This window comes from Macaca nemestrina, chromosome 4 (assembly GCF_043159975.1).
Source record: "Macaca nemestrina isolate mMacNem1 chromosome 4, mMacNem.hap1, whole genome shotgun sequence".
NCBI lineage: Eukaryota > Metazoa > Chordata > Mammalia > Primates > Cercopithecidae > Macaca > Macaca nemestrina.
This window is the reverse complement of record NC_092128.1, coordinates 52,981,128-53,053,216: the sequence shown is the minus strand read 5'-3', so window position 1 is coordinate 53,053,216 and position 72,089 is coordinate 52,981,128. Positions and strand designations below refer to the sequence as shown.

Below are 72,089 nucleotides of genomic sequence, written 5' to 3'. Positions count from 1 at the left end.
TCCTAATGAGCTCACTTCAACTTTATTACCTCTGTAAATACCCTATTTCTGGATAATGTTACATTCTGAGGTATTAGCAGTTAGGACCTCAACATATCTTTTCTGGAGGAAACAGTTCAACCCATAATACCAGTTGTAAGGCTTGACTGAACATCTCTGCATGGAAGAAGTGGAAAAAGTGAACTAAAAATAAGTTTCGATTTTTTAAAATCAGGTGATATTTTTATGCAACACTCAAAGCTGAGTTTACCAGCTGTTACCAGGTTTGAGACGTAGTGTCTCGACAAATGATTCTCTCAAAGGAAACATAACGTGTTTTCTTTCTTCTCCTTCTTACTTGCTTGTTCCCTCCATTCTTTTAGTTTCTGACTTCAGTTGTATTAATTATTACTTCATTCCCCTCCACTCTCCCTACCTGGGTCTTGCAAAATAAAGAAAAATCTGTTCTTTATTCTCTGGTTCACCTTCCAGAGGAAAAATGCAGCCAACATCCTTGCTGAATCATTACTTCTGCTTTCAAAGCCCCCTTTCTTCCTCTCCACTTTTCCAGGAACTCATAGAAATCTTGGGGCTGGATGAGACCTGGGATGTTTTCTAAGCACCTGACTTGGGTCTCTTGTACAATAGCCAACAGCCTGCCCCCCCCCCCTTTTTTTTTTTTTTTAGATACGGTCTTGGTCAGGTGCAGTGGCTCACGCCTACAATCCAAGCACTTTGGGAGGCTGAGGCGAGTGGATCACGAGGTCAGGAGTTCGAGACCAGCCTGACCAACATGATAAAACCCCATCTCCACTAAAAATACAAAAATTAGCCGGGTGTGGTGGCATGCGCCCATAATCCCAGCTACTCCGGAGCCTGAGGCATGAGAATCGCTTGAAGCTGGGAGGCAGAGGTTATAGTGAGTGGAGATCACACCACTGCACTGCAGCCTGGGTGACAGAGGGAGAATCCGTCTCAAAAAAAAAAAGAAAAAAAAGAAGATATGGTCTTGCTCTGTCACCCAGGCTGCAGTACAGTGGCATGATCATAGCTCACTGCAGCCTTAACCTCCTAGGCTCAAGCAATCCTCTTACCTCAGCCTCACAAGTAGCTAGGACTATAGGCATGCACTACCACATCGAGCCAATTTTTAAATTTTTTGTAGAGATGGAGGTCCCCCTATGTTGACTAGGCTGGTCTCAAACTCCTGGACTCAAGCGATCCTCTTGCCTCAGTCTCCCAAAGTGCTGAGAATTACAGGTGTGAGCCACCACGTCTGGCTGTCTGCTGCATTTTTAAGCCATCTCTGCATGATTATCTCACCAATTCTGAGGTAAACGATTGATGACTATAAGCATCAGGTAGATCTATGTTAGGTTGAAATCCAGGTCCCCATTCTGTCACTTCTGAGCTCCCTGGAGCATGACAGAGCAAAGCCATTGCATCTTCCAGGAGGCAGCCCCAGGAAGCAACACCAGCTACTCAGCTCTAGGTTCCTATTAACATTTGAGAGACAGACTTCTCTGGTCCTACTAGTTATTTAGCCAGTCAACTTCAGGATCTGTAACTAACTAGTAGAGTGATATAGCCTCTTTGACTTGAGTTATAGGTAAAAGACTTGAATTTCAAGTACCTGCTCTCTCAATTACTACCTTAACTTTTCAGAATCTCGGTCTGTCGGTCCACAGAGTGAAGACCACAGTACTTGTGCTCATTCTTCATACGATTGCTGTGACAGCAAATAGGACAATGCTTGTGAAAGTGGTTCGTCACTACTACTGTTACTACTATTGCTGCTGCTACTGCTCTTAGCTCCTGGCTGGCAGTTCTCTTTCTAGACTGGGTTAAGATAGGAAGTGTATAAGAAAACTTTGCTGTAAGTCGCCCTGAGCTTCTAGGAAGTGGCTGGGGAGAGGGTGTCTGGGAAAGCCAAGAGGGATTATTCAAATAATTACTTTCCTAATCTGTGATCCAAGTTCTGATTTTTTGCTGGATTATAGAGCTGCCTGGGAAATGGCCAAGTTCAGTTCTTAGAAGAAAAAATCTTCTAAGTGCATGTACTGTTTTGGAATGAGTTAAGCAAGACACCGAATGGCAGCCATCATTTGGATCCTGTCATCTAAAGCAATAACTAGCTCCCCTTCAATATCAGAGACTTTAAGAAAAAATGGACAGAAAAGAGTTATTATGTAATGCACGGCAAGAAAAGAAAGTGCTAGGGGTTTGTTCCCTCCTAGCCTACTCTTTGTCATGTACATCCCTTCCAGCATTAAGCAGAACAAAAGAACTGTGTGTGTACAAATTACAGGTGAAATTGTTGGTAGACCGGGGATGGGCTCTCCCTCTCAGATGTGGACCTGAGGCCTGGAGGCTCCTACTTGTCAGCACTGATGGACCCACAGCCTCCATTCCACCCCTGTGGTTTGCAAAGCGAGGTTCTCACCTTGCAGGGCCTCTTGTTGCCCAGCTCTAGTCTGAGTGTTTGGCAGTCCTTTCGGTCATTCTAATGAAGAGAGAAAGGAGGTTGCTTTCAGGTGCCTGAGGGCCTGGCATCTGCGGTACTTACACATGAGTGATTTCAGTATCCAGAGAATCACATCAGGAGCTAATTAAAGCCAAGCCTAAGTTATTTATCTGGGACAGATTTCTACTCACTCTCTTGTTCAAGATAAAGAAATTGTTGTTTCGGTATTTTGATAAAACATCTTAATAAATCTCAAATATTTGCTTCTGTGCCTTTCTGATATCCTAGCCATTATTCATTTGTGGTTTGGGTCTGACCTTGGTCTAATAGAGCTACAAGATTTCCCCAGGTCCTTGCTACCACTGGGTGTAGTCAACTGAAAAGTAGTTTTGTAGCGTTGGTGAAACCATCTGGTGGTGGTATGAATATGAATATATATTTTGAGATAACAGAAATAAGGACTTTGAACCTTTACCTAAGAATATCCCAAATTAAGCAAAATATAAAATACACATTTTTTAAAGGTGAAGGAACCATTTTGGAGTAGTAATTCCCAAGCTTTTCTATTTATCACAGTTATCCCAGTAGGTCCTCAGTGTGGCCTTTTCAATTCTGGTTTTTGAAAAAGCTCCACTGATGTTTCTGATAGGCTCCACTCCAATATAATAGTAATTTATGTTTTCTAATTCAACCTCTGCCAGCCCTGGCTTATCAAAATGTGATGTTATTTGTTCTCATTAAATCAAATTATTTTCAATATTATTTATAAACTACAAGCTGAACTTATTTCATTCATGCTTTTTTTTTTTTTTTTTTTTTTTTTGAGACAGTCTCACTCTGTTGCCCAGGCTGGAGTGCAGTGGAGTACAGCTCCCTGCAGCATTGGACTCCCAGGCTCTCAAGGGATCCTCCTGCCTCAGCCTCATGAGTAGCTAGGACTACAGGGGTACACCACCACACTCAGCTAATTTATTTTATTTTTTGCAGAAACAGGGTCTCGCTATATTGCCCAAGCTGGTCTTGAACTCCTGACCTCAAACGATACTCCTGTCTCAGCCTCCTAGAGCACTGAGGTTGCAGGTGTGAACTACCATGCCCAGCCTATTCAGTGCATGCTTTTTAAAAATTTAGACTAATTTACCAAATCTTAGCTAAGGTATTGTCTTGCTCACGGGCAAAGTAATTTCTTCTACCTCCCTTGTTTTTGTTTAACTCTTTAATTCTCTTATAGTTAAAAAAATAGCCTTTAGCAGGGAATAATTTGAGAAAAATCATTTCAATGGCCATGCACGTGTGATTTTATATATGCAGCTATGTAAGTCTGGGTTTTTTTGGGTTGTGGCATCAGAATCCACCTCACATAAGCTCAAGCAGAAGATGAATGTATTGGCTTCTGTAGCTACAAAGTCCAAGGATGCAGCTGCTTTAGCTAGAGTCAGAGATTTCATTAATCACCCCACTGCCTTCATAACCTAAGCTCCCTTTTCTCCCATTGCAAATAGGTTTCCTCCATATGGCTAAGAGAAGTGGCCACCAGCAGCCTGAGATTTACAACCCACAGCTAAGCAACCCCAATAGAAAAATCTCCCTCTGAATATCTGTATATCAGCTATAGGAAAGGCTCCATTTCACATCCTAGAAAGATGTGATCCTTCTAGGGTCACATCTCACTGGTGGTGATGGTGCACAGAGATTGATGGCACCACCTAGACCACACAGAGCGGGGAGGTGCTCTTCAGAGAAAAGATAGAGTCATCTGTGGAACAGGGTTTGGCACTTTTCTGCAAGGAGCCAGGCAGCAAATATTTTAGGCTTTATGAGCTACATACCATCTCTGCTGCAAATTATTCTTCTCTTACTAAGCTTGCTTAGTACTACACCGAGGAACAAGTACTGGGAGCAGAATCAAAATTGTGCAGAAAAGGACAATAGGGACAAAGGAAAGAAGGAGAGAAGAAGAGCGAGGGGTGGGAGGTGCAGAAGCGCGTATTTTAGAAAGTCTTAAGGCCACCTTTCTCATCACAAACAACAAAACAAGAAGTTGTAGAGATAAGAAGCTGGAAAATCTATCCTTGGCCATCCATCCTTTGCCAGAAAAAAAAAATTATTTCACTTAAACATAGCCACAGGAAAAAGAAAAAAGGACATGATCAATGTCCATACGAAGTTCTTATTTTTTAAAAAATGTGATAATAAGGAGCAGAAATAACATTCCTTTAGACAATGAAAGCACATAAGATGCTCACAAAAGACATGAAAACCATAACCTAATATTCTAAAACAAGCTAAAATAAAGCAAAGTGATTAAAGCTATGGAAAAACAACATAAATCAAAGGTAGAAGAACTCAGAAATGATGTGTTTGGATAGTAGGAATATTCAAAAATAGAGGTAACAGAACTATCTTTAGAAAAAGAAATTTAAAAAATCATTTCAGGAATTAAGATTAAACTACATGAAATACTAGAGTAAATAAACATTCATTTTTTAAAAAGGAGATTAAAAGAAGGAAAATTGTAAAAATCCAAAAGAAACGAAGAGAGAATTTGAGAGAAAATAACAGCTCAGAAAGATATCCAAAGATGTTCAAACATATGTAAAACAGGAGGTCCTGAAAAAGAAAACCAATCAATGGAAAAGAGCAAATGCTAAAAAATTTTAATAAAAAAACCCCTTATCTTAAAATATGAACCTCAAAGTGACATCTTGAAAGGACACATTGTGTTTCTGGGGGAAAATGACTCAGAACAGAATTCAATGAGACATATTCTTGTAAAATTATTGGAATTTAAAGGAAAAAAATTCTTTGGATATTCAGACAAAAGAACCAGACATTTAGAGAAAGAAAACTCAATCACCATCACACTTTTTTTTTTTGACTGCAACGGTTTATGCCAGGAGAGAAAAAATGTGAATCAATAACTTTAATCAAACTGACATTAAATTATAAATGCTTCAGACAAATTATTCTGAAGATGTGAAAATTCAGGAAATAATATTTCAAAAATCTTTCCTTGGGAATCTGTTAAAGAGGAATTTTCAGACAAAATGACTGGAGAGACATTGACATAAAGACTATTGGTAAGCATTAAATGTCTATTAGTCTATAGAATAAAATCTAAGTGAAGATTGTAAAGTTCAATGTGTAAGTACGGTGCATGATGGCTGTGTGTTCTGGTAGTATAATGCAACTATCAAAACCTGAGGGAAGAATAGATTGAGTATATGAAAAACAAATTAAGTTCATAATAGATATTAACTGGGAATAAAACATTACTTCAAATTGGATGCTGGGGAATGCTCATGGTAGAAACAAATAGACAACAGTAAAAAATCAGAGCTCTAAACGTATTAAGTAAAGGTATTAGTATAAAGGTAATGGCTAGAACACAAATAGAAACCTTTCTAAATACCAAAAGATATACCCATAAACATATTTGCTTATATTAATGATATAGCAATGCAGGACTAAACAATTACACTTAAAAAATGTTTATGCTTGGAAGAGGAGGAAATGGGTAAAGGGAATAGGGATAGTAGTTAAAATTATTTGAGTATACCTTGTTTTATAGATTTGACTTTGGAACTATGTATATATTTTATCTATTTATAAAACAAAAGTAGGGTTGGGCACAGTGGCTCATGCCTAGAATCCCAGCACTTTGGGAGTCTGAGGTGGGTTGATTACTTGAGACCAGGGGTTTGAGATGAGCCTAGCCAGCATGGTGAAACCCCATCTCTACTTAAAAATACAAAAATTAGCCAGGTGTGGTGGCAGGTGCCTGTAGTCTTAGCTACTTGGGAGGCTGAGGTAGGAGAATCACTTGAACCCAGGAGGCGGAGGCTACAGTGAGCCGAGATCTCGCCACTGCACTTCAGCCTGGGCTGCAGAGCAAGACTCTGTCTTGAAAACAAACAAACAAACAAAAAACAAAACACCAAAATAAAATTTAAAAAATCAACTCCTAAAAAACAAAAATGAAATTAAACCTCACTGCCTATCAACATAGAGGCAAACCCACATAGAGAAAGATTTTTTTTTCCTTTTTCTTTTTTTTTAGTTTTAATTTTTATTAACTTTTAGGTTTGGGGGTACGTATGAAGGTTTGTTACAGTGGTAAACATATGTCATGGGAGTTTGTTATACATATTACTGCATCATCCAGATATTAAGCCCAGTGTCCAAGTTATCTTTTCTGCTCCTCTCCCTCCCCCACCTCCCCCATCAAGTAGACCCCAGTGTCTGTTGTTTCCTTCTTTGTGTTCATAAGTTCTTATGTAGCTCCCACTTATAAGTGAGAACATGTGGTATTTGGTTTTCTGTTCCTGCATTAGTTTGCTAAGAGTAATAGCCTCCAGACTCATCCACGTTCCTGCAAAAGACATAATCTTGTTCTTTTTTATGGCTGCATAGTATTCCATGGTGTATGTGTACCACATTTTCTTCATCCAATCTGTCATTGATGGGCATTTAGGTTGATTCCATGCCTTTGCTATTGTGAATAGTGCTGTAATGGACATTCACGTACATGATTTCTATTCCTCTGGGTATATACCCAGTAATGGGATTGCTGTGTTGAATGGTAGTTTTCCTTTTAGCTCTTTGAGGAATTACCGTACTGCTTCCCACAATGGTTGAATTAATTTACATTCCCATCAACAGTGTGTAAGTGTTCCCTTTTCTCCACAACCTCACCAGCATCTGTTGTTTTTTTGACTTTTTAAACAATAGCCATTTTGACTGGTGTGAGATGGTATCTAATTGTGGTTTTAATTTGCACTTCTCTAATGATCAGTGATGTTAAGCTTTATTTCATATGCCTGTTGGCCACATGTATGCCTTCTTTTGAGAAGTGTCTGTTCATGTCCTTTGCCCACTTTTTAATGGGGCTGTTTTTCTCTTGTAAATTTAAGTTCCTTATGGATGAGGGATATTAGACCTTTGTCAGATGCATAGTTTGCAAATATTTTCTCCCATTCTGTAGGTTGTCTGTTCACTCTTGATAATTTATTTTGCTGTACAGAAACTTGTAAGTTTAATTAGATCTCACTTGTCAATGTTTGCTTTTGTTGTGATTGCTTTTGGTGTCTTTATCATGAAATCTTTGCCCATTTCAATGTCCAGGATGTTATTGCCTAGGTTGTCTTCCAGGGTTTTTATAGTTTCGGGTTTTACATTTAAGTCTTTAATCTATCTTAGTTGATTTTTGTGTGTGGTATAAGGAAGGAGTCCAGCTTCAATCTTCTGTATATGGTTAGCCAGTTATCCCAGCACCATTTATTGAATAGGGAGTCTATTCCCCGTTGCTTGTTTTTGTCAGCTTTGTCAAAGATCAGATGGTTGTAGATGTGTGGCCTTATTTCTGGGCTCTCTGTTCTGTTTCATTGGTGTATGTGCCTGTTTTTATATCAGTATCATGCTGTTTTGGTTACTGTAGTCTTCTAGTATAGTTTGAAGTCAGGTAATGTGATGTCTCTAACTTTGTTCTTATTGCTTAGGATTGCCTTGGCTATTTGGGCTCTTTTTTGATTGCATATGAATTTTAGTTTTAGAAATAGAAATAGTTTTTTCTATTAATACTTCTGTAAAGAACGTTGGTGGTGGTTTGACAGGAACAGCATTGAATCTATACATTGCTTTGGACAGTGTAGTCATTTTAATGATTTTGAGTCTTCCTACCTGTGAGCCTGGGATGTTTTTCCATTTGTTTGTATCTTCTCTGATTTCTTGGAGCAGTCTTTTGTAATTCTCATTGTAGAAATCTTTCATTTCCCTGGTTAGCTGTATTCCTAGGTATTTTACACTTTTTGTGGCAGTTATGAATGGGATTGCCTTTCTGATTTGGCTCTCGGTTTGGCTGTTGATGGTGTATAGAAATGCTAGCGATTTTTGTACATTAATTTTGTATCCTGTAACTTTGCTGAAGTTGTTTATCAGCTAGAGGACCTTTTGGGCCGAGACTATGTGGTTTTCTTTTTTCTTTTTTGAGACAGAGCCTCGCCCTGTTCCCCAGGCTGCAGTGCAATGGTGCGATCTCAGCTCACTGCAACCCCCGCCTCTTAGGTTCAAGCGATTCTCCTGCCTCAGCATCCCAAGTAGCTGAGATTACAGGTGCCCACTACCACGCCAGGCTAATTTTTTTGGTATTTTTTGTAGAGATGGGGTTTCACCATGTTGGCCAGGCTGGTCTCAAACTTCTGACCTCAGGTGATCCACCTGCCTCAGCCTCCCAAAGTGCTGGGATTACAGGCGTGAGCCACCACGCCCGGCCCGGAGTTTTCTGATACAGCATCTTGTCATCTGCAAACAGAGATAGTTTGATTTCCTGTCTTCCTATTTGGATGCCCTTTCTTTCTTTCTTTTGCCTGTTTGCTCTGGCTGGGACTTCCAATACTACGTTGAATAAAAGTGATGAGAGAGGGCATCCTTATCTTGTGCAGGTTTTCAAGGGGAATGCTTCCAGCTTTTGCCCATTCAGTATAATATTGGCTGTGGGTTTGTCATAGATGGCTCTTATTATTTTGAGGTATGTTCCTTCGATACCTAGTTTATAATATAAAGGGGTGTTGAATTTTATCGAAAGTTTTTCTGTGTCTATTGAGATAATTATTTGGTTTTTGCCTTTAGTTCTGTTTATCTCATGACTCACATTTATTGATTTGTGTATGTTGAACCAATCTTACATCCTGGGGCCTACTTGATCATGGTGCATTAGCTTTTAGATGTGCTGCTGGATTCAGTTTGCAAATATTTTGTTGAGAATTTTTAAATTGAAATTCAAGGATACTGGCCTGAAGTTTTATTTTTTTTGTAGTGTCTCTGCCAGGTTTTGGTATAAAGATGACACTGGCTTCATAGAATGAGTTGGGGAGGAGTCCCACTCCTAAATTTTTGGGGATAGTTTCTGTAGGAAAGGTACCAGCTCTTCTTTGTACATCCGATATAATTCAGCTGTGAATCCGTCAGGTCCTGGGCTTTTTTTTTTTGGTAGTAGGCTATTACTGATTCAATTTCAGAGCTTGTTGTTGGTCTGTTTAGGGCATCAATTTCTTCCTGGCTCGGTGTTTGGAGGGTGTATGTGTTTAGGAATTTATCCATCTCTTCTGCATAGAGTTGTTCATAATAGTTTCTGATGGTTGTTTTATTTCTGTGGGGTCAGTAGTAACATTCCCGTCATCATTTCTAATTGTGTTTATTTGGATTTTCTCTCTTTTCTTCTGTCCAGCTAGTGGCCTATCTTATTAATTAAACAAACAAAGAAACAAACAAACAACTCCTGGATTTGTTGACCTTTTGAATGGTTTTTCATACCACAGTACTTTGACTGTATATTTCCAGTGAGATAAACTCTAAGGATAAAAGGAAGTGTAAAATATTGTATTTTCAATGATTATATCATTGGCAGCAATATTGGTATTGTTATTCTAAGTCTGTTTTTTATGTTTGGAAGAATAAAACAAAATTTATGTGTATATATATACTTTTTCTTTTGTTTTTTTTGAGACAGGGTCTCGCTCTGTTGCCCAGATTGGAGTACAGTGGCATCATCTTTGCTCACTACAGCCTCTGCCTCCCAGGCTCAAGCGATCCTCCCACCTGAGCCTCCCAAGTACCTGGGACTACAGGCACACACTACCACACTGGGCTAATTTTTGTACTTTTTTGTAGAGAGAGGATCTCACCATGTTGCCCAGGCTGGTCTCAAACTCATGAGCTCAAGCATCATCCTGCCTCGGCCTCCCAAATTGCTGGGATTACAGGCATGAGCCACTGTGCCTGGTTGCTAAATAACAATTTTGATGGTATTACTGAGAACAGGATTTTTGACAAGGGAGAAAGGAAATTAAGTGAAATCAATGAGGTAGCTATCAATGAGCTTAAGTAAAAATCCAGCATTTTGGGTATTAATATTAATTTGATATATTTTTTCATTTAAAAAATGTTCAGAATCCCAATTTCTGGAATGGTGAAGTAGAGCCCTTCAAGATTCTTCACTTCCATAAAAGGAGTGAGAACAATGGCAAAAATCGCCAAAAATAAATGTTTTCAGAATTCTGGAAATTGAAAGCATGCAACAATTTGAGGGGTTTCATTCAATAAATATGTCTGAACAGCAAGCTTTGTTTTATTTTATTTTTTTTGAGAGAGGGTCTCACTCTGTCCCCCAGGCTGGACAGAGTTGTGTTCACAGCATACTACAGCCTCAATCTCCCAGGCTCAAGTGCTCCTCCCACCTCAGCCTCCAGAGTAGCTGGGACTTACAGGCAAGTGCCACTATGCCTAGTTAAATTATTTTTAATTTTAATTTTATTTTTAGTAGAGATGAGGTCTTGCTCTGTTGCCCAGGCTAGTCTTGAACTCCTGAGCTCAAGTGATTTTCCCACCTTAGCCTCCCAAAGTGTTAGGATTACAGGCACGAACCACCATGCCTGGCCCTAAGCTTTATGTTTTGATTTGCCATAATCTCATTCGTCTAACACCTACCCCAGGGTTACCATGTAACAGCCTCACAACTATAATAGCTATGAAAACTAGCAGCTTGGTAGGCACTGGAGGAGGCAGAACATGTTTGGGGCTCCCAAAAAGCTCATTCCTGGAGAGTTGCCACTATTTGGCCCATCTGAAAACTCTCTGGACAGATTCACTCTCAGAGCATTCCTTCTGTGACCTGACACAGAGCTCACGCTGTGTGAACAACCTTGCCCTCAGGAAATTTGTTAAAAAACGATCAACAACAATTGTTGAACAATGCAGCTGCCCGGGGCAGCAGTACCAGTTGGAACTAAGAACAGGCTGACTAAAAAAAGGAAAAACTAGGGAATGTGGCTTTCAAAACAGAATAGAGCTTTGAAAAACTTCAACATATTCCATGGAATCTAGAAGGCCACATGCTTGTGCAGGGCTGTGCATAAATCCAGGAAAGAAAGAGAAGGCTCTGTGGACCCCAAGGCTTTGCATGGGCAGGAATGAAGGCAAAGGCAATGTTGCAAAATGTCCTCTGGAGCACTGAAGCTGTGCTCAGACACACAGAGTTCTCAGCAGAGGTTAAGGGGTCGATTGGCTCAGGCATGAATAAATCTCTGTCCAGTCATTAGTTGACCACTAAGTGAAACAAGCAGAGACTTCGGGGTCCACACATGACAAAGAATACAGATTTTACAGAATTAGTCCAGAAAAGTCACTAAATAAGCACACAGCAGCAGCAATAACAATAAACAGCAATAAAAGAAAAATGCATGGACTGGGCTTGGTGGCTCATGCCTGTAATTCCAGCACTTTGGGAGGCCGAGGCAGGCAGATCATGAGGTTGGGAGATAGGGACCATCTTGGCCAACATAGTGAAACCCCATCTCTACTAAAAATACAAAAAAAAAAAAAATTAGCTGGACGTGGTGGCATACACCTGTGGTCCCAGCTACTAGGGAGGCTGAGGCAGGAGAATCACTTGAACCCCGGAGGTGGAGGTTGCAGTGATCCCAGATCGCACCACTGTACTCCAGTCTAGCGACAGAGTGAGACTCCGTCTCAAGAAGGAGAAATGGTTGATGTGGGGAATCTGCTTTTCATATTTGCCACATTATATTTTTTACAATGCCTATTTTTTCAACAAAAAGTTGTAAGACATGCAAAGAAACAGGAAAGTTTTCTTAATTTGTCTACTGAAAAGACATAGAAACATTGGTCAATCCAGTAGCAATAAGCATCCCTACTGCCAAGATTGTGGTCTCTAAATAGTATTTCCTACATCAAGAAATAAAAACAGGCTGGGTGCCGTGGCTCACACTTGTAATCCCAGCACTTTGGGAGGCCGAGGCGGGGCGGATCATGAGGTCAGGAGTTGGAGACCAGCCTGGCCAATATGGTGAAACCCCATCTCTACTAAAAATACAAAAATTAGCCAGGCAAGGTGGTGCGCAACTGTAGTCCTAGCTACTCGAAAGGCTGAGGCAGGAGAATCGTTTGAACCCGGGAGGCGGAGATTGCAGTGAGCCGAGATTGTGTCACTGCACTCCAGTCTTGGCTACAGAGCGAGACTCTGCCTCAAAACAGAAACAAAAACAAAGGGTTTTTTGGAGAAATGGTTGATTGCAGGTTTGAGAAATATACAAAATGAGAGTGAAAATTCTTGTAATACCAGAAAAAAGAAAAGTATCAAAACCAAGCACTGTCATGTTAAAAGGACTCAGAAGCCAGTTGAATACACTCCAACTGACCAAAGGTGGGATGATTTGAGTTGATAAGGGTAATAATTGCAGTAGATCAAAAGTCATCAAACATAGTTAAATTTATCTGAATTCAGGTGCATCCCAAAAGAAGACCATGAGACAGTGAACTGAATGCCAGTGGTTTACTTGAAAGGCGATCCCAAGAAACAACACAAGTTAGACAGCGAGGAAAGTGAGACAGGGAAGGAGGAACGGCACAATGTGCATGTGACTTGAGAGCCCTCTCCTAGATGATGTAGCGTGTCTCTAAAAATTGTCCTGCCGAGGGAAGGTGAAGCCACCCCTCATGGTTAAAGTTGTCTTTTGAGGCATTGAATCTCTGTCATTTCTGGGCTGCCCACAGGTGGGCTCAGCAAGTTCCTGTAGCTTTGGAGAAAGCTCTCAAAGAAGCAAAAGGAGGGTGATATGAGAAGCTGTCAGTATGCATTGTTACTGTCCAGCACAAATGCAGGTGAAATCTGAGGTGAGCCCAGGGGATATGGGGTTGGACATCAACAGCATCTGCTAAATATCTTTGAGTTCATTATGATGATACTAAAACAAAGAAAGAAGAAGAAACACACCAGCTCATTGTTCTGAAAACCAGTAAATGCAAAGAGTCAGATATTTACTGTGCTTTTCCTATATGATATATACCTAGAGGAAATCATATCATTGATGAAAGAATGTTTCTTTTATGGATGTATCCCTGATAATATAGAGGAATAATGGAATTCAAATATCACCATTTTAAAACCCCAGCACTATTAATGATCTAGGCAAAGATCATAAATGTCTGCTACCATTACAAAAATAGCCAGACATCATGCACCTCTTTGTGGAAGTACACAAATGCTCCAATAAAAAGGCATCACCAAAAATTTAATATTTTTGGTGAATTTGACCAAGCTCCTAAATTTAACTATCATTTACAGAAAATATAAGAGGTCCAAGGAACATATTAAAAAACAGGGAGACAATTGACACACTCTAGATTGCAGGAAGGTCTCCAAGACAAAAGAAACAGTTTACTTAGCAAAATAGCTGCGATGAAAGGGGAAAAAATTTTCTCTCATCTTGTTAGGGTGGCAAATATCTGAGTCTCACAGCACCAAATATGTTACCAGCGGAAGATACCTGAGTTACTGGCAGCGAATCCGTATGGGCCTGCAGCAACCCCAATCCTTGCCTCCTCAGAAGAAAGAATTAAACTGAGGGGTATAAGGCAGAAAAAGAGACCAAGGCAAGTTTCAGAGCAGGAGTGGAAGTTTATTTAAACAGCCTTTAGAACAGGAAAGAGAGGAAGAAATGCAAATGGGCACATGAAGGTCAAGTGCAGTGTTTAACCTTGATCCTAGGACTTTATAGGCTGGCCCCTTTCCCGTAATTCTTCCCTTAGGGTGGGCTTCCCGCATGTGCAGTGCCCTCCTTACCCTTGGGAGGTGAGCATGCGCAGTGTGTTTAGGAAGTTGTAGTCACGCCCATCTGAGACTTTCTTCCCTTTTCAGATGGAGTGTACCCAGAAGGTCATACTCTGCCATTTTGTCTCTTAAGGCACATGCCCGGGAAGTTGTGCCTCCCTGGCATCTGCATTCAATTAACATTTTAGTGCAACAGGTGTGGACCATCAGGAAATGGCCTCTCCTTGGTCTGGCTACCAATTTATTACTTTTAGAGAGGCAATGTGATAACTTCCGAACCATCACCCATCATTCCTAGTGGGTGGGGAAGAGCCCTTTTCTGCCCCACTCATGACCGACTAACTACCTGCCACAACATTACCCTGAAAAACAGAGAAAGCCAGATAAACTAGTTCCTTTTAGTCTTCTTAAATTAAAACAAAATATTGTTTGAAAACTCATGATTTGTTCTTTTTGGCTAGAGTTGCTTTAAGCAAAGGTGTGAATTCCTACAAACAGAGGAACTGAAAGATAGTTTTTTCTGCTGTGAGTCTCAGAGGGAAACTGTTAGGTAATCTCTTCATACATCTCTCTAGATATTCCACATGTCCAAATATATTCCATTTATCTCTACATAACTACAATTTTTCTATATATATTTAAGTCAATCAATACAAGAAAATCTGTAAAAGTTAGATTGGGTCAGGATAAATGCTGAATTGGCACCTGGGCAGTTATGACTTCGAGTCTTCCAACACTTTCCAGCTAAAGGAATTTGTCTTATGTCTATTAGGCTGCCTCCTTTCCCAGGCTGTGAGTATTGGATACTTCTAGCGCATGGCCTAAGTAAGTTCCTCCCAGTTTCCCGTGGTACTATGTACGTACACCAGAAAACTTTTGAGCAAAGTTCAAATAGGAAGGTCAAGGAGGGGAGGCAGTCTCTGGTTCTTTTTGTGCCTTATAAGTGGTTTTGCTCTTAAGAGTTGGCTGTAGACTTGTCCAGGTGTCCCCTACCTCCTTCTTTATGTTCTCTGCTCTCTTCTCTCCCACAGCCTTTGATGACCAAGGTGGCAAGCTCCATTGCTGGTCGGGGTAGCCGTTTGCTCTTTATTTCCCCATCTGGAAAGCTCTGCCTACGTGATTTCTAATTTTCAGCCCTTGCCCCAAAGCTCCTGGCAGTCAGCTGCCTGAGAAGCGGTTTGGATGAGGCTGATACCTATCTTCCTTCCCAGTTCCTTCTGCCTCCTCAGCCAACAGTCTAGGTCAGTGACTGAGGGAACTAAAAATAGCTGAACATGCTCTAGCTAGTCATTCTTTAGTGGCTGGGTCAGATGAGGCACCGGAAAAGGGAATCGTGGAACCTGATGTACAACCCCAAACTGCAGGTGCCTATTTACTGAAAGCCAGCGTGTGATTTTGGCAGCAGAAGAGCAATAGAATATACATTCACACACATACTCATGTGTACTTGATACTGTGCACAAGCTGCACACACAATGACCAAGCACTGCAAAACCTCATGGAGAAAATACAGTGCTACCTGCAAGTCTAGAGGCTGACAAGCATGGCTTGGAGGGACCTTCCTGGAGGAAGTGACTAGAAAACCAGATCTGGAGTGAAATGCTGAATGTGGACAGACACAGGAGAGTAAAGAGGAAAGCACTGTTTCCTACATAGTTGGTACAACAGTCAGGAAGATGAGAGTGGTGGGCTCTATGGAGTTGGACAGCCGTGCTGGAAATCTACTTTGTTCCTTACTAGCTGTGTGGCTTTGGGCATGCTCCTTTACATCTGTACTCATCCATTTTTTCATCTGTGGAGTGGGGATGATGCTTACCATAGGTGGTTGTTGAGGGGATAAAGGGAGGCCATTCATATAAAGACCTCGCATGCCCACCTGGCACAGGGTTGGCACATATAAATTCTTTCCCTTCTAATCTAACTTTCTTTATATAGGAAATGGCACAGAGAGCAAGTCAGTTTATTCACTGCATTCTGAAGCTCATCTGGTTGTAGCTGGAGCCCCTAGGTTTGGCTTAGGCACCAGCTTGACTTGGGGCTTCCTGAAGAACTATGATCTTGTAAATATGAGATCAAGGTGGGTGATGCTATACTACGTCAGTTTAGGTCAGGGTTTTTGGACTGCAGGTCATAACCATTAGTGGTTCAAGAAATCAATTTTATGATCTGAAACCAGCATTAAGAAAAAAATAGAATAGGTAGAACAGAACTGCACAGAGGAGATCCAGCAATATCAGACTGCATGGCACAAAGAGCTTCGCTAATACATGTGTGTGTATGTATGTGTGTGTCCTGGGTTGCAACGTGAACCATGTTTCTTACTGAGGCTTGTGGTCAAAAAAGTAAAAACAAAATTGTGGTCTAGAGGATGAAAGCTTTTGTTGAGGGAGTTCTAAATACTTGAAATCCAGGCCCTCTAAATGGTAAATTCCTGAAGAGTTTCATGCTGCTTGTAGCAGTTTTGAAGGCCTGTCAGGGAATTATCTACTTGGACCTTTTCTGGGTAAAGCAGATGGAAATGTTGGTCCAGAATTCCTCACAAGGTGCAGATGACTGAGAGCTGCTTGATTTGTTAAGGAGTTCCCACTGATCACTTTTGACTGTAAAAAGCACCAGCATTTGGCTCGATGTAGTAAGGAGGTGGAGGTATGGAGTGGAAGCGGGTAGAGAATGACATGTAGCTTGACAGTGGGTGTGGTGAGAGGTAGAAGTGAGACTTCTTTTATGAAACTTCCTTTGCTCAACACATAACTCCTGAGTGTCTACCGTAGGCCAGGCCTGTGCTCAGGCCCTGGGAATACACAATAGGTGTCAGGCATTCTTCCTGCCCTCCTAGTATTTAGTGGTAGAAACCAGTAAGGGCCTGCCAAAGAAATAGTTTTATTCAGTGAGTTAAAATTTTTGCTTATCAAGATTTTTGGCCAGGCGCGGTGGCTCATGCCTGTAATCCTAGCATATTGGGAGACCAAGGCGAGCAGATCACTTGAGGTCAGGAGTTTGAGAACAGCCTGGCCAACATGGTGAAACACCATCTCTACTAAAAACACAAAAATTAGCCAGGCGTGGTGGCACGTGCCTGTAATCCCAGCTACTCAGGAGACTGAGAGGCAGGAGAATCACTGAAACCCGGGAGGTGGAGGCTGCAGTGAGCCAAGATGGCACCACTGCACTCCAGTCTGGGTGACAGAGTGAAAAAAAAGATTTTAAGTATCCCTGGGCATAATATGGGACTGCAATATGCTTTTAAACTATTTGTGCTATATATCATTGTTTTATTCTCTGCTCCTAGTTTAAAAACTAGTTGAGAAAGAACGAGGTATTTCTCTCTTCTACATACATACTTATGAATACACCCATACATATACAATCATACATATACATACACATATTCACACACAAAATGCTAAATTCAATTGCTTTTGGTTCTGTGGCCCTGGTTTTTCAATGGGCCAGTATTCTTTAATAGCAGAAAGCTCTCTTTGCCCACTTCAGGACTGAGAAAACCCCCTGATTCCCAGGAGTCCTGGACACCCCACTCTCTGACTTGTAAGACCAGAATTTGTAATTTTGTTTATAGAAAGTGCTTGTTGTCATTTCTTGATAATAAAATATGTGCACATTATGAAGTATTTGGACAGGTTAATCAATTTGCAGAGCCTGGAAATGATATGCAACTGTCTCCTTTTCCCAGAGCTAAATCATTCTCCTTTTTGCTCCTGTAGGAAAAATACAGAGACCGTTCCTTCCCCAGGCAGGCTAGGGTGATGACAAGTTGTATAAACCTCACAGAACCATTCTTGGCCATCCGTTGTGCCTTGCTAAGCAGAAGGGAGAACACTACTAATGAAGTTTAGAATGGAGGTCATACGGTGTAGAAGGCACTTAGGGATGAAGTCTTGCATCCGTATTTGGATAGTGGTTTATATAGAGCAGCGGTTCTCTACTGGAGATGATATGTGTTTAAAAAATCTCTGGTGGTTTATCTGAACTACAAGGCCCTTTCCATGGTCATATATCCTAGCGTCTATCAGATTTTCAGGAGTACGTGTATGTGGTTCAGAAAAGCCCCACAGCTAATTCTGATCCTCCCCCTCCCTCCTCTCCCTACTGATACAAAAGATAAAGCACCTAAACCCTGATAAAAGATACAGAGAATGGGTGTGAAAAATATAAAAACTGGAACACTCCACAGCAGGTACTATTTCTCAGAATGCATCTTTCCCTGCACTGAACAGTCCTCTGACAGTTCTAAATGTGGCATCCTGTGCAGCATTGTGATCTGAGGGCAGACAGAGAACTCTTTGCCCGAGGCACACGTTATCCCAAAAGCTTGGTAAATAAAGCCACGGCATCGCGCTGGAACGCTCTGTCCTTTTAGAGTGCCGCACGTTGTTGGCACACTGTTCTGGAGCCCAGGGATACAATGCATTGTTTCAGCCAGCCCCGGTCAGAAACCCTGAGCAAACAAGTCATCTGACTGAAAGGAAAATGGCAGCAATTATTTCCAGTAAATTGCTCATTTAAAAATATTTCCAATCTTTTTGCATCTTGTTTTAGATGTGTCTCTTGTAAGTAGCAAATAGATTTTAAAATTTCTTTTAACTGATTTATTTTTTTGTTTTTTGTTTTGAGATGGAGTTTTGCTCTTGACACCCAGGCTGGAGTGCAATGGCATGATCTCAGCTCGCTGCAACCTCTGCCTCCCGGGTTCAAGCAATTTTCTTGCCTCAGCCTCCCTAGTAGCTGGGATTACAGGCATACGCCACCAGGCCTGGCTAATTTTGTATTTTTCGTAGAAATGGGGTTTCTCCATGTTGGTCAGGCTGGTCTCGAACTCCCAACCTCAGGTGTTCCACCTGCCTCAGACACCCAAAGTGCTGTGGTTACAGGTGTGAGCCACTGCGCCTGGCCTCAACTGATTTTATGTGTGTGTGTGGGGATATATGGATCATTCACATTAGTTACACAGAATTTATGTATTATTATCTTTAATTTTTTGGTATTTGTCCCACCTGTTGTTTTTTTTGCCTGTCATTTTATTTTGAAATATTTTAACCATTCCACCACTTTTTCCTGTTAGTTTGAAAGTAACATACTTCATTTCTACACCTACTAGTGCAATAGAGTAAAATTAATCACTTTACTTCCTCCTGACAATTGAAATGTCTCAGAACACTTTTAATTCAATTTACCCTTCTTCTAATATATGCTGTCCTTGTATATTTTGAATATTGTTTAATTTCAATCCATAAGACATTGGTTTACAATGTTTTAGTTTGCTCATACACACTTACTACCTTGATGGCTCTTTATTCCTTCATCCTTTAGAATTCCCTTTAGTGACAGCATGCTAGTGTCGAACTTTCAGGTTGTGGTGGTCTGAAAGTGTCTTTATTTCATCTTCTTTCTGAGTTTTAGGGGAACAGCGTTCTCTCTTGGCAGTTATTTCCTTTCAGGACATTGCACTGTCTTCTGGCTCCCAGTGTTGCTGCTGAGAGTTGAGCAGTCAGTCTCCTTCCTCAGATTAGTCTTTTTTTCCCCTCTGGCTGCTTTTAGGATACTTTGTTACTTGTGATTTGCAGTTTCACCACAATGTATCTGGATTTAAATTATCTTGCTTGGGATTCATTGAGCTTTAATCTTTAGATTGTTGCTTCTCATCAGTTCAGGTAAATCCTGAACCCTTCTCTCTTAAAATATAGCCTCTACTCCACTTTCTCTTTCCTCTTCTTCCATTGCTCTGATTAGACATATGTGAGGCCTTCTGTTTCATGTTGCTTAACTTTCATTCCATTTGCTTTGTGTTGCATTCTGAATTTCTTCTGATCTGCCTTCAAAGTCATTGGTGCCCTTTATAGCTGTCTAATCTGGTTGTTAATTTCAATTACGGAACTTTTTGTTTTCACAAATTCTATTAATCCCTGTAGCAAATTTGTAAGGCCTTTTAAAAATTTTCCTGTTAGCTGCAGATGGATATTTAAGTGTACGCTTCATTTTTCTTTCTTTCTTTTTTTTTTTTTTTAGGTAGAGCCTCACTCTGTCACCCAGGCTGGAGTGCAGTGGCGCAATCTCAGCTCACTGCAACCTCCGCCTCCCCAGTTCAAGTGATTCTCCTGCCTCAGCCTCTCCAGTAGCTGGAATTACAGGTGTGCGCCACCACATCCGGCTAATTTTTGTATATTTAGTAGAGACAGGGTCGCACCATGTTGGCCTCAAACTCCTGACCTCAAGTGATCCTCCCGCCTCGACCCCCGCAGAGTGCTGGGATTACAGACGTGGGCCACGGCAGCTGGCCTCATTAAAAAAAAAAAAAAAAAGCACAATGATTTTATGTTTCATAATTTCAGTATCTGAACCCTTTGTGAATCATTTTTCTGCTGCTCTCATTCATGGTGTCTTGTTGCCTATGTGATTATTCTGTGAGCTGTTCATTTTCCGTAGAAAATTATTTTGGGAATTCTTTGGGGTGTAGGATGAAAGTATCCCTTCAGGGAGAATTTGCATTTACTTCTGTCGGGCATTTAGGGAACCCTGGACTCTGCCAGTCCAGTTTAATTGAAGTTTATAGTTTAAGGTTTCTGTAATATGTAGGGGAGGTAAATTTGGACTGCAAGGGCCAGCTTGCAATGTCAATTTCTTAGATTTTTCTTGATTTGCTCAAGCTCAAGCAACTCTTCTTGCAGTTCCTCAGAGGTGTGGGGATAGAGTACCACTGGTTCATCCTCATCCTGAAGTGGAGCCTTTTGGGAGACCTGCTTTATGGCAGGAGAGTCTTTGATTTCTGTTCATCATGTCCTTTCAGGCCCTAAAAAGTGAAGCTCATAGTCCCCAGGTTTGGTAAATACTCTAGGGCAAAAGCATCGTCAATGCCTGGTTACCTCTTGGGGTTCCATTTTCACTTGGATTTGACCTAGCCTGTTTATATTTCTGGAAACAGAATTTTCTAGTTATAAGAAAGAGAACCTTCTAGTTATAAAAATACAGAGAAAGTTTTTGTCAAAAGCTTGGTGTTGCTGGTTTGTACAGAAGATTCCTGGGTTTATTCTTAATCTTCTTTCAATCATATGGCCAGATTTCTTAATTTCACTTCCTAAGCTTGTTTCTCCACCTACAAAAAAAGGCATTTAAAATAGCCACTAAGTTTGAAATCTGCATCAGTGAAGTCTGTAGAATCTTTGAAAGTGGAATTAAAATTATATTTATGTTGACTTGTTCCAGAAACAATTTAAATTAAAACCTTAAAATTATTAAGACTACTACTAGAAGTTCAAACAGAGAGGAACATTTGCTAGAAACAGCCCTGACATCTAATCTCTGCTCTGTCATTAACTTAAGAGTTCTCAATTAGGTGCCTGTGAAATGAACCTCCTCAAATTTTAGGCAAATTTGTTGTTTATTCACAAGTGAGAATTTTTCTGAGAGGAGAGGCACAGCTCTCATCAAATTCTCAGAAGCCTAAGACCCAAGAAAAATTAGGAACTACTGAACTACATACAGGGTAACCTCAGGCAAATACCTTCTCTATACCATAGCTTTCTAATCTGTGTTTTGATGAAACACCTGTACTTCATGAATTTAAGAATTAAAAAAGACAGTAATATGTGAATATCCTTTAACATGTTCAGGGTACTTGTATTACAGAGAAGTTATCAAAACACCTTAAAAGTGTTTATTTTAATGACATTCATTTACTCAGCAGACATTTCAATGTCTACTATGTGCTGATGAAGGAAATATAGATGAATGTCTCATATAGGACACAGACCTTTAGACCGTAAATGCTAGAGATACATTCAACACCTACAGAGGCCAGAGGAAGGGCATGTGAAGTGGGGATGGCAGGTGAGTTGTTAAAGGCCTCTTGGAGGTGTTATCACCTAAATTGCGTCCACCTTAAGGCATTGTCACCTAAAATAAGTACCACCTACAGGGAAGGCATTCCTGGCCGAGGAGTTAGAATACACAAAGGCAGAGAAACGCAGAAAATGGTGTAGAGAATGTGTGCATGTGTGAGTCTAAGGTACAGCAAATCAGTGATGCTGGACAGGAAATGGAGTGGACATGAGGCTATATACGCAGCACAGGCCAGATCGGGACGGGTCAGGCTGGATACTGAGCAGCATCCTGCAGGCTAAAGGAACACTGAGGTGCTTTCAGCAGGGGACTGACACTGATTTTGTTAGAATACTCTGGTAGCAGAGTGGAGGGAGGCTGGATTGGAGTTACGAAAACTAATTAGATAATTTCTGTATTACAAGTTGAAGTAATACAGAAATTACTTTCTGAAATGCTTGGGACCAGAAGTGTTTTAGATTTCAGATTTTGGAATATTTGCATTTACTTACTGGTTGAGCATCCCTAATTAGAAAATCTGAAATCCAAAATGCTTCAAAGGACATTTCCTTTGAGTGTCATGTAGGCATTCAAAATATTGCATGTTTTGGAGTTTTTCAGATTTTGGATCTGGGATGCTCAGCCTGTGCTTCAGGAAGAAATTTGAGAGCCTGAAGTAAGAGTTGGAGAGGACACAGATTATACATTACTCAGTAGGTAAATCAATAGGATTATGTGGCCGATTAAATGTATAGGGTAATGGAGAGGGAAGTTTCATGTTGGGGGCTGGCTGAGCTGCCAAATGAGAGAATCAAAATAAATACAGTAAGTTCTGGGGGAATATGGTAAGCTTGGATTTGTTGCATCTGAGTAGAAACCTATCACTGACAGGTAGAATAATCATTCTATTTTGAAGTCTAGGCTAGAGACATAAATGCATGGAGGCTGTAGTAGATAGCTCACAGCTGACACCACGTGAATGGCTGACAACAGCCAAGATGAACATGGAGATAAACGGGACATGCCAACATTTAAAAGTGTGTGAAGAAGAGACCAAGAGAGAAGGGACAGTCCATAGGGATTAGAAGACGCAAAAACATCATAGAAGAAAGTAGTAAATAAATGAATTATTAGTAGTGGCAAATGCAGGAGAGCCCTCAGATAATATAATAACTAAATTTATTCATTGGGCAATTAGAAGGTCACTGCTTTGCCCAATAAGGGGTGAGAACCAGATGGAAGATGACTGAATGGGAGTTGAGGCAGTAAATGGAGAGAAGTCTGATGTAAATGGGAGAAGGGAGGCTAGAGCTGGTGTTATCAAGGGAGTTCTTTAAAAAGGGTGTGAGAAAAAGGAACATGTTTGTTAGCTGAAGAGGAAGGGATAGAAAGTGAGAGGCTCAGAGATCCGGTAGAACTCCTCTGGCGAGTCAGGAAGACCTAATCAGAATTAAATGTGTAGCCAATTCTAGAGAGTTTGTAAGCGAGATCGTTAATCCATCTCTATAAAAATTACAACATGCATTCCCTACTTCATGTCAAAGAAATAATAGCTCAGTATCCAATTACAGAATTAAAAAAATAAATAAAGCAGGTCAGGATAACTGTGTTTCTAACTGAATTCTGTTGCTAACCATGAAGAATGGCGCTTCTCTGGGGTGAACATAAATGAATAATAAGCCATGTACAAGTGGGATCTGGCCTCTGACTTCACAGAACACCCAAGTAGACACCTGCTCCCATCTTCTCCTTTCTTCTAGAATAGAAGGACCCCTATCATTTAAGGCCAATACCCTATCAAGTGCTTTGGATCTTACCTTTCTCCACCGTCTCTGGAACACCAAATCATCACTGATCTCTTTTTGCTTTTATTTTCAACTCCTTCCTCTTTCCTGGACCTTTTTCAGAGGTAAGGCTACAGCTAGAAGGACAAAGATACTATTGCCTCACTCTCTCCTCCCTTTTCACACCCCACATTCAAAGAGGTATATAAGGAAGCTTCTTTCAGAAATGAGCCTCTTCTACTATCTGGAAAGGAACATGTCTAAGGCACCAATTATTTCCAGGTGGCTAAATCCAGTAGCTGTTTTAAATTCTTCACCCTATTTGATCTCTCGGCAGCATTCAACACCTGGGCTGAAAAATGTTTCCTCTGGCTTTTGAGACTTTACTCCTGGTTGGAACTTTCATCTCTTTAGCTATGCTTGTCATTTGGTCTGCTCATGTTCTGCCACTTAACCTTCAAGAGTTACTCATGGTTTAGCCCTAGATTCTCTTTATACTCTACAGCAGAGATCAGCACTTTTCCTGTAAAGGGCCTCACAGTAAATTATTTTAGTTTTTGCAGCCATAATTTCTCTGTTGCGACTAATCAGTGTTGCCACTGTGGCATGAAAATAGCCAAAGGCAATAACTAAATAAATGGGTGTGGCTATGTTCCAATAAAATTATTTACAAAAACAGATGGTGGGCTGGATTTGGCCCATGGCCTGGGGTTTGCCAACTCCTGCTCTATATTCTCCCTAGAAAAGTATCCTTTACTGTGTGCTTCCAATGACCTTGTGCTTCCAAAGATGTATACCTTCCAAGGTATACAGCAGTCATACCTTGAGGCCCTTCTATCCACAAACCTGTATCATCAATTGCCTACTTAATACCTGCATTTAGATGTGTCAAAGGCATCTCAAGCCTTACCACAGGAATCATGCTCTTTTCTCTCAAATCTGGTGTCCCTCCAGTGTTCTTCCTTAGTAAGAGGCACTGTCATCTATACAGTTGCACAAAGCAGAAAAGAGGAGTCAGCTTTGACACTTGCCCTTCTCTCATCTTCTAATTCTTTGAACTGGAGGAATACTTAAAACAGGTAGGCCTGAAAATGGCATTACTTGAAGCACACAAATTTAACACTTCACTAATAGAGCTAAACTTTATTTCCATGTTTATTACATGTTTATAACTTGATGTTGAGTACATATTAGAATAGACTTAACATACAACTTGGGAGAAAAGCTGACATTCTCCACTGACTGGGTTAAAAAGGAATGTAAAACTACAAATACTTAGGTTTGAGTTCTAAATTATGGCAAACAGAACAATAAATACCTTGCCATTTTTCTTTCTAATTTTCCAAGATAGATTTCATTATAAAAATTGTTTGATAACAATTTAAGAAGGGAAAATAAGGGATACTCATAAAAACCATTTTACTTTAATTATAGGGTACAAGTAAGAGTCTTAACACAGAAATCCTACCTCCTATTTAAAATATAAATACTTGATGATATAATGAATCAAGGGGGATTAATTAATGTCAGTTTAAAATCTAATGACTTAAATCCGTAAATGCCATTTGCTTTTATCGGGAAGAGTTAGGCTGATTTAAGGGTGACACACAGCAGAGTTCTACTTGACATTCACGTTAACCGTTTGGTGCTCAGAATGGATATGGCCAAATACCAAGTGCTTAGTGACAGAAAGTCAGAATTAATCAGTTCCAAGTGACTAAGAGCCAATAGAATTAATCTCCATCTCCTGATTTATGGTTGTGAACAAATGGATAGCTTTTTTCACTGCAAGTTTCAAAGTTAAACTCTATTCTGAAGCTGCTGAAATTCACAGAACACAGAGAATACTGTCTGTAGAATAATTTCAATGTTTAAATGGTTTAAATACAAAATTACGGGTGATTATCAAAACTATTACTGGTAATAGTTTCTTTTGATTCTTTACACGCCCCTTAGCACATTTTGTGAAGAAATGTGTGTTCTTTTTAATACTCATCATTACTCAAATACATTAAAAAATCATTTTAAGGCCGGGCGCGGTGGCTCAAGCCTGTAATCCCAGCACTTTGGGAGGCCGAGACGGGCGGATCACGAGGTCAGGAGATCGAGACCATCCTGGCTAACACGGTGAAACCCCGTCTCTACCAAAAAATACAAAAAACTAGCCAGGCGAGGTGGCGGCGCCTGTAGTCCCAGCTACTCGGGAGGCTGAGGCAGGAGAATGGCGTGAACCCGGGAGGCGGAGCTTGCAGTGAGCCGGATCTCGGCCACTGCACTCCAGCCCGGGCGGCAGAGCGAGACTCCGTCTCAAAAAAAAAAAAAAAAAAATCATTTTAAAATTATTTTCTACCATAGATTACAGAAGGCTCTTACTAAAAGTGAATAATGCTTATTGTTCTCACTAAATGTTTAAAGCATCATCTGAAAAACATATTCTAATACCACTTACAAAAAACATTTAATGAAGATAACTCACTTCTAATTAGGTTATTCTAGTGATAAAATATTTTCTCAGGTAACTATTTAAAACATGATTTATGGCTTTTCAATTTTTAAAATTTCACATTTAATGTCATGTTAAAACTTTTCTAAATCAGTCTTCCAGAATCAGATTCTTAAATGAGAAAAAAAGAGGACAAAAGAGGAAAATTCCTTATCAACTATTTAGCCTCCTCCCTTCCCTAGAAACCAATATTTCCCTTTAAATGCAAGGCATACTCCTTTTCTTAGAACAGAGATCAGGAAACTTTTTGTGTGATTTTGTGTAAAGGGCAGGTAAATAAACATTTTGGGCTTTATGATTCTCATTTGGCTTCTTATGATTCTCATTTGGCTTCTACTGCAGCTGTTTACCTTTGGCTGGAGTAGTGGGAAAGCAGCCATAGACAATCTGCATTTATAAAAAGGAGTCCGAATTTGGCCTTTGGGCCATAGTTGGCCAACCGCTGCCTCAGAAGAACAGAGTTAAATATATAAAAGAATCATTCGAAAGAAACTGGTCTCTAGATGTGATGTCTGATTCAGAATCTAGTAGCTAATCACTCTATAACATTTTGATGTCAAGCACTTTGAATTTAGCCAACTTAAGATTCTTCTATTGAAACACGTCATGCTTTTCACTGGAGATAATTTATCTTCATTAAAGAATGTGCTTCAGTATTACTTATTGAGGGGATTCAGTTTAAAATTAACAAATGATGTCCATACAATTTAATATCCAATTTAATTTTTAAAAAACTTAATAAAAAATATAACAGAATCAAAACATTTAAGATAAGTACACTCACTACCCACTCCAGTAATTCATTTAAGTCATACCAACTATAGAATATGAAAAATAAATTCAAAAGTGTAATTACTTTAAAATACATTACTTCCACTTTTGTCAGTATTTTACATTTATGTATATATTCTATAGTGGAAGCAGAAATTCTCTCTAAAAACATTATCTCCTTAAAATCTTGAGGTGCATATTAGAGCCACAGGCAATCTCTGACATATAAAATTGCAGTACAGGCCTTTCAAATTTGGCATTTCACTGGTACAATACAACGACCAAGATATATAATAACTGTACAGTGCCTAGACATTCCAGTAAGAACCATTATTTTCTTTAATGTAGAATGATTAATACATATTCTACAAGGGGCAGTGAGGTTAGTAATTCTACAGGGTATGTCCTGACATAATTTTCAAATTGTACAATAACACAAACAACTTTGTTAAGGCCATGTTTTATTTGCTGATTAATGGACAAAAGGCAATGTAATTTATTTTCAAGTATTTTCTTGAAAGTCTGTGCTCATAAAAATCATGAAAAGTTGGAAAGACTGTTAAATCACTGAAACTTTAAATATATCTTACACAATCTTGTTTGTACAAAAATACAAGTTAAATATAAACATAAAGCAATCATGGTAATTTTATGCAAATCTGTTTTATGTGATCAGTTATATATAAAAGTTTCTCAGTTCTGTTATTTGTGAAAAGATCAATACCACATTGAGTGACTACCTACTGGCAAAAGGCCCTAAAAAGCTTACTTTAGCACTGATCTTTTACATGGTTAAGTGCATTTCCTATTTTGATATCACCTAAACACTGGAAAAAAAAAAAAAAGGGCAGTATGTCCATAAACCAACAAATAATTTGGCTGTAATGTATCATAAAACACAAAGAAACCCCACACATCTGTACAATGAACATTATGTATTACATACACACAGGTGTATGTGTGTGTGCATGCACATATACACACACACACAAAAACACCCAGTCATAAAACAAAGCCTAATGAGGTGCTGCTTCCAGTTCAATATTCAGCTGTGCATTTTTTCTTACTTCATCAAATGAATAGCTTTTTGTCACCTTGCCATTCTTGAAGACAGTATGAAGAAGATCCTGCATAAATGGAAATTTCATGATTAGATTACATTATGAAGCGAAATACCTGAATCCTGGTGTGATGAATTAGACCAACCAATCAAATACACAAGAGATGCCAATGGTGTTCAAATTGTGAGATGATTTGATGCATAGAAAATGCTAGTGGACCAAGGTAGTATCTAAAATGGCCAATCACTGAGTTGCCTGGTATGTAGAAATATTTAACTTTTATGAAAAGGAATGACCTCAATACCACATTCTTAAACCAGTTTTCTTAAAGGAAAATCAAGAAACCTAGCTGACCAATCTTTTTTTCTTTTTTTCCTTCAAGTTGAAGGAAGATGCCTGGGTGTCAAGGAGAACTGTGGCTGTCACTGACAATCACTCTGATGGTGCAGCAAAAAAGCCTGGTAAACCTTGCTTTGTTCCTGGCCAACAAACTCAACAGTGATTAAACTTATCAACTGGAAGTTTAATAAATTTGCTAGTCACTAAATTTGGTCTAAAAAACCCACAAAAAGCCCAAAACCAATCCCAAAACAGAAACAAAGAAAAATAGGTATTGCATTCTTGACTAACGCACAGTGACTGGGTTAAAGTTTCTGTTTACACTACAAAAGTTGATGATAAAGGTAATCCACTTCATCTATACAGAGTAGCAAAGACAGACTGAAGAAATTAAATTCCCTTTGGGTCTGGTAAAGCTTATCTGCTTCTGGTTTCTCTCTGAAAAGTCCACAGAAGTAATCTCAATTTTCCATCTAGTCTGAAGATTGAGGTGCATATGACATTATCTAGTATTTTTGTCATCATGTTGCTTCAAACCACAGTGCTTTAGCTGTAGCATTTTCTTTCATAAATTTAAATATAAGGGAATACTAGTTCCTACTCTTAAATCAAATTGCCTAGATGATTATAAATTGATTTTCTAGTTTATTCTAGTATCATTCACATACTCTTTTTTAAAAATCACACTTAGATTTTTACTTTTAGTTTGAAGTGAGTTTAGCTCATCTGGGATAAACTAAATCTGCCAAAATCTTAGTAGGTACAAGAGTTATTTTTTCATTAACAGTAACAAAATTATTTCAATTCTGGCTCAAAACATTAAAAAATATAAAAGTAACATGTTATAAGCAGTAATTGTGATGTTGTATAAAGAATCAAAATAGGATGTAATAGTACATTCATGTTTAGTATTTTTTCTGATAATATGAATATTCATAAATAGTTCTGTCTAAAGTTTTTTTGATCAAGTGGCTTAAAAACCAAAATTTTTTTAACTCGAGTTCACAAATATAAATATACTTTTGTATGCTAAAGACCATTAGATCATTTGAATCAGAAAACTTGGTTAAATCAAGGTTTCACCATTTATTATGTAATCCAAGTCACCTTGTTTTCACATTTTATATTAAGATAACACAGTTTGCTTTTAGATAAAGTATATACAAACTTGCTGTCAATCACTATACTTACGAAATATTTCTCCCTGTGTATACACAGGCCCCATGTTTATGACGTAGAAACTTGTTTTGTATCTTATTTTGGTAGGCCAGGTCAGCAATTGGACATTTTATAATAAAATATAATACTTTGTCTTCCACAAAAACAATAACATAAGAACCTCCTTTCTTATTAATTGGTGAGCCAACCTACTACTGTTGAAAAAAAACAGCATAGATACATACATGACCATATTCCTCAAGGTCTCCTTTTCCTTCCTCCAGTGTAACAAAATTCCCTGCTGGCGTCCTGTGTAAAGATAATCGGCCCTTTTTGGACCTTTTGTTGGGATCAGCAACTGGGTCCTTGAAGACATTAATCTGAAATCCAAATTAAGAAAGTTAGAGAAATAGAAGACTAATCATCAGAAATGTCTAAACACTCCCTTACAAGAAAGCATATACATAATTTACATTTAAGTTTTAAGAACTTAATAGGTGTAATTGAACCAATCCACATCTGGCTTTTAGAAACATAACACTTTAACCTGTTTTGAAGGATAGTCATTTGTAATAAAGAAAAAGTATGACATCTTGGATATCCTTTTTGCCACTGAAGAACACCTAATACTCCATTTGTAGGAAGTCTGTGAGCATTCTAACACGTGACCCTTAAGGTATCTCTTTTTATATTACAAACTGCCTTTAAACTGATAGTAAGCAAAGCACGTACATGCTGTTGAAAAAAAGCCCAACTATACCAACTATGCCAAAACCACACACACAATCTTTGGAGAGGGAACAAGAATATTTCTAAGGTAAAGGCTTTCCTATTTCATAACGTATCCCTCTTTTGGTACTTTTTACTTTTGCCTTGTTATTGTCAGAAGCAAAAGACTTAGAGAACCTCAGGAGAGCAGAGTGTTTCTGCATCAGAAAGGTAGGCAGCAAAGCCACAGAAACAAGAGGCAATGGAACAAGCAGCAACAAATCAGTCAATCCCAGAACTCTCTAAAGAACGATGGAAGAGTAAAGCAGGGAATCAACTCAGGTGTTCTCAATTCTTAGCATCCTCCTGCCTCTGTCCCTTGCTCTATAGAATCTCCAGCTCTCAAGACGTTACAAAGAAGCGAGGGGGTGGTGGTTCAGTTGCCTAGCTGTTCTATGGCTACTAGAATATGATTGTGGTATAACAATCCAAACCTCATATTCTACCTTCCTAAAACAGTTTGGTCAGTGATTATATACTTGCTTGTCTTTAATATATGATGGCTAGGTAAGCTGATGTTCCCAAATATTACTTTTTGATCCAAAGGTATAAACGAAGGCAGTGGGAAATGACTGACCTGTATTATCTCTCTTAAATGTTTTTCCTTATTGGTCTTACTTTTTCCGAATCTGTCTCCTTATGTCTGTTATTACCTAATATCTCCCTTCTCCTTGTTTCTGAGTTAAGGTCAGCAACACCCAACAACATATTAACAGTCCAGGGCCACATCAATCTTTGACAATTGCACTCAATAACCACATTCTACCTAGATATATAAGGAAGGTACTAACACAGAAGTAATTAAAAGGTGACATACCCCAAGGCCATTAGTTACAACGTAACTACACTTGAAGGAACAATTCAAGAGATCTCTTGTTAACTTCTGTAGCAAAGCTCCACCAGAACCGAAGGAAACATTTTCAATACTCCACTTTTTTTGTTTCATGCCTTCTACAATCTAGAAGATTAAAACAAAACAAAACAAACCTTAATTTGGAAGACAATGGAGATTATTTTCAAAGGACAATATTGATGAAGCATCCAAGAGCTGTTTTATAACACAGTCAATAAATAGATAATCATAGCCTGCATTTTGTTTTTAAAGATCCACCCACCCCCAAAAGATGGATATGTGTGGAAGAAGAGGATTTCATTCATAGTTTCTGAATCTGTATTACTGTCACTGTGGTTCTGGTAGGATTCAGGGAGTGAAGGAAATGAGAGAAAGTGAGAAAAAAATAGCTATAAATATCTAAGACTACTTGAGTCAACTTCTCTCATTCACCTCTTTAAGTTATTGTCCAGATGTCAGCAACAAAAGCAATGGGAGCCAATTTACTAGACTCTAGGAATGACTGTAATCATCACAAATAAGTCACAATACACCATATGATTACACGTCATATATAATGGAACATGTAAGAATCAAAAGATATTGGTGGCAAAAGAATATAAAATACTTCTCCTATATAACAGTTGATATACTGGTAGAGTCATTTTATTATGGCTGGTGCACCAGTGCCAGAAACAAAATTATGGACAGATGCTCTGGGTGTTAAGATTTATTACTGTATTATTTTTGGGAGAATGATTAGTTATAAACCAGCTAGACAGACCTGTATGAACAGTTCTAAGAGAGTTCTTTCAAGGGACATACAACTTTAAAGATGTGTTTATTATCAATGTCATTTGTATTTCTTTCACCAAAGTCAAGTTTATTTACCTAGCACCTGCCTTCTTATTTAACATATTCAATCAGTTTGATGACAGAATGTGGCAAGTGAAGTTTGGTAACCATTTATTTCATGAGAATAGTCGAACAGGAAGTAACTGGAAAGGCTGGCACTGTTTTAGTTAAACAGAACTTTCAGAAGTTATTAGGAAATCTTAACAGCCTCATGTGTATCAAAGTTACCACATTCTCACCAAATAGTCTCAATTTGACTTTTTTTTTTTCAACATTGCAAAGGAAAAAACCCAACAAATCCCAAGCAACTTCATTTTTTAAACAAATCTACATTTAGAAATGCAACTTTCTTTTTAAATGCCAACCATCTAATTTGAATCAAGATGAATCTAGAAGAATCAAGATGAAAACATACAAAACTTATTTAAAAGTGATTCCTTTAGGATGTACACAAATCCAGTCTCAGTCTCATGTCTTTATTGTACCTGAACCTAAAGGTACCCAAAGCCCCTGAATTTAGGTTTTCCTTTAAATTTGTGAACAAAGTGAATTTCAATACAGAAGAAATGCAAAGAGTAGAACAGAAAAGGGGAAGAAAGGGAAACAGGTAGATGGAGGGTAAGGTAAAATATAGAGAAAAGAGTTTCTGACCTGTCACCTCATTTTAGATATGCTTCAGAGGCAAAAACAAAATGAGGAAATAACAAAGAACAGTATCATCTAATATCATATCACTGTATTTCAGGCTAACTTTCTTTACGAAAAGTTTTAAAATTTAGACAATTTGGAGTTAAAGTGAATTTTGAGTCTGGGAAGAAAAACATTTAATACATGTGAGACTTGAAAGAAAGCTTCCTCTTGCCAACTCTGAGAATGCAATACTATGTTAATGTTTTAATAAATCACTCGAATAGAGGTTTCAATGATACCCAAGAAGATTGAATCCATAACTGAAACACAATAGAAAAAGTAGACACTCTGTATTTTGTCCAACATGAGAGATTTTTATTTTCCTAAATAAGCAGTTTCATTTTGGTACACAGTGCAAAGTGAAAACCTAGAGCAGGGTTACACTGTAAACCTCATGGGATGTCACAGGGGTGACAGGTTGAGTAGCAAAGTCCAAGAGTGAGGCTGACAGTCAAAGAAGAAAGTAATTGTTCCAAACAAAGCAGATTTTTCATTTTATCAAAACTACAGCATCTAATTTAGTGTACGTACAGAGCAAAACTGAATTCTTTTTCCTGCTTCTAAGAATATATTTTTCATACCAATGTAAAGAAATTACAAGTACAGATGTTCCCAAACATACAATGGTTCAACTTAACAATGGTGTAAAAGTGATTTGCATTCAGTGGAACATCAATAAATTACTTGAGATATTCAACACTTTACTATAAAATAGGTTTTGTGTTAGAGGACTACTCAACTGTAGGCTAGTAAGTGTTCTGAGCACCTGTAGGGTAAGCGAGGCTAAACTACGAGGTCTGGTAGGTTAGGAATAATAAATGCATTTTCCACTTAATATTTTCAACTTAAAAGTGGGTTTATTGAGATGCAACCCCATGCTAACTTGAGAGGAACATCTGTATTATCCTTTAGGTACACCTATAGGCCCAGCTTTTTTTTTCTTTTAAAGACATTTTTCTGGCCGGGCGCAGTGGCTCATGCCTGTAATCCCAGCACTTTGGGGGACTGAGGCGGGCAGATCACCTGAGGTCAGCAGTTTGAGACCAGCCTGGCTAACATGGTGAAACCCCTTTTCTACTAAAAATACAAAAAATTATGGGCGTGGTGGCACACGCCTGTAATCCTAGCCACCCGAGAAGCAGAGGTTGCAGCGAGCCGAGATCGTGCCATTGCACTTCAGCTTGGGCAACAAGAGTGAACTACGTCTCAAAAAAAAAAAGAGATTTTTCCTTCCTGAGTACATCTGCATTAACACAAAACGATTCAATGCCCTATTTGTCCTGTTTGTTTCACTAATGCCAAAGAGTATTTATCTCAATATTTAATTCTTGTTTATGTAGTTTTTATTCATGTACAGTTTTGGGCTGATTCTCAACTACAAAGATGCACATACGGGCTGGGAATGGTGGCTCACACCTGTAATCTCAGCACTTTGGGAGGCTTGAGTCAAGGAGATTTTGAGGCCAGCCTGGGAAACAGCGAGACCCCCATCTCTACAAAACATAATACTTCTCACACCCAAATCAATCTTTGGAAAACTGTAATTTGGGAACTGACCTTACTTTACCACCACCGAACTTTCAAACAGAAAAAATCCTGTGTTTCATAGCTGTAGATACCATCTGAGATTGGTATACATCAAAATGTCAGTGGTTTCTGAATGTGGACGGCCTCCATTATGTTAGTGATATTCTACAGAGTATTTTAGATGTTAGTTATGATGAAATTATGGCTCCTAGGAACTTTATTTAGTAAACAAGAGGCAAAAATTTTAAGACAATACAGACATACTTTGAAAATACTGTGGGCTTGCTTCCAGACCACTGCAATAAAGCAAGTCAGGGGAATTTTTTGGTTTCCTCCTGCATATAAAACTTATGTTTACACTACATTGTAGTCTACTAAGTGTGCAATAGCATTATGTCTTAAAAATACTTTATTGCTAAATAATGCTAATGGTCACTTGAGCCTGAGTCATCTTTTTGTTGGTGGAGGCCCTTGCACTGTTGATGGCTGCTGACTGATCAGGGTTGCTGAAGGTTGGGTGGCTGTGGCAATGTCTTAAAATGACAACAATGAAGTCTGTCGCATCAATTGACTCTTCCGATCACGAAAGATTTATCTGTAGCATGCGATGCTGTTTGGTATAATAGCATTCACCCACACAAGAACTTCTTTCAAAATTGGAGTGCATCTTCTCAAATCCTGCTTTGGTTTTATCAACCAATTTTATTGATATTCGAAAGTCCTTTGTTGTCATTTCAACGATGTTACAGCATCTCTGCTAGAAGTAGATTTCATCTCAAGAAATCACTTTCTTTATCCATCCATCATCTGTTCAAATTTAATCATGAGACTGCAGCAATTCAGTCATACCTTCAGGCTCCACTTCTAATTCTAGTTATCTAGCTATTTCTACCACATTTGTAGTTACTTCCTCCACTGAAGTCTTAAAGTCAAATCAAGACTCAGTTATCCGTGAGGGTTAGAATCAATTTCTTCCAAATTCCTGTTAATGCTGACATTTTAACATCCTCCCATGAAGCCTGTTCTTAAACGGCATCTAGAATGGTGAATCCTTTTCAGCTATACACTTAAGACTATATTTCTTCTTTTTTCTTTTTTTTCTGAGATGGAGTTTTGCTCTGTTGCCCAGGCTGGAGTGCAGTGGCAGGATCTTGGTGCACTGCAGCCTTCGCCTCCCGGGTTCAGGCAATTCTCTTGCCTCAGCCTCCTGAGTAGCTGGGACTACAGGCACGCATCGCCCCGCCCAGCTAATTTTTGTATTTTTAGTAGAGACGGGGTTTCACCGGGTTGGCCAGAAATGGTCTTGATCTCCTGACCTCGTGATCTGCCCGCCTCGGCCTACCAAAGTGTTGGGATTACAGGCGTGAGCCACCGCACCTGGCCAAGAATATATGTCCTAAATAATAATATTTGAAATTACTCTTTGATGGATAGGCTGTTGAATGGACATTGTGTTAGCAGGCACGAAAAACAACATTAACCTCTTTGTACATCTCCATCAGATCTTAGATGCCATCTGCAATAATATTTTGAGAGCAATCTTTTTTTTTTTCCCCTGAGCAGTGGGTCCAAACAGTGGGCTTAAAATATGCAGTACACTATGATGTAAACAGACATGCTGTCATCCAGGCTTTGTTGTTCCATTTATAAAGCACAGGCAGGGTAGATTCAGCAAATTCTAAGGGTCCTAGGATTTTCAGAATGATAAATGAGCACTCTCTTCCACTTAAAGTGACCAGCTGCATTATCCACTAACGAGAGTTAGCGTGTCCTTTCAAAGCAGGCGTTGACTCTTCCTCTCTAGTTATGAAAGTCCTAGATGGTACCTTCTTCCAATGGAAGGCTGTTTCCTCTACACTGACCATCTGTTGTTTAGTGTAGCCACCTGCATCAATGATTTTAGCTAGATCTTCTGGGTAACTTGCAGCAGCTTCTACATCAGCACTTGCTGCTTCATTCTGCACTCATGTTACAGAGATGGCTTCTTTCCCTAAATCACAGGAACCAACCTCTGCTAGCTTCCAATTTTTCTTCTGCAGCTTCATCACCTCTCTTAGCCTTCACAGAATTGAAACGAAGGCCTTGCTCTGCATTAGGCTTTGGCCTAAGGAAATGTTGTGGCTGGTTTGGTCTTCTATTCAGACCACTCAAACTTTCTCCCTGTCATCAATAAAGCTGTTTCACTTTCTTATTCATATGTTTAGTGGAGTAGCACTTCTATTTTTCTTCAAGAACTTTTCCTTTGCACTCACAACTTGGCCTACTGTTTGCCTTAAGAGGCCTATTCTAGCTTTCAACATGCCTTCCTCACTAAACTTAATCATTTCTAGGTTTTGATTTAAAATGAGAGGGATGTGACTTTTCCATTCACTTGAACACTCAGAGGCCATTGTGGGGTTATTAACTGACCTAATTTAAATACTGTTGTGTCTCAGCGCATAGGCAGACTTGAAGTGAGCAGAGAGAGACAGGGAATAGGTAACTGGTGAAGGAGTCACACCACACACAGTATTTATCAATTAAGTTCACTGTCTTTTCTGGGTGTGCTCTGTGGTGCCCTAAAACAATTATAGTAGTAACATCGAAGATCACTCATCACCGATCACCGTAACAGATATAATGACAAAGTCTGAAATATTGTGAGAATTTACCAGTAAGTGTCACAAAGACACGAAGTGAACACATGTTGGAAAAATAGCACCAACAGACTTGCTCAACACAGGGTTGCCACAACCTTCAATTCGCAAAAAATGCAATGTTTGCAAAGCACAATAAAATGAGGTATGCCTGCATAACACTTACACTATTTGGCTAAAACTAATAGTGATGACAGTCAATACTTAATTTCGAAGAGGTGACAGCTATTCTATAATTTCTGAAAAAGCACCCATTAATATGAGTTTTACAGATTTGTGAAGCTCCGGTCTATGAAAACTCACACCTATGCCAGCAGAGTCAAGGTTTGGTTTTATATTCCAAGGAATATTTCTTGACTGACATTTTCTTGTTTCACAGTGATACTTCTTTAGATTCATCATTCAGGGTGGCCAATGACAACTGAAAGAGTAAGTATGGCTTGGCTGGCACTTCTGTATTTTAAACTAATATTTCTAAACTTTAAGCAATGCACAGAGATTTATACCAACAAACACAAAGACTTAAAATTGTATTTATGTTGTGTTCTTTATCCAACAAATATAAACAAGCTTAATTATAAGAATTGCCTTATTGAAACTTTTAATATAAAACACATACCTCTTGTAAGGTATTAATATCTACTCCATCCCCTTGAATAACTCTAAGATAGGGTGGCAGCAACTTGTAGCCCTTTGAGTTCTCAGTAACAGGAAACTTCTTACCTAAAATCTCTAAAACCTATATGGAAAAATATACATGCAACATAAATAATTAAAGCTGAAAACAAGTATAAGAGCTTTTCAAAGTTAAATGATTTTGCTTTGATAATCGAGAATATAAAAAGTAACTATTTAAAAAATTTTATAACACTATGTATACGCCTTCTAAAATTTGGTCCAAACCCTTTAAAGTACATTAAAAACAAGCATGTTATTTCCTATGAAGTGAATTCACATCATAAAGTGGCTCAAAACAAGTTTTTCCCCTTAGACCTTTCAAATTATACGGATTCAAGAAAAAAAACCCTTAATATTAGATTAAGTACATTTTAAAGAAGTATATAAAGCATTTAACAAACTCATGATTATACTTTTGATTTGGATTTATTCTGCTTGTGTCCAATGACTTTGGTTTTTGTCTGATGTAACTCCAACATGAATCCAGTTCAATCACAAAGTTCAGAGAAACTGTGATAGGCAGACACAGCATCTAGAACCCATAGTCTCTAAGTTCTCCTTTGCTCTTAAAGCCAAATTGCACAATACGCAAACCGTCTTACTAACTACTAAAAGTTTTGTACACCAATTTAAAATTTCTCAGATAAACAAAAGAGTAAATACTGACATTCTCTTCCCACAACAATCATTTCCTTTTCCTAAATAAACTGATTAAAGATTCTAACAATGAGAAAATTCCATATTGATGAAATCAGTTTCTCATAACTAGCTGTGTAGAATTTTTATGGGGTAACAGTAAAAATATGAAACCTGTCAAGTTTGCTAAAACCAAATATTGCAGGCTAAGACAAGACCTTCAGATTGGCCTATCATTTAATAGAGTAAGAAAAGACCTCCTTAATTCTGTGTCTCCCTTTCTTAAGGGGTAAGTACTCTGTCATTAAGTATCAAACAGTGTGGTCAAGTAGCAAGGCTGCAGCCGAAAGACCTACACTGGATATCTGGCTCCTTATCTTCCATGTTGTGTGACCTTGAGCAAGTTACTTTAACCTTTCTAAGCCTCTGTTTTTTCTTCTATAACAGAGACAGTAATATTTATCATTGTGTTTTTTTGTAGAGATTAAATGAAACATCTTATATAAAGCACCTAAAATATTTTTCTAGTAGTAGGCATCAAATAAGTCTGCTATTATTACTTTTTGAAGAAGATAAACCAAGTCCTTGAACATTAACAACAAAAAGCAACATTGCTACATTATGAATCAACAGTATTTCTAATGAACCTCCACTTGAGTATTTTTGAATTATTTTTATTCCACATCACCCTGTTCCTATTTCTTCTGTGCTAACAACTTCAATGGTCTAGCAGTGACTTATGCTGAAAAAGAAAGAAACTGCAAATAAGTTTGGTGCCCAAATCATAGGATTAATTAAAATGGCAATGCTGTTAAGTTTGCAGGTAAGCAGAAAAGAAAATATCTATTCAACTGTCTAACTGACAGTAAATAATCCGTAACTCTTGGTATCCTTCTGTGCTATTACTGTGTGACCTCAGGCAAATTTATTACTCTGTCTGGGCTGCAACTCTAAAACAAAGGGGACGGTCCAGACAGCTCTGAAATTGTGTGTAAATGAAAAGTAGTGTTGATGCAACTGGGCTACACAGGCATTCTAATAATCAAGCTACATATGAAAATTTACCTTTAACACAGTGTCAAGAGGGTTTCCAGAATCAGGTCTGATTATTAGTGGTGCCTCTGTACTTCTCGATACAATTAAATGTCTTAGATCCTCACCCCATATTTTCTCACACGCATTATAAATGTCATAGCTATCGCTGACCACAGATACAGGCACTGACGAAAACTGTGTTACAATATGTTCAAAAGCATCTTTTTCATGGTCTTTCCCCCAAGCTGTTATGGTACTAGAAAACAAAATGAAAATACAGATTTACTTAGGCAGACACATGATCTATCCCTGAATCACCTTTAACCACATCTCATGTGTGCTATACCAAACCATCAACATCACAGAGGTGAGTGACTTAGTTTAACGAATACACATTGTAAGGCAAATGAATATCTGGGTCAACCACACCTTACCCAGTTAGTTTTTAACACTATTAAGTAGCCTTACTCCTCTTCAACAGTTAAGTTTCTAACCTCTTATTTTCAACCAATTATCTGTGTGTGTGTGTGTGTGTTTTGTACTCCTGAATCTACTCATTTAAAATCAGTCTAACTAAAACGCACTTGCTGAGTGCCCTTTATACTATATGTCAAGATGTCAGAATGACTACATACTCCCATTATTTTGTTAGGCAATGAGAGCACCTGGCTCCCTTCTGTGAATTTGTGAAACTATATACCAATAATAGTACAGACATACTTTTTTTTTTTTTTACCTTTCAAAATCTTATACTTAGAGGCAATTATTTATACTATACTATACATACATATAGTCAACTACCTGTTATATCTTCAAATGGCTAGTAATAGGAAGTCATACATTTTGTTTGTAGATTATCTACTATGAATTAATATATGCCCAGGGAATAAGAATTCAAATACTTAGTTTAAGCCAAACATAATTAAGATGGAAAATAAAGTATGAGAGTTTCTACTGGATAAGAATGGTTATAGTGATTTTTGCAATGTCCTTAATTTCAGTTCTTTTTACAGGATAGATTCATATTTAATATGTAATCATAGATTGGGTTTCACTTATTTGAAATGCTTGGACCGGAAGTATTCTGAATTTCAAATTTTTTCAGATTTTGGAATATGTGCATTATACTTATCAGGTAAGCATCCCCAGTTCTGAAATCTGAAATGCTCCAATGAGCATTTCCTTTGAGCAAAAAGTTTCAGATTTTGGAGCATTTTGGATTCGGGATGCTCAACCTGTGTAAATATTTGTTAATATATAATGTAAATAATTTTAAAAGATCTCAAACAACTTAATAATTTTGAAAATTACCATTGCATTATGCCAAGCAATTGGTCATTCTCCCTAATTTTCTAGTCTGTCTCTAATCTGTTCTCCTCAGGAAATAATAAAAAGATAGCACATTCATTTATTATAAAGCCCAACTAGGTATAAGTTTAACTTATAACTGTTTGAAGAGTCAGACTTTATGTCTGAAATTATCACTTTATACAACATGTGTGTTTTTTTTTAAAGGACTAGAGTTATAACCTTTTCCCATACTGTCAATGGTACACCTGGGGTAGTGCAGCATGTACATTTCAAGATTGTAAAGACTACTACCCAGAATCCAAAATTGAGAGAGAACCTGTTTATATAAAACTCATTAGTGAACACTCTTCTTAACAGCTACAGAGGCTGCCAGTAGCTATGTCGATTCTCTACTTCATGCATCTGTAGGCTAAATGAAAATTAAGATATGACTGAAGAGAAGCTCCTCTTCATATTCAGATCTGCAACCTTCCTCTTTAAAAAGGAGAGAATTAAGATCAGTGAATACCAATACTGGAGAACTTTACAATGTATGAAGTAACTCCTACAGTTAGGGGGTCATTGCTTATAATGTTGTATCAACAAGTCATCTAACAATCTAGTTGTATCATGTCTAGCAATTTTCCTGATGCTTTCTTTCTCTTGACTTCAATGACATCTCCCATGTTTCACCTTTTTTCCCCCTATTTCTATGGTTCCCTTTTCAGTCTTCCCCAGATGCTGTGCTCTCCTTCTTCAATCTAACATGTCAAATGGCAGTATTTCTCATGGTTCTAACTTAGGCACTTGTCTTCTGTAACATCTTGTGTGAAACACTCAAAAGCTTAAAAAAAAAAAAAAAAAAGTCCCTGCATGAGAGTTTCCAGTATGTGTATCTTAGCCTCTGTTTTTCTTCCGGGCTTTGGATCTACTTTGTTAGATGGAAAGTTGAATATCTTCATCTCAGCGTCCCACAGACACTTGCTCTGGCACCCTCTGTCTAGTCCAATCATAACCTCTATTAGTCTAGTACAGTATTTGATATATGAAGATCATAAATAATCATCAATGAATTCTACCAATGCCATAAATCCTAATTTCAAGCACCAAATTAAATTTGATAACTTTCCAAAGTTTGAGAAAAAAAGCTTCTGTAATTAAGTATTTCTAGGTGCAGACTCGTCTATTAAGATACATATGATAATGGTAAACCTCTAAATTTATAGAGTTCTCTATTTTAAAGTTATTTTAGATGTTAGCTCATTTATCATCAACGACCTTGTCATGTTGGAGATGTAAAACTTCAGCTCCTCCTTTTGTTTGGTTGGATGGAGGAAATGAAGAACAGAGAGATAAGTGACTTGAGAGAGATAAGTGACTTGCCCAAGGCCACCCACTATGTCAGCCGGAAGGTAACCCAGATTTCCCAACTTTCAGTCCAGTCCTCTTTTTGCTATACTATGCTGTTGTTTAAAAGACATTCTATTAAGAACATGTGAAGCATTTGTATATATTAAGGAGTCAAATTTTACAAATGCAATGAATATGAGACCATAAAAATAAAATGGATTTTTATCCCATGCCCACATACAGTATCCTTTTCATTTTGACAAGAAAGTCCTGAAGAAGATAGCCCTAAAGAAGATATTATCTTTGTTCTCCTTATCATGATGTTACTACTTTGAAATAACCATCAGTGGAGAGTCTAATATGTGCGTACTACATTAGAGTTTTAAAAGATGTATATACATCTAAGGTCAAACAAAAAATAACTCTTAAAACTTTTTGACACTCTTATTTTCCCAGTTTCCTAGTCTTGAAAGTTGTTTGTAAAAGGTTCAACAAGGCCTTACTAATACAATGCTCATAAACATCGGCTGAATCTATTTTCTACTGAGTCCCAACTCAAATCACCAACTAAATCACCAACTTTGAGCAATTTTATCTCCCAAGCCATTGCTCATCTTTACCTATTTCTTTCCATTTATTTAGTACCTTAGTCTGGGCTTCATCACCTTAAGACTGTTGGAATAGCTTCCTATAAAGACTACCTTCTGGTTTTTCCTTTTTTCAATCCATAGGATAGATATCCTGCTATAAAAAAGTCCCTAAGATATTTATCTCATAACATCACGTCTTTGCTCAAAAATATCAGTGTCTGCTTCCATTTGAAAATGCCTAATTTAAAATAACCTAGCACGACGTGCACATAGTTAACATTCCATGCCAAAATATGAGGGCCCTTTCTAACCTGAATCTGTCTTCTCGGTCTCCCCTATGCTCCCGACAAAATCTGTGTTTCAGCCCTTATTCTCTCAACACATTCACTCTCTCCCTATTCTTGCCCTTTCACCACAATGCTTGACACAAGATAAGCTTGCAATAAATATTTACTCAGAGAATGAGTAAGTGCCCAATGTTGGCTATTAAATTTTACCAATCCTTCAAGAAGTGAAGATTTTGCATATTTCTATAAAAGCTTTCTTGATCCTGCTAGTGAAATATGATCCTTCCTTTCCTATAGGAATATGATTCTTCCTCTCCTTCCCTTGCAACACTAAAGCATTTTAATTGTACCTTCTTCCAAGGAGTTAACCAACCAAGCAGACTATTACTAGTATATTATTCTCATCCTGAGGATAGGGTCAGTTTTTAAAAAATATCCTTCTATCCCTTGTTGCATCCAGTAGACTGCCTTGCATGAACACCAGCCAACTAATATGCCTCAAATAGTAGTACCAATAAAGCTTAGCCTGATTCTAAACTCACTGTTGGTTTTAGCACTCTGCAATTTTAAGTATTAGCAGAACTTAAATATTCCCTAATGATTATAGTAAATAATTTTGTTATAAAAACCAGTGATAAGGTTTGACAAACATTTTAAAAACCTGATTTACTTTTAACAAAGTTAGCTCTAGGACCAGAGCAGCCGCAGTTTAGATTATAATTTTTTTCTTGGGTAACTGGAGATGGTTTAGTGAGAGCAAACAAGGAAGCATAAAAAGAATCTGAACACCCTTTCTTTCCTCAATAGGTCCTGCTTTCTCATCTGCAACTGAAGATACTGTACAGATGATAATTTCTAGGGCAAATATAGATAAGGTCATGTAGGAGGACAGGGAAAAGGCAAAAAGTGGCTGGTACTTACAGTGAGTGCTTCTAAATTTAATGAATAAAATCTATCTACATATGACAATACAGTCATTGAAAAAAAATTCCTTAAAACTTCTATGGCAATATAAGTGTTGGAAAAAAGCTCTTATACTGTTTCTTCTAGGATGGATAAAATTTCTCTACCTCTCTAAGACTAATGTTTACACTTCTGTATAAATACTGAATTTAGGTTGCTCAAGTTCATGAAGATTCATTGTAGGTACCTGGCTCTGCAGTTAAGTAAAATGTCACTGAGTTACACACACATGAGTGAAAACATTAGTAGTTTTAGAAAACAAACAGAATTTTTTACCTGTGTTCTGCTGCTGGAACAGAATAGCCTGGAACAGGATCTTTCGTTCCATAATATTTTTTAATTAGAGCAATTCCTGCTACTGTATCTGTTCCTTTGAAGTTAACCAAATGAGCAGATGCTCCTATGCCAGCAGTCTGGAAAATCAATCATAAACCAAAATCCAAAAAAGAAAAAGAAAAACCCACATTAATAATAAGACCAGGATGCAGTCAACCACATTTAAGGTATATAGCATAGCTCCCATGAGAATCGTCTTTATTCTTAGGAAAGTATTTATCAGCGATAACAGTTCCTAATGACAAAGATTCAGTTTTTCCTAAATATTTAAAAAATCAACTATTATCTCCTCAAAGAGACCTAGTTAACAGTGTCCCACCCCCACTTTTCATCACTCTCTCTTCCCTTACCCTGCCTTGAGCTTCTTTATGGCATTATTTCACACCTGATATATTTATTATATCTGTTTCTGTCTATCCATCTGTCCATCCATCTAATATATAAAGGACAGGGACATCTGTTGAAGGACATATCCCATGTACCGTGAACATAGTAGTAGGTACTAAATACGTATCTGTTGGTTGAATCTTTGGAATTTCAAAATGTGGCCTACTTAGAACCAAGATCAATCTCAGTAACATCCCCAAAAGTTTATAGTGGTACTCTAATCAACAATCCACACTACATTAAATGAGGTTGGTTTCAGTTACTTACCTCTTGGGAAGAGACTCCTCTGTAGCCAAAATCATGTAACTTGTATTCCAGACCATCTAAGTTACCAGAAGTTTCTAACAAATATTTGGCCAATATTTTCTTCTGCTCTCTAGAATTTGTGGCCACTGTGATTGGATACCAGGACTGAACAAGAATAGTCTGTAGTAACAAAATTAACCACAAATATTAAGACATAAAATACTGCATTCTTTCTGAGGAAAATCCTAGTTTTTTTTTTTTTTTTTTTTTGGAGGTATGTCCTGAACTTCCATACTATTAACTAGACACACAACTACACAGTAGGATGCCTGCCATGTGCACTCCAGATATAGTACATAGCTCAGCTCTCAAATCAGCAACAAAGAAGATAAGCACACCAGGCCCACATAGCAGAGAACTTCACATTACCAAGTTTCTATACAAAGCTCCAAAGAAGCAAATAATATTTTGAAAGACTATGTGATAAAAGGAAAAATTTTTTACAAGTTTCATTCTGTCATGGATCAACAGTTTATAAAGTACACTGAAACTTGGATGTTGAGGCAATGTCAAATTGCCCCAAGTTTCTAAATGCTTACTCTTCATTTCTGTACTTAATGCGGACTTGGATCAAACAGGGCATGGACCAGCACTGGTCCGTGGACTGCATTTTGATTAGTATTGGTCTAAAGCAGTTGTTCATTTACTCCTCAAGGTAGTCTCAGATCTAATTTTCCCTTGGATTCAATATGACAACTAAATTATATACTTGAGGCACTTTAGCTTACTACTAGAAAATTCTATCTACTGAGTTATGGTTATGTGCTTAGCTTTTATCAAATATATAAGTATTTGATAAAATACTTATGTAAGTTACAGGAAACACTTCTGCTTATGTTGTATAATCAAGGTCACTGTCTACTTTGTAATTCAGTGACTATTAAGTTCCCAAAAGAGAAAACTGAAAGAATTGTTGGGTTCCTACTTTCTGATGAGAACAGTTCCTTGATTTCCCCTTTTTTCTTGGTTGTCAGGAAGCTCCACAGAAAAGTTTGTCTAATCGCAGCAACCATAATAATTATCATGGGTTAGAAATTCACTTCTTCATTCTAAGATCATAATTTTCTATTTTCATTTTATAAACCAGATAGTATGTCATTAGAAGCAGCTTCAAATCTGTTTGAAAAAGAGCTGCTAAGATGTCTGTGCTGAACCAAAAAGATATTTATTAACTAAATTTTACAAAGCAAGCTTTTACTGAATACCAGCTAAGTGATACATAAATAAAACAAAAAGATTAACCTTGAACTTGCCAATCTAGTCACCTTTTTAAAAAACCCTGTAGCATTAGACTCCTGTGACTGATTAAATATGGCCTTTGCAGCTCTTCTCAAGAGATGGAATCTACTTTCTTATCTCTTGATTCTGTGCTGCCCTTATGACTGGCTTTTGACAAACAGAATGTGGAGAAAGTCATGTGTGACTCCCAAGCCCCAGTTTCAAGATGTTTTGCAGCTTCTACTCTCATTCTCTGAGAACCCCAAGACTACCATGCTCTGAAGAAGCCTCTTACGGAGTGAGACCTGGTAGTCCCAGCTATCTGAGCTGAGGCCCCAGACACGGGAATGAGGCCATTAGACTGTCCAGCCCTGGCTGAACCCTTAGCTAAATGCACATGCGTATGTCTAAGCAAGACCAACAGACGATCATCCAGTCAACCACAGAATCAGGAGAAATAACAGTTGTTTTAAGCCATTAAGTTTTGGGGTAGTTTGTTACACAATAGAAAATTGGTACAATTCTTAAACTCTATAACCAATCACCTCCAACATCTGACCATTCTGCTTCTGAAATTACTCTTTCAATTCCACTGCCAAGGCCCATGATTATCCTACCTTTAATCTTTAGCCTCTCTAATTATTCCTCATATTGCCACTGGTTATCATTCTAAAATAAATTTTTTTTTTTTTTTTTTTTTTAGGTTGCATCTTTCCTTAAAAGCCTTTAACAGTCATCTACTGTCCATGGGGCAGGGGTGGAGCTGATTCATACAGAATTTGAGAATCTTCCAGAATCTTGCCTTGTTTACCATCTATAAGGTTTATCTTCTACATTTTTCACTTTTATGCTGCAGTCCCCATAGGACTATTTGTCATCCTAAGAACACTGTGCCTTCTCCTTATTAAAAGCTTATTTTCCATTTCATAATTCCTTTAGACAGAATTACCTATTTTCTGCTGCCAACTTGCACTAATTCTTAATGATATTAGTGATTAGTTCAGAATGAATCGTCACCTCTCCCTCAAAGGCCCTTTAAGTGAGACATCTTACTCTAACTTCTGTGCCCAGCATTTTTTTGGGTACACAGCTGGTACTTAAATCAATATTCACTTGTTGAATTTAAGTCAATCAGCTCTTACATTTAATTCAACTCAAATACTGATATTATCTAGGAGTATGAGAAAGATATAAAACATAATGTGAAAAACTCTAGTTGAGTTATAAAGGTAGAAGATTGACCTTACCCCTCGAAAAATGCCAGGGAAGGAGAGAAATAACTATGAGACACAGTGATCCTTCACATCACCGTTTCCTTTCCATAGTCCAACAAAATCAGCTTAAATTATACTCTTAATAAAATCACTCCCCTTTTAAAAAGATCACTGTAGGTGTAAGCAAGGGAAAAAAAGGCAAGTTAGTTTGGGTTAATCCAAGGTCTAATAAAGTAGGCCTTGTTGGAAACTTTTCCAAAATAGCAATTTGCCCACACAAATCAAAATTATTAGTTGAAACTAAGACTAAAGGAAGTAAACCTGTAAATTTCTTTCCGGAAGTGTTATTACAATGCTACCATGCAGGATGCAGGATAAAGGCTTTAAAGAATGAGAAATGGGATGGTACAGCAGAAAGGGCACTGCACCTACTCTGTTCACCAGTCCATCTCTCAGGACGCAATTTCCCCATCTGTGAAATGACATTTGGTCAGTATAATCGTTTTTAAAATCAACTTTCCTTTTCTTCTTAATAGTAGAAAGGTCTTGTTTTGCTTTTTGGTGGAAGAAAGGGATAAGTTTAGCCCACTATGCTGGTTCCTCAGCCCCCTTGTAAGCCTGAGACACCTCTGCAGAACTCCTAGGTGCTCTTAAAATTGTTATGAAATGTGAGAGGACTAAGGTTTCTTCTGGCACCAATATTGAAATAAAGCAACTCAATTTCAGTATTTTAGAATTCTGTGTGCTACTAACAGGTGAATAACAATCAATAGTTATTAATAACTGAAAATACAGTGGGAAAGAAAACTGAAAGAAATACTATTTGATGCTATTACTGAAAATGTTTTAAATCAAGATCTGTTTAAAGAATATTTTCAAATTTGAAAATAACAAGTTTGTTGGGGATGGGAACAGATTTCAAATACAAGGTGGTAAACTTAAGGTTGGGGATTGATAAGAGTAGGATGAATTTCCTCTGTCCCCACAAGAGATGCAAAATATCTATGAAGAAGTCTATTCTGGAGATCTGATATGCAGAATAAACACATTTTAAAAAATAAGATCTGTCAGAAACTACAATAAGGGATAGACAGTATCAGACTATAAGTTTTTATGCTTTAGCTATAAATGCCTATTTAGGACGGAAATAACTTAATATATATTAGTATAAAAAAGGTAAACTCAATATAAATTGTTTCAGGTTATAAGCAAAAAAAAGCAAGGGTCTATGTACTACTAAAAAAACAGTATCGAACAGTCCCATACTAGATTTATGTTTAATAACTTTTAAAAATATTTATATATTTGGTAAACTGCTTTAAAATAATTGATTTTTTTTTTTTTTTTACTTTATGGTTTCCTAGTTGGATACACCAAAAATAAGTTTTTTATTAAAAATTTATTTAAATGTTTTAAAAATTTTATTTTAAAAAATTTACTTTTAAGACCAAAGAAAACTGTACAAGGAAGCAAGGTGAAATGATATCTAATTCTCTACTTCCATAAATATCTGCTTTAGGAAAGTTTAATTAGACATAAGGAAGAGTACTTACTGACTAAATCCCCAGTCAGACAACTAAAAAGAACAATATGAAAAAGGTTAATCCATAGATGACAAATTTTCTTTTTTTTTTTTTTTTTTTTTTGAGACGGAGTCTCGCTCTGTCCCCCAGGCTGGAGTGCAGTGGCCGGATCTCAGCTCACTGCAAGCTCCGCCTCCCGGGTTCACGCCATTCTCCTGCCTCAGCCTCCCGAGTAGCTGGGACTACAGGCGCCTGCCACCTCGCCCGGCTAAGTTTTTGTATTTTTAGTAGAGACGGGGTTTCACCGTGTTAGCCAGGATGGTCTCGATCTCCTGACCTCGTGATCCGCCCGTCTCGGCCTCCCAAAGTGCTGGGATTACAGGCTTGAGCCACCGCGCCCGGCCAGACAAATTTTCTAAGTTAGGTTTACCTGGTTGGGATCTTTGGCATTTAAGGTAAAAGGCTAGCCTAGATGACATGCACAACTCTTCTACTCTTGTGTTTTTGTAACACCATCCCCTCAAAATCAAATATTTGCCAGTACAAACACTATTTACAGCTCTACAGAAACCAGTAAAATATATTCTCTTTTACGGTTCACAGCTAATAGTTTTAGTATATGGTATAGACTATTTAAACCCTTTATTTAACTGTACCTATTTTTTTTTTAGTCTATTATTAGTTAATGGCCCATCAAAAGTCTATTAATTTTCTGTCAACTTAGCAAAATGTGTTTCAAACATATTCTTGGACCTCTTATATTTCAATGTTTTTTCAATTTTTTAAGTGAGCCTCAAATGTACTATTTTACAATATAATAGCAAATAGCAAATTACTTTAACCAACAAACTAATTAGTCAGTTCTAAGAACTAAGTAAATGCCACCAGATAGTAAGGTGTTATTTCTATAGTTACTTTCGAGGGTATATTTCCTCTCACAGATTAAATCTATGATTAAACTGTTCAGAAGTCAAGTAGAGTATTATTATCAAAACTCTGACCATGTGAAAATATATGACTACTTAGGTATACATACAAGAAAAACAAAAAAAGGCTTGCAGTATAAACCCGAAGCCCAAAATGTACCCTTCCTGAGAAATTAAACAATATGAATAGCAACTCTTGTTTATATTTAGATGAGACACTGAAAAGTAACAGATGGTAGATCCCAGGACCTAAACTGATTCGAGAAAAATGAAGAAAGTAGTTACTAAAAGTCGGAACAAAGTTCCTTTAGTCTAACTTGAACATTTATCATTCATTGAATGTTGTAAGTTATTAGAAATGCTGTTATAAGTTTGCTCTAAGATAATACACATTTAAAATGGCAATGAATTAGATGAAAGGATAAGTTTTAAGCCAACTAAGTTTTGAAAACAATCACTCTCAATAATTTGATTTAAACAAAATCTCAGAACATTCTATTCTACTAGAAGAAACCTTAAAGATTAGTCTGTCATTTTATAGATGAGGAAATTGAAGCCTGGAAAGGTTAAGTAAATTATAGGAGATTATATATATAGCTTTATTAGTAACAAATTCTAAACTGTAATCTCAGTTCAATGGTCTTTATTCAATTAATGTTAAATAAGAATTAAAAAAACAAAAAAGCAATTTACCTCAATCCAATTTGTAAGCCAGTAACACTCTGGATCTGTGTTTTCCACCGTGAAGAGAACATTTCCTCTGGGAATGACAGAGCCCTCAGGAACAGCTTTTACTTCTATTGGAAGATGCCCATCATATTTCTGGCAGGAGAAAATGATAAATTTATTTATTCAACAGATGACACTCAATTACCTGCTGTTTTACTAAAGGTTCTTTACATTTTATAGAATCTAAATTTACTGTCATTGAAATTGCAATTGTAGATGTTACCGTAATCTAGTCAGAATGTCCTTATCCTTCTAAAAACTAGTTAAAATTATTAACATAGGTACTGATATTAATTGTTAAGTTTAATGATGACATGTGCTTCTGCTAAGAACATTTATCACTACAAGTGACAGAAAATTCCAAACTGATCAAAACAAAACTGTTGCTTTTTCCCTGCTCTTTCAGAAAACGAAAAAGGATGCGTTTATTCCAACATATTCTAAAAGTATTCCAAGAACACTACCTTTATTTTAAATTCGTCATTTTCACAAAATAAAGGCTGCAGACTAAAAGATAAAGGACGGCTATTAAAGAACAAAAGAAAACAAAACGAGAGAGAAGGAGAGCTAGGGAAATCCCTGCAGAAGAAACAAAATAGGTTCCCTCTTTATTCTGGTGGTGGATATGAAACTATGAGACAGACCAAACGCAGAATCTTGGCAATTAACACTCAAGTCTGACTTAACTGACTTCCTCTTAATGCAATAATTGCCTCCAAAATTAAAAATTAGGCTGAAGATTATTTGTTATGTGACACTGTGCCTCCCTTTTAAAGCTAAAAGCTGTACCTAACTATTCACTAGGAAGGCAAGCTGCTTCAGAAATCCTGATAATTTATTTATGTGATTTGGGACAAGGTAATTAAATAAAAGAAAAATCTGTTTAAAAGAAGCACTGGAGGCACAGTGTATAGCAAAAAGAACATTGCCCTACAGGTTCTAGTTTGGACTCAAAAGCACTGGGGAGACCTTGGGCAAGTTACTTGCCATCTCTAGGTCTCAGATTCTGTTTGTAAAATGGGGTTAGACCACATTATCTCTAGAGAACCTTTAGTTCCCCAAGATTTTCTGATCATATAATCAAACGACTTACAGCCCTGGCCACTGGACAGTATAGTAATAAGCATAGCACGTAAACTTATTACTGTACTTATGCTTACAACAAACCTCATAGAAGAGAAATGGAGCAAGTGCAGGTGATAGCTCACAGATTCTACTGACCTTATTTAAGATTCGGGGAAAGTGCAGCACAGAGTGCTTACCTGGCTTTTTCAAGACCCATAAGTACCAAATAGTATAGCTCAGTATTGTCATATAGGCATGAAAGTTAAAGTATTTCTAATTATTCTATGTTTGACAGTCTGTTCAATGTAAGAAACTTTCATTTGTGAGACTTAAAGTAACACTCGACATCAAGATACACCAATAGATTCCGTTCCCAACTGATCACTGTAATAAAAGGAAACCACCACGGGATATTCAACTCTTATAATTATATTACCATGTCTTTGAGTGCCTTGATATCTAAGCAATAAATTCAAACATACTAGATATAAATATAATACAGTCAAGACTACTAAAAATCAACTTTGTGGATCAGCACCAAGCCATTCTCACTATTCAGTGAGAAACTTCCCAGAACTGTGTGTAGTGATAGACTCACAGCATCTATTTTCAGTCAAGAAAACAGACCTACATTTTGAAACTGCCAAATAACCATGCTCTTTCCTACCTATAGTGTATTTTCAAGAATGAATTCTTTCTCAAAAATGTTAAGTTATAATTCATTTTTATTAATTAGACTTGCTGTAGATTCTATATGCTAATGATGTAACATGGGGAATCTGGGGAGAGGGATAACATGTCAACCTTAACTTTTCAAAAGGATGTCTAAAATAGTCATTATATTCAGATCACAAACAAAAAAGAACTGTAATGATACTCTAATCTCCTATTCAATTCTGGCTGGGGATAGTGGCTCACACCTGTAATCCCAGCACTTTGGGAGGCCAAGGTGGGCAGATTACTTGAAGTCAGGAGTTCGCGACCAGCCTGGCCAACATGGTAAAACCCCATCTCTACTAAAAATACAAAAATTAGCCAGGTGTGGTGGTGTGTGCCTGTAGTCCCAGCTACTCAGGAGGCTACGGCAGCAGAATAGCTTGAACCTAGGAAGCGGAGGTTGCAGTGAGCCAAGACTGTGCCACACTGCACTCCAGCCTGGGTGACAGAGTGAGACTTTGTCTCAAAAAAAAAAAACAAACCAAAAAAAACACAAAAAACAGAAACAAATTCTTTTGCAAGAAGTTTTGAACTAAAAGAAAAACCAAAACAGACCAAAACATGAAACCATCTTTTACCTCAAGAATGTAGTTCCATCCCTTTTCATTAAAGACATCATCTTGGAAATGTTCTTTGTAGACCTCTTTGGCTTCCTGGATTTTCTCTTTGGTTACTACTTTACCTAAAAGAATATACACGTCCTGTTTACATTTCTAAAGGTGCATTCTGTGAGTTGCTGAACTGTCATAGAATTAATAACTTTGGCTATTTCACCCATTCTATGGATTAAAAATACAACTAAGAGGTTAAATGACTCACCCAGAATCAACAGCAGAGTCAGAAAAGGAGTTTGTACTTCTAATCACTCAAAGTATAAATGTTAATTTATTGTAAAAGCAGATGTGTAATAGAAAACACTATTACTTGCATAGCTTTTAAAAATTATATTAATTTTTTCTCTCGATTAATTTTGGTACTTTTCATACATCCAAATGAACCTTCTCACTTCGTTCGTAAAGAATGTGGCATCTTCAGGGTTGATAAGCCAGTAATTTCCACGATTACTAAATGTTTGCCCCCACAAACAACACACTTTTAATTAACTTTTCTTATCCGTAAATGAGGATAAAGTCGAGTACCCACTTATATGATGGTTGTGAGAACAAAATGAGTTAAGACATATGAACCACTTACAATAATGCTGGCCTAGAATAGGTAATCAATACATTTTAGTTATAATTAATAATAATATTTTACAAAGTTCTTAAGTTGTATGGCTAAATTAAAGTGTGCTATCAGTCTCTGGTAACTTAATACAAGTTAACTAGTAAACTCATTTGAAACATCTTGGGGCCAGGCATGGTGGCTCATGTCTGTAATCCCAGCATTTTGGGAGGCCAAGGCAGGCAGATCACTTGAGAACTCAAAAGTCTGAGAGGAGCCTGGCCCACATGGTGAAAATGTACAAAAAGTACATTTTCTCTACAAAAAATACAAAAAGTAGCCAGGCATGGTGGTGTGAGCCTGTGGTCCCAGTTACTTGAGAGGCCGAGCAGGGAGGATCGCTGGAGCCTGGGAGACGGAGGCTGCAGACAGCCAAGATTGCGCCACCGCACTCCAGCCTGGGTGACTGAGTGAGACCCTGTCTAAAAAAAACAAAACAAAAAAACTTTTGTATTAACTTTGGTATTCTTGCCACTAATAATTACTTCTGATATCTAGCTAGGTTTTCAGTAGTATAAGACTATCTGAACTGCCTAATCTTAAAAGAGTCAATATTATAGAAAAGAGTTATTTGCCTAAAATTCAGCTTACTCTGTATTCAATTCTGAAATTATGTTTAATTCAAAAGGTTAGAGATAAACTTTTCCAACATGTATAATGTGTTTGGGAACTGTTTTCCCCCTAGAAACACCATTACAAAAATGGATTAGAAATGGCCTTTCAAATAAGAAAGCACAGAAATTGTTTGGGGGATTTTTGTTTTAATATGCATTTGCAACTAAGTCCAGGGACACAGGTAGTTTTTAAAAATGGGTTTTTTAAAGAAACTGGCTAATATAAAAACATTCTAATTATGATTGCTACCATAATTCAAAAGGAGTTTCCAGTTCAGTAACAAATCCTTTACTTTGAATTAATAACTAAAGTATAAGAAACCAGATTAGCCTCCAAAAATTACCGACTTTTCTAAACTCATTTCAAAACTTTTATTTCGGCCAGGCACGGTGGCTCACGCCTGTAATCACAGCACTTTGGGAGGTGGAGACGGGTGGATCACCTGAGGTCGGAAGATCAAGACCAGCCTAACCAACATGGAGAAACCCCATCTCTACTAAAAATACAAAATTAGCTGGGTGTGGAGGGGCATGACTGTAATCCCAGCTACTCGGGAGGCTGAGGCAGGAGAATTGCTTGAATCCACGAGGTGGAGGTTGCAGTGAGCTGAGACTGTGCCATTGCACTCTAGCCTGGGCAACAAGAGCAAAACTCGGTTTCCAAAAAAACAAAAAACCTTTTATTTCAGAAAACTTTTCTCATACTTAGAACATCAAACACAAACACACCAAATTATAAGATTTAATGCATCCAAATTAACAGATTTGTTAGAGTAATAAGCAGTGTTTAAAATATACTAGGAAAAGTAGTACCTTTTAAGTACTTATTAAGAATGTACTGCAACCCATAAAATACTGTTTCCTCGTATTTCACCTTCCTTAATTTGGAGTTTTCTGTCTTCTTTTCACGGCATTCAAAGTAGGAATAAACTTTGCTTGTGTTGGGTGGATACTGTTTATAGTGAGTAACCTATGTAAAGAAAAACACTTCTGTTAGAAAACACCGATGAGCAGACTATAAATCACAACAGAAAAGGCTTGAAGTTACTCCAAAACCAGAGAAACTATACTTCTTGTTTGCTATTAACCAGTTTCTTTCCCTGGCTATATCAAACAAAAAATAAGTATCTTACTAAGATATTTTCATAGTTCAGTATCTTAAAAACCACAGGAGAGCATTAAATCTTACATACAAGCACATTAAACCTACTACAAGGCCTCTAGGTTGGAAAAGTATTTCATTTGGTTTTGGGGAATAGTCCCTTCATTCAGGCGAAGAGAGAGAGAAGCAGCTGCCTAATGGGCAAAAGAATGAACTGAAAGACAGCAGAATTTGGTACTATTAATATCTCAATGCAATATGTTCCAAAAGTCAATGACTTATCATGACTACCTTACTTGTATATAGTGACACTATGAAAACCTGGATGACAGCAACAGCAGCGGCAGCAAAGGAAAAAAAATCCTGTTTTGTAATCTCTTTTTCTCAAATCACCCACCTAATTGGAAAATAAATTCTTATACAATGAAACATCAAATCCTTGTGAGTTTAAAATATGAAGAGGTCTTCCTTAAGCACAAAATTCTTTTCCATGAACTTGGGTAAGAGCCACTACGTAAAAAATTTCTCTGCTTTTGTTTTAAGAAAAAGCAAAAAGTGAGTGTTCATTATACTTTGAATTTATTTCCATGTTTTAACCATATTAAAACATTTTACCAATAAAAAATAAAGTGGAAGAATAATGTGTATTTTCCCAATTTCAAGACTAAGAATAATAGTGCCTTAAGGTATAGGGTGAATCATGGCAATGGTGGAATAAATCTTTGCAGACCATTTTTCATGAGTGATCACTGTGAACATAAACCATTTTTCCTGTTTAGCTTTGATCTCAAGTTTAGGAAAGTCAATGCTGTCTTTGGGTACACAGTCTCAATCTCAGTAAAACTTGGCTCTATCCTCAAGAATCTTCATAGCTTAGTACAAGAATCCTAAGACGAATATATTCCCATTGATGTTTCTGAATGAATGTGCTGTTTCCTTGCCAATGGTAGCATACTTGCAATTCTACAAAAACAGCCCCTAATGCAGCACACAGACAACCTTGGAGGTAAATCTTTATAGTAACAGGTGATCTGAGAGTTTAAGTCAAGCAGGAGACCAGGAGCTTTCTGTTTTCCTCAGGTATAATAGATAGCAATATACTAAAAGGTACAGGGAAGTCTCATCAAAACCTAGAAGTATATGTCAGGGCTTATTAAGGTTAGAATCCAGGGGCTGATCCCACTTTAATAAAATTTAAGAAGTAGCTAAGCAAGATAGCTAATACAGAATCTACAGCAATGAAATTTATGTCAATTCACTAAAATGCAAAAACAAATATATTTACGAATGAGTCTGTAGTAATAAATATGACCACTACTTCAACTACTTATGAAACTGAAGAAAAAGACACCTCTACCTAAAAACACACCCAAGATGTATCTAAAAATTAAAATATCCAGTTTACAATGTAAATAACTCCAACTTCTTTAGTGGGACTAAGTAGTGAGGTAGAAGAAAAGCACACATGATGAAGTAAAACTTGAAAAAAGGTGTGGATCTTATAGCACAAGTTTCTAAGTCTGATTCATAGTTTTATTTCTCAATAGTTTGACCCTTACTGTTCAGATACTTAATGGTGCATTCTATATCAGATTTAAAATTACTAGAAGGCAAGTTATTTTCTTTTTCTGAGAAAATGAAGAGTCAAATCTAAATGGAAATGTCTCTAAGCTATTTAGCTCCATAACTCCGTCTAAAAGTATACTAAAAATTTTCCTTTATACAAATACAGCTCCAATTCTGGACAATAATTAAATATTTACAATTTTAAAGCTTCCGCTATGTTCTCTAATTACAGTACTTTAAAACCTACCTTTACTTAGAATGCCTTTTCTGAAAACAAATATTTAAAATACAAAACTGTCTAAACTGCTTCATTAGAAACAAAGTATGAACTCTAAAAATCTTTGGAGAACCTTAAGAGTATTGTTTTAGAATATAGCCAACGAATCTAAGTTATCTAGGCAAACTTGCAGATAATTAGCCAAGAAACACCATTTATTAACCATCTACTAACACTTAACAAGTTTACAAAAGAATACAGAGCATGTTTAGGTCTACTTATAGAGGCATATGTACATGTTGTTTAATGGGAAAATGTTTTTAAAGCAGAGCTTTTTAAGAAAATATTTCTAACAATATACTCAAAAGGATTTATAATGATTCTAGTTTTGCTAGTTTACTGTCCTCTTCATTTCACTTTCTCCTAAACAGGCCATTTTGAATCTTCACCAGAACATGGAATAATATAGCATAAATTCAAATCAACTGTTATTTTATAAATACTTCATTCACAAATACATATTCTGTACCTACTTCAGACACCGAGGATGAGAAAGAAAACAGACTGACATGGTCTCTATTTTCACAGGACTAATAAGTGCTGAAGAAGGAAGAAAAAAAATACATAAACCAAGTAATTTCAGATCAAGATAGATGCTATGAAAATGTAAGAGAATGATGGGCTAGAGGGGACCAAGAAGACTTCTTTGAGAAGGTGACATATGAGCAAGACCTAAATGACAAGGGGACAGGAAATGCTTTGGCATAAGGGACAGAACAGAAGGCAGGCCAGTGTGGTAGGTACTTAAAAGTATGGTGGCAGGGTGGGGACAGTAAGTACACAATAAGGTCAGAGGTAGGCAGAAATGAGATCATGTAAGGCTTACAGGCTACCCCAAGGAGCCTGGATTTTATGCCAAGTGCAATGGAAAGCCATTATGCTTTAAGCTGGGGTGAATATGACATGATTCACCTTTTAAAAGGATCAGCCTGGTGGTGGGGTGGATAAGAATGGATTATAGGGTGACTAAAGAGTGCAGGAGTTAGGGGCTATTAGGTTAGATAGGAGAATTCGCCCAGTGTTTTTGGAGGTAAAGGGGAACTAGGCTGGTAAATTGGATGTGGAACATAATGAGGGGGAAGAATTAATACATCCTACATTTTTGGTTTGAGCAACTGCATTAATAATAGTGCCATTTATGGAGATGGGGAAGGCTGTCAAATGGTAGGGAAATGAAGTGCTGAATTTTAAATGTTAAGTAATACCAACAAAAAGTTTCATAGTATTCTAAAGTAAACACAAAAAGAAAGCTCTTAAATCATGTTAACTTTTTAGCACTGACTTGACTTCTATTACTAAAGAAAATGGTTCTGCAATAAATACAAAATTATTCAGCAGATGTAAACAAAACAAAATACCTAATAAGATCCTAGCAAACCTTACCAGTGAAAATGCTTCCTAAACTGGCATGGCCCTCCTGCTGCTAAAAGACCACCTGAACATCAATATATATGTGGTAAAGAACTGGCCGGGCACGGTGGCTCATGCCTGTAATCCCAGCACTTTGGGAGGCCAAGACAGGTGGATCATGAGGTCGGGAGATTGAGACCATCCTGGCTAACACGGTGAAACCCTGTCTCTACTAAAAATACAAAAAACTAGCCAGGTGTGGTGGCACGTGCTTTTAGTCCCAGCTACTCAGGAGGCTGAGGCAGGAGAATCGCTTGAACTCGGGAGGTGGAGGTTGTAGTCAGCTGAGATTGCACCACTGCACTCCAGCCTGGGCAACAGAGTGAGACTCCATCTCAAAAAAAAAAAAAAAAAAGAACAGGCACACACAGAAAAATGTAGTTATTTTAACATAACTCTCTAGTTGTGTGATTAATTTACTTCATGAAAGGATAAACTTCTAAAAATTATTACATACTAAATAACAATAACTGGTATTATTTTAATGTCTAAAACAAAAAGGGTCTAGCCCTAAGTCAAATAATAGACAGCTTTTTCCATTAAGGAGTGCTGGCCAACCAAGTGTATCAAAAAATTCTATTCCCAAGGCTAAATATCCTTGTTCCAAGTATGACAGTTTAAAAAAAAAGGTATGAGATATGACACATATATTTTAGTTGAACAGAATCCTTTTGGGAGAAGAAAGCCTAGTTTTCTCTAGATGCTTCTCTAGATGTTCCACAGGGCTGATTTGATGTCTTAGAGTTGATTTGAAGATCTTTCCTCCCACGATGGGATCACATGATCAAATGCAAGTACTACTACCTTACTTTTTCAGTTATACTTTTAACTGCTAAAAAAATCACAAGCCAACATTTAAAAAATGAGCTGTATATGTAAGATCACATGGGATAACATACCCAAGGTCACAGGGCAAGTTATGTTAGCTATATAATATCTAAGGGCAATCAGAAGAGGATACACTCTGCCCAACACTGGCTAAGACTTACTGCTGCTTCAAAGCCAATGTGCTACAAACAGCAAAAACCGCAACCCAGTCTTCTTTTCAGTATTATTTAAGATTTCTTAAGCCCTGGAAATCTGTTGCCCCCAAAAATAATTCACTGCTATTTGGCTTTGAAGCAATACTCACTCATAAATATGACTTAAGGATTTTGGGTTATATTATTTGGGGAAGGAGAGAAATTGTAAAACCACCTATAATCATATTGCCTCTTCCCTTAAAACCTCTTGCATTGAGTTTCTAATGACTTGTATCTCTTTTGCCACACCTTTAAACCAGATTTCATTACCTCACAATGAGAACACCGCTTAATTAATGACCTAAATTAATCTCCCTATGAAGTATATTCATTTATATATATTTTATTTATGTTGCTCAAGTTTTTCCTATAATTTATAACATAAAACAATGGAAAAATTAAATAAATGGACAATGTCACATATATCTTTATGAAAGCATAGTCTCTGGAGTACAAGCTGCAACAGTACCCCACTCATGAGGCTCAGGTTGCCTCGGGAGCCACTGTGACAATACCGAAGCATCCGTTCAGAAGCAGTGAAGGACAAGCGACAAAAATTTGTTATTCGGCCGTTGGAGGAAGCAAAATTTTCTTTTTTTGAATAAAAGGTGCCTTGAATTCCTAATCACCAAATATAAATTGCACATCTCTTTGAAATTTCTATGAAATCAACTTCCCTCCATCCTGGATTTCAAAATACTACTTATCTTTGTCTTCTTTTATAATACCCAATAGGTGACCAATATTTATTAAATGAGTGGTTAAAACTATGCTGAATTCTAGATAACCAGCTTACAGATGACCCTTTGAGAAGCAACCTACACAGGACAGCACATTTCCTAACTAATGGGTAATGCGGTTTAAACAAGAACCAGGATGAAAACAGAGGAACTACATTTGTCTGTGTCCTTAATTCCTTCCTATATACAATAAAGTATGAGGTTACAGAAGTGAATGTATATACTTCAAATGCTCCTTTGGTCCAAATTGTTCTGGACTCTCTTGACAGGATACAAGACAAAACAAAATTCCCATTGTCATGTGCTTGGCTACCATACCATCTACTCGCAAAATAACTTTTGTAGTGCTTAGGCAATCAATTATTCTTCCTTCAGTTTTAGATGAAATCAACAATATTTTGCTCTCTTCATCAACACATTTAAAACTACTAGAGTTCCCAATTTTGGCCAATAGTTTGTAAGCACTGATAAGGATATGTAACATTCTCATGTAATTTCTAAGTAAGTTTCATTACTCCTAACCTCAAGATTATAATTTTTGTTCTTTTGGCTAGATAAAAAGACATAAATGTAAAACAGGTTATAAGGACCCCTAAAAACATAAGGGAAATGAAACTTAAGACTTAAATGTGACTGTGGAATACACAATCTATTTCAGCATACTGCGGTAAGCCACTGGTATAAAACGTTATCAACTTGATTGAATCCCCTAGAGGTGACTTTTGGGGAAAAAAATGAAAAATCTAAGATGAAAATATTCTGAAGTTTCATATTATAAAGGAGATAAAACATACCAGCCTAACTTGAAAGTTTACTTCAAAAGTAAACTTTACTAAATAGGTGCAAATTCTAATAGTGCAATTAAGTATGGCTCACTAGATGAGAAACCTTTAAGGTAATTCACTATTCTAACTAAAAGCACCCCAGAAAACTGATGTTAAAGTAATTTTACATTCCTTATGTATAATGGTTAGAGGAACTGCAAACGAAAGGAAGTTGCACTCCTCTTTGTTTTTAAAATTTAGACTAATCAACCTCCCTTTACATTTGGCTAACATGTAAAAAAAAAAAATCTGACATTTTAGATTTAGTTAAGAAAAAAATTCTACAAAACTACGAATGAGGCTATTCTAAAATCACTATTTAAAATTTTGAAAACACTATGATTGAACCAAGAGAACACAACAGGAGGTTTTAGGACCAAGTAAAGGACCATAGTTAGGGTATTATCACGTACACTTGACAATGTTATCAAGGATCATACTTGATAGTGTTCGGATTTTGCAATACTTTAAACTTGCATCTAAAAGACAACTTGTTGATGGATTTTGGCTCGATTTCAACAATCTAAATATATAAACACCATTTTAAGCTGATTGGAAAGAAACAGACAAAATTTAAGTAAAATGGAATTCTCTAAAATATTTTCTCGGAATATCAAAGGAGGGCTAAAAACAAAGGAAAAAAAGAATCAAAACAAAAACATGAGAGTACTATGTTTTACCACTGTATTCCAAAACCACTATGTTGCACAACTAAAATTTACTTTACCTCTTCCCTTTACTACCGCGTGCTTCCTATCAACTGAATGTGGCAGCTACCCACGCAAAGTGTTCAAAGGGCATGTGAACGCAACGTTGTGCCATTCCCTCTCCACAAGTTCTCTAGGGTTAAAACTACAGTTCCTTTAAATCCTCGTGTTTCACTTTCCTTTTCACAGAAATCCTAGTGACCCTAAAGCAGTTAAGAGAAGGTCGGTCTCTACACCCAGGGATAAGGAGCACGAGCAATCACTAGGTGCGAAGGAGTTTGAAACGGAACCCGGCAGAGTGGGATAGGGGAATCCAGTACGGCTACTGGGGCCAGGCAAGTGTCCGCCGCGCCGGAGCAGCAGACAGAGGACCGCAGCTGCTCCGGCGCCCGTGCCAGGACTTCTCCCACCTCGCCCCCTGGAAGACTTACCTGCCCAGCCAGGGGCGAGCGCGCCGGGCCGGCTCGGCGGGGAAAGCCCCGCTCACTCTCCACTGCGGGTCCCCGGGGCCGTTACCTAACTGGTCCCAGCTCCAGGCCAAGAGGCCGCGCTTCAGGGGAGGGCGTGCACTCGCCGGCGACGCCCAAGCCCCGAGCACCGGAGCCCGGGAGTCCGCTGTGGCCCGCCTCAGCCCCCCGCCGCGCCCCCGCCGCCGCGCGTCCCCAGGCCCCGCCTCCACCGCCCAGCCCTCCATCCTCCTCCAGCCACCTTCTGCCCACTGCGGCGCCTCCTCACCTGCCCCAGCCGCCGCCGCCGCCCGCGCCTCCCCCGGGCCTCCCCGCGCCGCGACCCTAGCCCCAGTCCCAGCCGCCCCCGCCCCCGAGCCGCGCGCTCGCCTCCAGCGCGCCCCGCTCCTCGTCACCTGCCCCCGCCCCGAGCTTTACCTTGTAGGAGTCTGTGGCCAGGAGGATGTTGAACTCGGCTTCTGCCGCAGCATTCATCTCGGGCCGGAGGGCAGGGGCCGCGCGCCGCGAACTCCCCGGCGCGGCTGCGAGGAAGGAGAAAAATGGGCTTCACCGCGCTCCGTTGCTTAAGTCACTGCACGGTCGGAGGAGGAGGGGGAGAGGAGGGGGAAACGGAGAGAGGGGAGGGGTCAGTGGAGGGCGGGCCCAGGAGCCGTGACGCGGCGCGGGTGACGGCGGCAGCAGCTCGCGTGCTCGCAGTCTGGGATCTCTGGAGGCCTCGCCACCTCGGTTCCCCCGCCCTCACCCCATCACCCTCGCGGGGCCGAGAAAGGGCGGGGCGCGGCCGCGCGTGCGCAGTGCGCAGGGGGCGGGGCGGGGAGGAGGACGTGAGGCACGCGCTCTTCCTCCGAGACGCCAGCCCCGGGAAGCTGGAGGCAGCGGGGCCGCCTCGGCGCGTGACCTGGGCGCTCGCCCGAGTTCGAGTTCCCGGCCCGGGCGCGGGAGGGCGGGGCCTGGAGGGGGCGTTCTCAGCCTCGGCCCTCCCAGAGGAGCCGGTTCGCCCGCCCCTCCTGGGACCTTCCGTCTTACCCAGTCCTGGCCGGTTTTCTGAGTCCTCCTGAAGTCACACCACCCGGCTGGAGGGCCAGGAGCCTCCTACTCCCCATCTCCCCGTCCACCACGCGCAGTTACTCACCTTTGTCTCCAGCCTGGATTAAGGATCCAGCCTTTCGCTTCCATCCCTCTTGTCCCTCCTGATCCTCCTGACCCTGTCTTTAAGATCCCAGGAGCTGCGGTGAGGAGTGAGGCTGAGGGGCCCCTTTCATCTGACGCAGCGACTCCGCTTTCCTCCGGCGGCTCTGTCTATGGCTGAGCTCTTTGATCCTTTGAGGGATGGTTTGACTTTCCCCGAGCAAAGAGCCTGTGTTGAATAGCGGGGATGGAATTCAGTCCTCACAGACAATGAGAGGACAAGACCTAATTGAACCGAGTATTGCCGGGAAGGAAAAGGCAACGGGCCAAGCCTTTGACAGGGTGCGAAACTGACTTTTACCATCGTTATAGTCTTTAAATCCTGGAAAACGAGTTGACAACCCCCAAATAAAGAAGTATAATGACGTCGGATGACTTCACCCAAATACAGACCATTCCAAGAAAGACTTGCGCAGTTATTATGCATGGTTGCGTTTTTGCATAAAACGAAGATTCCCTTTGTCCGCATGTTTAATAGCTTAAAAATAAAATGAGGTTTTTATCGGATACAAGTAGCCAGGAAAAAGTGATACAGTGAAAACGATTACAGGATCTTTGTAGACTTGTCTTTCAAGTTATTAGAAGTCTTATTCTATCTGGTGGCAGTGATGGTGATGGTGGTAGTGGAACTTGTGAATTGAGATTCATCTCGGAACGGGAGGCACGGCTGAGACTTCTAATAAAGACAACTTCAGTGTACACTGTGTCTTGAAGTCAGTACCTATTTTTGACAATCACGTCCATCTACACGTAGATACAATACAGGGCAAAGATCATGGAAGTGGAAGGTATCCCCAAGCACTCACCAATGTAGTAAATACTAATACACTTAGAATTATTTTCAGCAACGAGGTTTGAAACAAGAGGGCTTATTTATTTATTGGTTGATCTTCCCTGTGTTTTACTGGGGAAAATTATTTGTACACGCATTTAAACAAATTATTATTATTTTGAGACAGAGCCTCGCGCTCTCGCTCAGGCTGGAGTGCAGTGGCGCGATCTCAACTCACTGCAAGCTCTGCCTCCCGGGTTCACACCATGCTCCTGCTTCAGCTTCTCGAGTAGCTAGGACTACAGGCGCCCGCCACCACGCCGGACCAATGTTTTGTATTTTTGGTAGAGATGGGATTTCACTGTGTTAGCCAGGATGGTCTTGATTTCCTGACCTCATGATCCTCCCGCCTTGGCCTCCCAAAGTGCTGGGATTACAGATTTGAGCCACCGCGCCCGGCCTAAACAAATTATTTTTTAATATTTGATTTTGGGAGGTCTTTTTATATTACTTGAAGGAGTACAATTCAAAGAAGGAAAAAGATCATTTTTGTCCTCAATTTGGTGTTTCTTCCTTCATTTAAAATTTATATAACTTACTTTACTTATAGTACAAATTCTTACTTGTTTAGCTTCCTGGAATTCATGTATCTATAAATGACCACTGTTCTATGCTGCTTTATGGAGAAAAGAAAGTAGGGTTCTGATTATAATGTGGGCTTTGTTTATGGTAGTATTTTTTTCAAGATGCAAAATTTGATCTTGCAATCTTTGAGTTGAATTTGCAGTTTTAAAATAAAAAGGTCTTGGCCGGGCACGGTGGCTCACGCCTGTAATCCCAGCACTTTGGGAGGCTGAGGCGGGTGGCTCACGAGGTCAGGAGATTGAGACCATCCTGGCTAACACGGTGAAACCCAGTATCTACTAAAAATATAAAAAATTAGCTGGGCGTGGTGGCAGGCGCCTATAGTCCCAGCTACTTGGGAGGCTGAGGCAGGAGAATGGTGTGAACTCGGGAGGTGCAGCTTTAAGTGAGCCAAGATTGCGCGACTGCATTCCAGCCTGGGGCGACAGAGTGAGACTCTGTCTCAAAAAATAATAATAATAATAATAATAAAAAGGTCTTATATCTGTGCAAATAAAAAATATTATTGTATCGACATTGCTTGTTAAATTAAGGAGTGAGGCCTGCACACGTATTAGTAATACGATTCCTCACAGTAGTCTACAGAGGAAAAAAATGACAATGAAGTTATGTTACCAATAGGACAATCATCATTTGCCTGAGATAGAAATAGGCACATTTCTCTATGTAACTACATGCTTAAGTTGGACCAATTCAGAATTAATTGGGGTTTAGAACTATGAAATTATCACTGAAAACAGAGCCAAGATTTCATTTTGAAATGGCCTCCCCTGGAAGACAATTTAACAGCTAGCATTTAAGGTTGGATGTGGTGGCTCACGCCTATAATCCCAGCACTTTGGGAGGCTGAGACAGGCCGATTGCTTGAGCCCAGGATTTCGAGACCAGCCTGGGCAACATAGTGAAAACCCGTCTCCACAAAAAATACAAAAATTAGCTGGGCGTGGTGGCGTGTGCCTTTAGTCTCAGCTTCTCTGAAAGGAGGATGAGGTGGGAGGACTGCCCGAGCCCGGGGAGGTTGTAGCATGTAAAGGACCTGAGAAACTGTTTTTCATAGGTCACAACAACATGACAAATAATAACACGTAGACTCAAATGGGCCCCCTCGCTTGATTCAAAGCCCTGTTTATACCATTAGCAGTCAGGCACTGCCAATTGGGCATGCAGCTCCTTGTATCTCTCCCTCAGAGTGCTATGAAAGACCTAGGGCTTATATATTTGTTCAGGCAAAGTGAGTGTATCTGTGCCACTCCTGTTACCACACACCCTTGCAGACAGCCGCGGCTGCATCTTTATATTTCAGTTGCCTCAGATACTACAATCTGACCTGAATTGACCTCAGTAAAAAACATTGGCGAAGTAGGCATGGAACTCACCTGCCTGCAACCCTTAACAATGGTCTTACCCATCTCCCTTTATCATCTCCTCTAGACTCGCCAATTAGCAACAATTGTCACAAAGACAAATGTAAAAAGAGAGCTTTGAAAAATTAAACTTGAACTTTTTTTCTTATTCAAACTTCCAAGGCCCTTTGGGAACCTTCCAGAGTTTTAATTTCCTAGGAAAAGGCCTCATCCACAGAAAGACATGGTCTTCATAGATTCAATGATTTATCAGTGCTATATTCCATAATGACTCAGTCAGCTAAGCCTGTACAACCACACAAAGAGACGCACAGGAAACTATGGAGTCCTCGTCTACAGGTACAAAAGTGATAGAGCAACTGTCATCCACACACAGTAAAAATGAATGCACATGTATAGACTGTCCACAGACATTCCACTGCAAAATGTAATTATACCCTTTCTATGGTGTCTTTGTAGTCTGCACTCTCCTAACCAGCAATGCTGAGTCGATCATCTATCTGATGTGAAACTGTCTTCAAATCTCACACAGGACGTCTATCGGAATCTATGTTTGCTGCATGGCAAGTCTCGATTTTCCCATCTCTATTAGTTGTGTTTTTGTTTTCCGTTAAATTCAAGTATACATTTTTCTAATTCCAACTAACTTCAATGGGAAATAAAGATAAGCAAAAATAAAAGGTTTAAATTCACCTTTAAAAGTAAGGTAAATGTGCACATTATGATGCTACATGTGGGGATTCAGATGTCATCATTTTGCTAATTTTGCTAATGGCCACTTATTCAAAATTCGCTATCCCAAATCAGTGACTGAGAGAATAAGACCGTTTGAAGTATATAGACATGTCAAGAGCTTTGAAATCAGTGTTTTCCTAAATGAGGTCTGCTTATCACTGATGTACATGAAATACCTATCAGTGGTACTAAGATACATGTTTTTGTCTTTAATAATTATGTATTTATCTTAAATGAGTTTTGTTTTGTTTGCTTTTTGAGATGGAGTCTCACTCTATCACCCAGGCTGGAGTGCTGTGGCATGATCTCGGCTCACTGCAACCTCTACTTTCCAGGTTCAAGCAATTCTTGTGCCTCAGCCTCTTGAGTAGCTGGGACTACAGGCACGCACCACTATGCTTGGCTAACTTTTATACTTTTAGTAGAGAAGGGGTTTCACCATGTTGACCAGGCTGGTCTTGAACTCTTGACCTCAAGTGATCCGCTCACCTTGGCCTCCCAAAACGCTGGGATTACAGGCATGAGCCACTGCCTCTAGCCTCTAATGAGAATTTAAAAATGTAACTAGCACATAAAACCTGATTTTTTGTGGGAGGGGTATTATTACTTAGGATGAAGCTGAAAGATGTGGGCACTCAGACTGGTGAACTTTACTATTTCTTTTCCTTACCCTTCCCTAGCCTCTGTGCTGTTTTCACATCCTCCATATAAGACTGGTTTTCTTGAGGAAGCTGAACATGAAAGGCTATATACTGTCTGATTCCATTTTTCTGAAGTTCTGGAAAGGGCAAAGGTATAATGAAAGAGAGCAGATCAGTGGTTGTCTGAGACTGGGATTATGAGAAGCAGAACGACTGCAAAGAGGTCTGAGGAAATTTTTGGGGTGATGAGGATGATATATGTGGTTATACAACTGTACGCATTTGTCAAAATTCATTGAATTCTGAGCTTAAAATTGGTGAATAGCATACACATTAGATCTTAATAAAACTGAACTAAAAAAAGACTGATTTTCTTGTAATCATTTTAAATATTTCCCCCTCTTCTCCCATTTTGTTTCCTCTGTTTCCATTCTCATCTTCTGTTGTTACCATGTTGCTTTACATGATAGGGGATGAGCGCCATTTTTGCCCTCCTCCAAGGAAGGATAGTTCTTGAAGTTGCTGAATGTTTTCAGATGCCAAAAGGAGTCTGAAAAATCCTGCTATTGAGTAGGAAGCAGAAAAGGGAACAATCTCAATATGACTCAATTCAAGACGAATGTATGAACACCTAGTATACAGACAGTACCATACAAAGAAGCACTGGAGGACTTTAAAAAGAAACGTTATATTTTCATCAGCTCTTTTTTCCAAGCAAGTGTGAAATGACTGGGGTCTGGAGTAGGGAGGGGGAGACACAACAGTATAGGTAGTTAATTCATTATTCCCAGGAAACTCAGCATTTGAGTCAATCAATATAAAGCTGCACATGGACATAACCCATGACTACAGGCACAGTGTCTTAGGAACAATTAAGACCTCGATAATCATAAACCAGTCCCCACCCAGTTTTCACACCCTGGACTCTTCTAGATCAAGAACTGCCCCACCTATGAAACCTTAAACTGCAGCAGTGCATTTCTTGATCAGTTCATCCTGCCTTTCTAGGTCATTCACTCCCCTCCCAATACACCTCAACTTAGCTCCCAAGACCTTTGTCTCTTGCTCAGCATTTGCCCACATGACTTTCCTTCCTTTCTTATTGCCTAGCCAGACCCTATTCCTTCATATTGTCAACATCATCTCTGGCTCCTGTGTCTCCTAGCCCTCCGGCCCCCCAGATCCTTACCTTTTTTGCTCTTAGAGTATCCGGGAGACTAAGCACTGATAGGGAACATAGCCATGAGGTTGCCAACCACAGTGACACATGTAATGCTGACAGGCAATCCATTTATTTCCCCTATTCAGCTTTCCTTCTCTTTTTGTTTAGTGGTGATTTGAAATATTTACCCTTCTCCTCAAACTCCTTACCTTCAAACAACTTTCTCTCAGCAGATGATGTAGTCCCCTATGCCAGTAAGAAAAACCAAGGCCATCAGGTGGAAATTCTCTAAACTGTAATATCTACAAGACCAAAGGTCTGTCTTATCTAGAGGTCTATGAGAAAAGTGTAGCACCAGGCACAAAGTAGGAGCTTACTCAATATTTATTGAATGAATGAAGGAGCAACTTTTTCACCAGCAAAAGCAGGATGGCCCAGTAGTAGATTATATTGTTTGCCCACAGTCAAAGCCCCTGTCTACTGGGTTGTTCTCCATATTCATAGGCCCTCTCTATGTCCCTGTTCTGGTGAACTCAGACATGAACGTGGGAGTTGCTCCGGCCATGAAATGTGTACCGAGATAGTGTGTTTCCCTTCCCAGCAGCAGCTTTAAGAGCTTGTGCATGGTTTGGCATTCTCTCTTTTCCTTCTGCCACCAAGACTGCAGTATTCCGGATAGGAGCCGATACTTTCACTTAAATCCTGAAATGTGGACAACATGGAATCAAGTCAGAGCCAACCACTTCTGGACATGGGTATGAGGGAGAAAGAAATCTTTTCTGTTGTAAGCCACAGAGATTGTGGGATTGTTGCCACAGTATGACCTGGTTAACCTTGACAGGTACAGGGCTCCACACACACTGTATTCTTTCGTCTCCTGGCTTAGGAAGCAAAGTGTTCCTCCTTTTGCCACAGGTTAATCTCCCCAACCCCCAGCAGTCTCGTTGGGTCACTTCCCTCAGTTGTCACTTCTCTCTTCTGAACTTTCAAGCACTCCCTTTCTGTTGACTTCTCCTTAGCACATAGACGTATTTGAATATCTCCCATCTTAACAAAACCAAATGAATAATCAAACTCTTCTTAGACACCACTTCCTTTTCCAGTTATCACAACTGCTATTTTTCCAAAAAAGAGGTTTCCACCTCCCATCTGTACTTCCTTTTCTTACCTATTTTCTTAGTCTATGTGGCTGTGGCACTGACACTTTGGCCATACAAGTGAGACAGCCAGGTGAGGGGGCGTCCCTGGAAAAACTCCGACCAGCCTGCCCACTGAGGTGGAGCCTTGGGAAGTTTACATCCTTTGCAGTGGGGAGACTCTGACCTTGCGAGAGTCCCGGTTTCCCACTTTTCTCCCTTTTCACCCAATAAAACCCTGTCTTACTCACCATTCAAATTGTCTGAGAGCCTGAATCTTCATGACTGTGAGACAAAGAATGCCATCTTTAGCTGAACTAAGGAAAAGTCCTGCAACGCAAGCTGACAGACCCAATGGTTATATTTTGCAGATATTGACTAGTAACACCAGGAAAAAAAATAGTTTGTTGTCTTTGCCTCTTCTAACCATTATTCCTCATTTTTTTCCTCTGAAACCAGGGTAAGAGAGCATTTTCTCCAAAGGAAAGCTGAACCTACTATTACTTCATGGTAGTACAGCATGGAGCTTGGTTGTAGGTTCCAGGAGAAATCACTGTTGCTTACCTCAAAATTTACACACACAATGTGGAGTCCTAGGCCTAGGCCATGCACCTCTTTCTTTCCAGATGGTTCATCTATAACATCTGTCAATCAGAGGGTAGGGGACATTGTGTATCCCATATTTGTCTGGGATGTTAATCATATTAGACTGTCCTGGGGCCACGTATCAGTCCCAAAATACTTTTCTCTATTATTCATAGAATGTTGGGGGGCTCCTCATGCAAAGAAGGATGCCCGTGGCCTGATCTGAAATTCGGAATTTTGGAGTTAGACAAATGGACTGGATTCTCCACAGATATGTTACACTATAAGTTGCATGTAAGGAAATTGATCTGCTCTTCAAATTTATTTAAACTCAGTAAGAACGAACATGGCACTATCCTAAAAACTGACAGCATGTCTGTACATACTGTTTAATTAAAATAACCCAACGTAATTAAAGCCCCTGGCTCTTGCCAAGGGTTTTTAAATGTTCTCTTCTGCTCAACTGCACCTATGATGCTATAGACACATAATCATCATTCGAGATTTTCTTTTATTTCCCCAGGTCATAACAACTTTGTGGAACAATTTGTTTAACAAACATAATGGTTTAGGACTTAAAGTCCTCTCTTTCCCTTCCAAATTATCCCAGCCCCTCTGATACAGTCTGGATTTGTGTCTCTGCCCAAATTTCATGTTGAATTGTAATCCCCAGTGTCGGAGGAGGGGCCTGGTGGGAGGTGATTGGATTATGGGGGTGGATTTTTCCCTCTGCTGTTCTCGTGATAGTGAGTGAATTCTCACAAGATCTGGTTGTTTAAAAGTGTGCAGCACCTCCTCTCTTCTCTCTCCCTCCTGCTCCAGCCACATAAGACCTGCCTACTTCCCTTTTGACTTCTGCCATGATGCTAAGTCTCCTGAGGCCTCCACAGCTGTATTTCCTGTGCAATCTGCAGAACCATGAGCCAATTACAGCTTTTATTTATAAATCATCAGTCTCAGGTAGTTCTTTATAGCAGTGTGAGAATGGACTAATACACCCTCCCTTCTCACTGTCTCTAAGACAGGGGTTCCCAATCTCTGAGCTGTGGATTGGTACCCGTCAGTGGCCTGTTAGGGACCCTGTGGTGGGCGTACCCCAGGAGGTGAGCAATAGGCAAACAAGCACTACTGCCTGAGCTCTGCCTCCTGTCAGATCAACTGCATTAGATTCACTTAGGAGCATGACCCCCATTGTGAACTGTGCATGCAGGGGGTCTAGGATGCATGCAGCATATGAGAATCTAATGCCTGATGATCTGAGGTGGAACAGTTTCATCCTGAAACCATCTAACCCTCCAGCCCCACCCCATCCTGCCCACTGTGGAAAAATTGCCTTCCACAAAACCAGTCCCTCGTGCCAAAAAGGTTGGGGGCTGCTGCTCTGAGACTCATTTCAATGCATTGATTGCTTTTGGATCTGGGGGTCATTCTCATTGCTGTTTATTCTGATGCAGGGTGGCCTCTTCTAGCCTGACTGCCATCCTTCTGCAGCCACATTTCCTACAGCTGTGCTCATCTGGTAGTTTCATGCCTTGTAAATTGTAGTGCCGGGTAAGGCTCTTAGTCCATCAGTGATTGTCGCTCTTAAACACATTTCAAAAGTATCTGGTTTTAATGCTTTTCTCACCTCAGATACTTAGGACAACTTTCCAAGAATTTACCTAGAGGATATTTGAATGGTAGCAACCTGTTTTAATAAAAAGGTCCTTCCTCACTTTTCTGTTACGATACTTTTGGTTGTGAGTAACACAACAGCTCTTTAAAAGTAGTGGCTGAAGGAATAGGGATTTAATTTCCTCCACGACGGGAAGTCTTGAGGTAGGCTTTTCTAG

At 38.8% G+C, this 72,089-nt stretch overlaps 1 protein-coding gene across 2 annotated transcripts; it reads right to left on the bottom strand.

Moving 5' to 3' along the window:
- Positions 1 to 24,814: 24,814 nt before the first annotated feature.
- On the bottom strand, positions 24,815 to 63,307 carry LOC105475322 (nicotinamide phosphoribosyltransferase). 2 transcript variants are annotated; one of them, XM_024790884.2, is made up of 12 exons: positions 63,162 to 63,307; positions 62,447 to 62,600; positions 54,728 to 54,884; positions 52,655 to 52,758; positions 50,259 to 50,387; positions 44,646 to 44,804; positions 43,932 to 44,068; positions 39,206 to 39,431; positions 37,446 to 37,565; positions 31,104 to 31,244; positions 29,764 to 29,898; positions 24,815 to 28,087 (listed from the first exon to the last, which is right to left on the bottom strand). In XM_024790884.2, the coding sequence occupies exons 2-12, from the start codon at positions 62,501 to 62,503 to the stop codon at positions 27,977 to 27,979; spliced, it is 1,476 nt and encodes a 491-aa protein (XP_024646652.1). In that variant the 5' UTR covers positions 62,504 to 62,600; positions 63,162 to 63,307; the 3' UTR covers positions 24,815 to 27,976. The 2 variants fall into 2 exon arrangements, with proteins under 2 accessions (XP_024646652.1, XP_011728769.1); XM_011730467.3 differs by lacking the exon at positions 63,162 to 63,307 and having other exon boundaries at positions 62,447 to 62,654.
- Positions 63,308 to 72,089: the final 8,782 nt, after the last annotated feature.

What these genes read in the sequence shown, in the direction of transcription:
- LOC105475322 (XM_024790884.2), bottom strand. Translation starts at nt 62,503, where the DNA reads ATGAATGCTGCGGCAGAAGCCGAGTTCAACATCCTCCTGGCCACAGAC. An exon ending in ATATTAATACCTTACAAGAG is followed by an intron (nt 31,245 to 37,445) that starts GTATGTGTTTTA and finishes TTAATCTTCTAG; the next exon opens with ATTGTAGAAGGCATGAAACA. An exon ending in TTGTAACTAATGGCCTTGGG is followed by an intron (nt 29,899 to 31,103) that starts GTATGTCACCTT and finishes TTTGGATTTCAG; the next exon opens with ATTAATGTCTTCAAGGACCC.